The sequence below is a fragment of the Aegilops tauschii genome, chromosome 4, assembly GCF_002575655.3.
Source record: "Aegilops tauschii subsp. strangulata cultivar AL8/78 chromosome 4, Aet v6.0, whole genome shotgun sequence".
In the NCBI taxonomy this organism is placed as follows: domain Eukaryota; kingdom Viridiplantae; phylum Streptophyta; class Magnoliopsida; order Poales; family Poaceae; genus Aegilops; species Aegilops tauschii.
This window is the reverse complement of record NC_053038.3, coordinates 310,083,843-310,155,931: the sequence shown is the minus strand read 5'-3', so window position 1 is coordinate 310,155,931 and position 72,089 is coordinate 310,083,843. Positions and strand designations below refer to the sequence as shown.

The window sequence follows — 72,089 nt, the reverse complement described above, 5'->3', positions numbered from 1 at the left end:
GGAAATTGATGCTCGCTTAAAGCCATCAACGTCCGCATCAAACTCGTTTGATCCAAATGAGGTTCATGATGCGGATGACTCGATGGAACCTCTTGCTTCTCCGGCTCGTACTCAAGTTCCCAAGTACAATGTCGTGGAACCCTTTTACTCTCCTCAACCCTTGCAACATCCCCGCATTAATCCTGTTGGGCCTCCGCCCCCTTTGAAAGCTAATGCATTTGCTAAGTGGAAGCTAGATATGGAGTCTCACATGCGCAGTGCTTCAACTCAATTGTGGTGGATTGTGGTCAATGGATTCAACCCCAAGGACCCAATGAATCTCACTCCAAGGGAAGCAGTTGACGACCAACTCAATGTTACCGCACACAACATGCTTCGCACCGCTGTGACTGAAGACTATAGTGACTCCATTGCTCTTATCAAAACCGCAAAGGAAATTTGGGATTGCCTTGAGGAGGCTCTTGAAGGAGATGAAGCAATTCGAAGATCTCGGTTGGCTTTGCTCAAGCAAGAAGTCAATCTCTTTGTGAGGAATGAGGGTGAGTCCGCAGAAGAGGTTTACCGAAGGTTGAAGTCCCTTGTGCTCAACTTGAGAACCTTTGGGTGCACTTGGGCAAATGATGATTTCATCAAGGACAAGTTCATCGATGCTATGGTTCTCACGGAACATACCATGGTCATGATGGTTCATCAACGTCTGGACTATCACAAGTTGCCCGCGGCTCAAGTTGTTTCCACCTTCTCTACCCATGTTCTTTTGGAAACCAAGTCCAAGAAAACATTTGCAATAGCTCAAGAAACCAAGAACTCCAATCTTGCTTTGAAGGCCAAGAAAGTCATAAGCCAACCATCAAGGGAGGAAGAAGTGAGTGAAGAGATATGTGAGGAGGATAATGACACCTCGTGCCCGGCAAATGATTTTGCAGAAGACTTGGCTCTCTTAGTTAAGAAGTACTCCGGGACCATGGCAAACAAAGGAAAAAATCTTCAAGGAAGATCTTTTGGAAGAAGGAAATGCTACAGTTGTGATAGCCCAAGACACTTTGTTCATGATTGTCCGTAGGAGAGACGTGAAGACAAGTCCGAAAAGCTTGTGCTTAAGAAGAAGAAGTTCACCAAGTTTGCAAAGAGGAAGGATGACAAGGCTCTTGTTCATGAAGAATACATGTCTGGAGATGAAGATGACGGTGTTGATGATCAAGTGGGCATGGCCGCCTTTGCCATGCATGCCACTACCTCCTCCTCCACCACCGACCTCTTCGACTCTCCAAATGAGGACAAGCCGTTCACTCATCGGTGCCTCATGGCCAAAGAGGTAAAAACAAAGTCCAAATCCAAGAAACCTGACAACTACACTCCCAATGTCTCATGTGAGATAGTGGAGGATGAGTGTGAGGAGGGTGTGGATAATGATGAGGAATCCTTAATGGCTTTCATGAAAACTCTTCATGGTGAAGCTCGTGCTCGTTTTGGCGATCTCCTTAAGTCACTTGCCGAACGCGATGACTTTATTGAGAACGTTGAAAACCTCCTTATAGAGGAAAAAGAGAGAGTTGATCTCCTCGAGCACGAACTTAATGAAGAGAGTGTCATGAGAGCATCACTTGAGGAAGTCTTATCTGCTCATCAAATTGACTTTGTTAAAACCAACGATGCTTTGCAACTTGCTCTTGAGAACAAAGATGCTCTTAATGTTAGAGTTGAGAAGCTTCTAGTTGACCATACAAGACTTGTTGAGGAGCATGAGTTCCTTGTGATTAGTTCCAAGGTTGTCAAAGGTGACCTCATTGCCCTCACCGAGTCTTATGCCCAACTAAAAGCTACAACCATTAAGGCTCTCACTTCCGTACCTCATATAGATTTAAATGATGATGCTTGTACGGCTAACTTTGTTCATGATTGCACCTCCCTTCAAGAGGAGAATAAGAAGTTGAAAGCCCAAATTGAGAAAGGGCTTGTATCATGCATACAAGGGGAGAAAAACCTAAACGACCTCTTGAGCAACCAAAAGGAGTGTGTTGCCAAGGAGGCAGTTGGGTTTAATCCCGCATCTAAGAGTGGTAAGAAAAAGAAGAAGAACAAGAACAAGAAGATCGGTTCGACTCCTTCCCCTCCCCAAAAGGTAGTGTTTGTGCAAGAAGGGCACAAGGAGAAGGAGAAGGAAACGAAGGGTGTTGGGAATGGAAAGGTCATTAGGGACAAGGCCATTCCCAAGAATTTTGCCGGCAAGAACAATCCATCATATGTTCTCATGAGAGCAGATGATGGCTATACCTTTGCAAAATTTGTTGGAACTAACTATGATGATTATGCTTGGATTATTTGGGTTCCCAAGACCCTTGTTGCTAACTCACCAGGACCCATTGCAAAATGGGTACCTATAACCAAAGCTTGCTTATTGTAGGACTATGTCTTCGGTGGAACTCAATGGATGATCGACAGTGGATGCACCAATCATATGACCGGAGAAAGGGAGATGCTTGTGGAGTTCGTTGATTCACTCAAGGCCTCTTCGAACATCTCCTTTGGTGACAATAGCAAGGGCAAGGTATTGGGATTGGGCAAGGTGGTAATCTCTAATGATTCATCTCTTTCAAATGTCATGCTTGTCCAATCCCTTCACTACAATTTACTTTCAACTATTCAATTGGCTCGTGCCGGATATGATTCACATTTTGGTGAATTCCATGTGACCGTCTTTAAGAGAAGCAATCTCAAAGTGGTCTTCGTTGGGCATGTTGAAGACAACCTTTACGTGGTTGATTTCTTGAAAGAGAAAACTCATCTTGCAACATGCCTAATGGCCAAGGCCGACGTGGGGTGGCTATGGCACCATAGGCTAGCCCACGTGGGCATGAGAAATTTACAAGCTCTCTTAAAGGGGGAGCACATTCTTGGACTAACCAATGTGTCTTTTGCCAAAGATCATCCTTGTAGTGCTTGCATTGCCGCAAAGCTTCATGAAAAAGCTCATAAAGTGAAGACTATCATCACCACCTTGAGGCCCCTTGAGCTTATCCATTTGGATCTATTTGGGCCTCCAACATATGATAGTTTGGGAGGGAGGAGGTATTGCCTTGTCATTGTTGATGACTTCACAAGATATACTTGGGTGTCCTTTCTCAAGACTAAAGATGAAACTCAAGAAACCTTCATCAACTTTGCCAAAGAAGCTCAACATCAACATAACTGTGAGATCAAGGCAATCCGAAGTGACAATGGCACCGAGTTCAAAAACTATACAATGGATGAATTCTTGAGTGAAGAGGGGATAAAGCACCAATATGCCACACCATATACTCCCCAACAAAATGGTGTTGCGGAGAGGAAGAATAGGACTCTTATTGAGATGGCTAGGACCATGCTTGATGAGTACAAATCACCATACAAACTTTGGGCAGAAGCCATCAACACCGCGTGCCATGCTTCAAACCGGCTTTATCTTCGCAAGCTCAAGAACAAGACCCCTTATGAGCTCCTAATCGGGAGAAAGCCCAACGTCAAATACATTCGGGTATTCGGTTGTAAGTGTTTCATTTTAAACAAAAAATCCCGGTTAGCTAAATTTGAGTCTAGAACTTACGAGGGCATATTTGTTGGACATGCATCAAACTCTCATGCTTACCGAGTTCTCAATAAATCCACCGGGTGCATTGAGGAAACGGTAAATGTGGAGTTTGATGAAGATAACGGCTCCCGTATGGAGCAAATTGTTCCTAGTGTTGTAGGTGATGAGGCTCCTTCACAAGCTATAAGGACAATGGGGATAGGTCACATTCTTCCACAAGAAACACCCCATGTCCAAGTAGAAGAAGAAGGAGTAAGAGCCCCTCTTGAGGATTTTCCACAAGGGAAGTCATCACCGACACCACTTGTACAAGATGCTTCGGGAAATAATGAACCTATCCAAGAACAAGATCAAGTCCCTCATATTCCTGAGCAAGATCAAGAGCAAACTCTTCCAAATAATGAAGAACCAATCGTTGAGGCTCAAGATCAAGCTCAAGGTCATGATCAAGATCAAGATCAACCCCAACCACAAGTGTCTTCATCGTCATCACTTCCTACTGAGCAAGAACTTGTGATTGCAAAGAGAAGAGTGTCTTCAAGGCTAAAACAATCCCAAGGGCAAGCTTCTTCATCAAGTCCAAAACCAAGTGAAGAAGAGCTTGATCGCAAGGAGCAAAAAGTGGCCGCCAAGCTAAAACATCTTCAACACCTCACCGAGAACATCTACGGAAGCATAAAAAAGGGGGTAACTACTCGTAGACGTTTGGCAAACTTTTGTGAACATCACTCGTTTGTCTCTTGTGTTGAGCCCCTTAAGGTGGAAGATGCACTTGACGATCCGGATTGGATAGATGCCATGCATGAAGAACTCAATAACTTCACCCGCAACAAAGTGTGGACCCTTGTAGAAAGACCCAAGGAATTTCATAATGTCATTGGAACAAAGTGGATTTTCAAGAACAAACAAGATGAACATGGACAAGTAATAAGGAACAAGGCAAGGTTAGTGGCACAAGGTTTCACCCAAGTTGAAGGTTTGGACTTTGGTGAAACTTTTGCCCCCGTTGCCTGTATCGAATCCATTCGCATCTTGCTTGCTTATGCCTCTCATCATGATTTCAAATTATATCAAATGGATGTTAAGAGCGCATTTCTTAATGGTCCTCTTAAGGAGTTGGTGTATGTCAAGCAACCTCTCAGTTTTGAAGACCCCGATCATCCCTCTCACGTTTATGAACTCCATAAGGCACTCTATGGACTCAAACAAGCACCTCGTGCTTGGTATGATCACCTTATGGCGTTCCTAGGCGAGAAGGGGTTCCAGATTGGGGTAATAGATTCCACTCTCTTTACGAAGAGGGTAAAAGGAGAGTTGTTTGTCTGCCAAATATATGTTGATGATATTATCTTTGGGTCCACTAACCATGCTATTAACGTTGAGTTTGAGAATCTTATGACTAAGGAATTTGCGATGAGCATGATGGGAGAGTTGAAGTTCTTTCTCAGTTTTCAAGTGAAGCAATTGAGAGGCGGAACCTTCAACAATCAATCTCGTTATATCCAAGACATGCTCAAGATATTCAAAATGCAAGATGTCAAGCCAATGAAGACACCCATGCCCACAAATGGTCAACTTCATCTTGATCCAAATGGTAAAGAAGTGGATCAAAAGGTATATCGCTCTATGATCGGTTCCTTGCTTTACCTTTGTGCATCTAGGCCAGATATTATGTTGAGTGTGTGTATGTGTGCAAGATTTCAATCCGCTCCTAAGGAGAGCCACTATTCGGCAGTGAAAAGGATCCTTCGATATTTGGTTCATACCCCAAACTTGGGCCTTTGGTATCCCAAGGGATCATCATTTGAGTTAATGGGTTACTCGGATTCGGATTGGGCCGGAGACAAGGTTGATCGCAAGTCCACTTCCGGTTCATGTCAATTCCTAGGGAGGTCGTTGGTAAGTTGGTCTTCAAAGAAGCAAAATTGTATATCTCTCTCCACAGCCGAACCCGAGTACATTGCTGCCGGAAGTTGTTGTGCTCAATTATTATGGATGAGGCAAACTTTGATGGATTATGGTGTCAAATGTGACAAAGTGCCTCTTTGGTGTGACAATGAAAGTGCCATCAAGATCGCCGAGAATCCGGTTCAACATAGCAAGACCAAGCATATTGAGATTCGCCATCATTTCATTAGGGATCATGTGGCCAAGGGAAACATTGAGTTACTCCATGTCAACACCGAGAATCAACTAGCCGACATCTTCACCAAGCCCCTTGAAGAAGCAAGATTCCGTGAGTTAAGGCATGAGCTAAATATCGTGGATATTAGTAACTTGGGATGAAATTCTTGCTCATACACACATACTCATGTATTATCTTGCTTAGATGTAGGCACATGTCTAGGGGGAGCTAGCTCAACTCATGAGCTATCTTATCCTAGAAGTGCATAAAACAAACACAATCTTTCACATAAGCCACTTTAGGTGGTACTTGTGCTTCAAAGATGAGTATTGGTCTTGGGCCCAAGGTTCATATCTTCGCGGTGCCATACCAAGTAAACTCAAACATGGTGGCCTCGGCCACCGCCCTCTCTTGAGGGTTGTGTCCGTGTTTGTTTCGCGTGTGTGGTGTGTTGTTTTTCGTGTCTTTTCTCTCTTTTCGTGTCTCGCTTCTCTTTTGGTACAAGTGCTCCACATATGCCCTTCTCGTAGTGATAGGACTTTCCTCGCGGCGTATTCAGAAATATAGACCGAGTGTTTTGTGAAGTAGGGGTAAGAGTCTACACTCAGCCCTGTATTCAAAAATTCACTCATGTCAAAGTTCCTGAATACCCCGTGCCCACGGGCTCTGTACCGTGCGCACGGGGCCCACGTGCCCACGGGCTCTGTACCGTGCGCACGGGGTTTGCGGTTTCTGGCCCTAAAGAGGTGGGGCGTGGGGGGGCTCGGGTTCATTCCCACCCATTCGCCCCCTCCACTCCCTAGGAAACCTCCAGCGCCGCCGCCGTCGCCTCCGCTCGCCGGAGCTCCTCCGGGCTTCGTCGGGCTTCTTCCTCCGTGGATCTGCTTCAGATGGGTTCCTCCTCCGGTTGGTCCTGTCCTCTTGATTTCTCTCCATTAGTTCCTATCTAGTTTATAGCTTTAGGGTTTCCTCCATAGTTTCGTTTGGCCTAGACTTTTGTTTAGACAGAATTCGATGTGCATAGGTCCTTTGGTCTCTCTGCTCCACCCACTCCCGGATTTAGATCTGGAAGTGGCTGCCGCTGGGAGACCCCCGTGTCCACGGCGTGTTTGACCCCGTGCGCATGGGGCACCGTGTCCACGGTCCTGTACCGTGCGCACGGGACCTCCGTACCCACGGGGTCTAAACTCCCGTGCGCACGGGCTATCCAGGAACTTTTTGCCTGGATTCTGTCTAACTCCTTGCCATCCATCTTGCACTTGTACTCATTTTTGTTGCGTGCTTTGTGTTGTTGGGTGTTTGCGTGTGTTTCAGACTCCGCTGACAAGAGGTCTGAGCTTCGTCGCAAGCGTGCAAAAGGAGGATCAAAGGACTCCACTATTGCTCGTCGTCAGCCGTCTGAAGGCATGGGTCAGGGGTCTAGGTCAGGTCAGGGCCGTGTTCGCTGTGCTGCCTCAAAGCGGCCCGTTGTTGAGACCTCTGATAATTCTAAGGAAGATTATGACTCGCAAGATGATGCTTACTATGACAACCCCAATGTTGATGATGAGATAGAAGAAGAGGATGATCGTGTTGAGGAAGATGAAGAAGAGGAAGAGGTGTCTAGTCCCGAGCAAGCCATTCCGGGTGGGCGTGACCTCCGGAATATGCCTCTTGCCAAGTGGACCAAGCCAGAGATCTGGGCTGAGAGACAGAGCCATCCTTATGCAGCTGCCACTGGTATGGGAGTGGATCCTCGCTTCAAGAACGAGTTTCAGCAAAAGGTCTATCATGAGCTTCTTATGACCAAGTCAAAGAAGTTTGCTCCTCACAAGCAAGTCAACACTGAGAGTTTGCGCGACAATGATCATCTGTATCCCGGTGTGTACTCCGCTCTTGGCAGATTGGGTCTTATTCCGTTTGTCACCTTCAACCATCCCTATAATGAAGATCTAGTGATGCAGTTCTTTGCCACTCTGTTTTCCCCAATGACTCTGCTCGCACCCTCACTTGGATGTCTGGAACGCATCGGTGCTCGGCTCCTATGGCAAAATTCTCTAAGATCATTCCCTGCCCATTTATGGATGCAGAGGCTGTTTCTGATGAGTTTGGCATTGTTAGGGAAAGTGGGCAGCGCACTAAGGATGAGATTGCCTTTGCTTACAAACAAGAGAAGTCGTTTGTCACTGGGTCAATCAAAGATCTCTTGCCCCTCTATGACACCATGCGCCATATCCTGAGGTATACCCTCACTCCAAAGGCCGGGGATTCCCATAACATTCGGAGCGCCATGCTAGATGTCTTTGTGTATCTTCATCAGAAGAAGAAAGTGGATGTTCTGGATTTCATGTACTATGAGCTTCGTCGGTGTGTGCAAGAGAACAAGTCCTTGATCTATGCTCCATTCATACAGGCTTTGATTGAGACCGTATGTCCTACAAAGTACATTGCCTCTTTCAAGACCTCTATTCCTAAGCGCAACTCCAACTGGACCCCGGCTGCTCCTGCTTCTTATGTGCCTATCAAGAAGGGGCGCAACCCTAGGCCTGAGGATCGTGCCACTTATACTCCAGGCATGTCCTCTACTGCACGGATCCCTCGTGGTAAGGCCAAGTCTGTTGGTTCTGAGGCCATCTTTGCCAGGGGAGAGAAGAAGTCTCTGTTCAAGACCTTGAGCAACATGTTCAAGATGTGCCAGTCGATTCAGCGTCGTTAGATCAAGGAAATCAACAAGGAGAAGCTTGTTCGGCATGAGCAGAAGGCAACAAGGGCTGCTACTGGTGAGGAGGTCGGTCCAGGTTCAGAGGACAACGACAGTGAGTCCACTGCTCGATCTTTCCCGATGGCCGGGTGGCGTTTTGATGATGATGATGATGCCTCGAGTGCTCCTCCTCTTGTCTAGTGGGTCTGGGTGTCGCCATTAGTCTCCTTTTTGTTGTCTTGATGACAAAGGGGGAGAAGTGGTGAGTGGTGTGTTCGTGGGGTGTTTTGTGTGTGCGTTGAGATCTCAAGCCTCGTGTTTCTTGCTGTTGGTTGGTTTTAGTTGGCTTGATATACTCTTATTTACTTTCCGTTTGTGTGGTTGTGTGAGCCTCTCAGTTATGGTTGTGAGACTCTAGCTTTATCATTTGACCTATTGCAAATTATCTCCTTATGCTTATATTGGGTCTCACATTATTTGCTCACCACTCTTTGTCATGAGATCTAGGCACCGTTATAGGTTTATTTTGGTTAATCTCATGACTTATCTATAGTGATCTTGGTAGAGCCTCCTATGTGTGTACTAGATGCACTCTTGTTTTTGGGCTCACATATAGGGGGAGCTATCATGATCATTATCTGTCCCATGGCTTTTTATCTGTTTATCCTCTATGCCATGATCTAACCACGTTGTCATCAATGCACCAAAAAGGGGGAGATTGAAAGTGCAAGTGGCACTTATACTATATTTTGGTGTGATGACAATGTGGTTAGTTGAACTAATATCGGTTGCTTAAGTTTATCTCAGGATATTGGTTCTAAGTGCCCACGATGGAGATGTGCGACCCCCTCATTTCTAAAAGGGCAAAGGTGTGGTCTTTCGACGCTTCGAAGGTTTTAGTTTTGGTTTGCTTCGAGTCGTAGGAAAGACCGCACTATTAAGAGGGGTTTGTGTGGATGAAAGTCGTGTGGGAATGCCATTGCCGAGCCTTACTCTCTTATCCTTCCCACTCCGACCACCTAAAGAACCTAGTGTGTGTGTTGTGGTACTCAGAAAGCTTGCAACAGAAAGTTACTGGGTACCCCGTGCGCACGGGGTCCTTTGACCCCCGTGCGCACGGGGTACTGCGTAACTCTCTGAGTACCCCATGCGCACGGGGTCTTTTGACCCCCGTGCGCACGGGGTACTGCGTAACTCTGTGAGTACCCCGTGCGCACGGGGTCTTCTGACCCCCGTGCGCACGGGGTGGTGTGATAGTCTCTGAGTACCCCGTGCGCACGGGACTGACTTAGCCCGTGCGCACGGGGTCCAACGGGCAGAAATCCCCACCAGCTCAAGAACACTATATATAGGGCCTTCTTCCACCTCCAACCCTCAACCCTAATGTCTTGTTGAGCTCCACCATTGCTACACCCCATTTTGCTCAATACTCTCAATCCCTCCACCCAAACTTGTTGAAACTTTGGGGATTGGGAGAGCAAGACCCGATCTACAACTTGACCAAACCAAATCGCGTTCCCCACAACATTTCTTCCCCATTGACTTGTTACTCTTGGAGCTTGGGCTCCTAGGCGGTTAGAGGTTCCTCCGGAAGCTTCCTTGCTTGTGGTGTGCTCCGGAGAAGTTTGTAAAGGTGTGGTGGTCGCCTTCAAGACCAACCCCGAGTGGTTCGAGGCTCATCCGTTGGGGGTGACTCAAAGGAGAATACGGTGAGCCTTCGGTGTCGTTCCGCAAGCTTTGGCTCCGGCACCGCTCCAAACGGAGAGTAGCCCTTCCCCAAGGAAGGGTGAACTTCGGGTTAAAATCCGCGTCCTCGTCTCACTTGTGGTTAATCCTTTCCCGCACCTTACTTTGTGGTTGTTTGCTTGTTGGCTTGCTAATTAGTTTGTTGCCTAGCATATTTATCTTAGAGCTTGCTTGTCATATAGGTTGCATTCACCTAGTTGCATATCTAGTGAACTCTTTTATCCGCTAAGCCTTAAAAACGACAAGAAAGATTAAAATTTGTAGTCTCCTATTCACCCCCCCTCTAGTCGACCGTATCGATCCTTTCACATACCAAGCTTGGTGATGAACTTCTTGTTCCAAACACCCTCCATTGCCACATCTAAAGTGGCAATATACTCAGTCTTTGTTGTAAAAACCTCCATAGTTTTCTTCTTGGAACGATTCCAACTTACTTTGCCATCGTTTTGTGTATTCATAAAACTTTGTTTGAGATCAAAAATCGTCTGAATCAATGGTGAAGATTGCATCAATGTAACTATTTACCATGATCGTGCATTAGTGTAACACTTTCCAGTGAAGTTTTTCATCATGTCCTGTTATGAGAAATATGTCCTTAGAACTTTCTCAAGTACTTAAGGATATTCTTCGCTCTAGTCCACTTGATCAACACCTTGATCATATTGGTATCTTGCTCGTAACACTTAGAGCATATGATCTATCTGGTTGTGTACATACCATGGCTTATATGATAAATCCATACACAAATGTATATAGAATATCACTCATGTGTTCTTGCTCATCAGTCCTCTTAGAATACCGAGTCTTGCTCAAAACATTTCATGTGACCTCGAAAATAACACTTCTTGGAATATACTTAACCTTTTAGTATATTTTCAATATTTCCATGTGACCTCGGCAAGAACACTTCTTGGCGTTTTCATACTAAACCTACTAGTATTCTATTAATATGTATTTTGGCTTAGCATTATTAGGTGCCTCGGTCTATCAACATAGATCATTGTACCCCAATATGTATGTTTCTAGCCCAAGTTCTTCATCAAAAACTATCTTCAATGAAGTTCTAATTCGTGTCGAGAAATTCATTTTATTTTCAATCAACATTATGTCATCCATATAAAGTATTAGAAATGTTATTGAGCTCCCACTTACTTTCTGGCAAACACAAGCATCTTCGCCATTCTTGATGAAGTCAAACTTTTTGACTGTTTTATCGAAACAAAGATTCTAACTCCTTTATGATTGCTTTTTACTCCATGAAGTTTGCATAACGTATAACATCCTTAGGATCGTCAAACCCTCGGGTTGTATCATGTATACATCCTCGATTAAATTTTCGTTGAGGAAATCCATTTTGACAGCCATCTGCCACATCTAATAATCGAAATGCGCAACAATTTCTAGAATAACCTGAACTGAGTTAAGCATCGCTATGGCGAGACGATCTCGTCATAGTCAACTCCTTGAACTTGTCAATAATACTTTGCAACAAGTCGAGCTTTATGGTTCTAAACAATTTCATCCGCGTATCATTATAGATCCATTTATGTTCGTAATGTTGAGAGTCTACCAAGTTTCAAACTTGATTGTGTATATGGGGGAAATCAAGCAAAAATCAGATTACCAGTAGTTATGGAGAACCGAGCGAAAACCATCATAACCGCTGAGCGGCACATATAAGATACCCCCCACACCACTCCAAAGAGGGCTTCGTCAAGACAGCACACATGCGACATCGTCATCGTTCCTCCCCTAGAGGTGTCCTCGTCATCCCTAAACCCCGAGCAAACGACTTCGACTTCGTCGTAGGCGATTGTCGACCCAACCCACACTATAGTGGCCATGTGGAGATGTATAAAGATCTACGCCAGACTCAGGCACTGCGACTAGACAGTGTAGCTCCGACTCTGAGGGAGAACTACGAAGGAGAACTAGGCATGAGTGGCATCGGGGAAGATCATCGAACAAACCACCTATTACCCATCATCATACGCCACCAGGTCCCATCACTACAGCTTCAACTTTACAACAACAAACCAGCCGAGACGATCCCCACGGACACGACGGAGAAAAGCCAGCCTCAACCATAGCCACGTCTCTGATTCAAGTGCTCACTAAGAGCTTCCTATGCAAGGAGAGTCAACCAATGTAGTACTAGTATTTTTCTAAGTGCATTTTCTGGTTAAACCATGAAAATAGTGAATCCTTATGTCTTTATGCATGCACTCCTAGTCATGTAATCAAATGTCTTATCTGGACATCATATAAATTTGTTTTCTTATACTGAATTCATGAATCGAAGCTATCAAGTTCATAAATCTGAGTCATTACATCCACGAATCGGAATCCTCCGAATCACGAATCAGTTACCTGATTCACGAATAGAGATGTATACCCCCAGCGTACTCGATTCGTAGGTACGCCCTTGATCGAATCGCGAATCCTGAACCCAGCAAACCGCGAATCGGGTAACTATGATCCAATGGGGGGATTTGATTATTTGCCACCACTTTCTTTGCTCTTTGATAATTTGCCATCCCTTACTTTGTAATTGATCTAGTGACACTCTTTTGTTTGGACTTTGATCTTTTGCCACTTTTCAACACAAAAACAAACTTTGTAAATAATAGACAGCATAAGTGAACAAAATAGAGGACTATTATGCCCTTGTACCTGTTTGACCCAAACATAAGGATGAACTCGTGCTCCACTGATCCTCTCTACTGCTCCTCACCGGCCCTGCTGCTCCTCGCTGGCTCTTGCTGCTCCTCGCTGGCTCTTGCTGCTCCTCGTCGGCCTTGCTGCCCTGCTGCTGCCGGCCACCTCCTGCACCTTATACCCCGCCATCACTGGCCCAACTACTACGGTCTCTCCTTCCCCTGCTGCCGTGCTGCTCCTCTTCAAATTTTGGTCAAAAATTTCTCAAACTAGTTGAAATGAATTGAACCGTTGATCCGAATTTTGACAGCAATCAGGCTCAATTTGGACAGCATTTTGGCTGTTGTTTGGCTTTTCAACAATTTTGTGCACATAATATCCAAATTCAAACATATATTTCCAGATGCATATATTCATATACCATGACACAATATGAAGAGGACATAGCAAAATAAAGCATTTAACATGTCCATACATCATATCTCCATATCTCATCCACCATAAGGCAATAGTAGCTCCCCCACGCCTGCGCCAGCAACCGCAGCTCGCCGCCGCCCGCCGTTGCTAGCCCATGCTTGCTTGCACCGGCGGAGCTCGCCGTCGCCTCGCTTATGCCTGCGCTCTCGTAACTCGCCGCCGGTGCTCGTCCAAGTCTGCACGAGCGGGGACAGCTCGTCCTCGGCTCGCTGATGCCTGCGTGAGCCGCCGCAGCTCGCCGCCCAGGCCCTGCGCAAGCAACCGCAGCTCGGCCTCACCTGCGTGCTGGCGGAGCTCGCGGCATGCTAGAGAGGTGCGCCAGCGACTTCGTGTCCCTAACACCAGTGAACATGCAGTAGCGAGGGCGGTAATGAACAACATCAGCAGTGAAGTCATGGCGGCATCGACTCGAGGCCCTTTTGGTGGCTGTGAGGAGATGGACGCGTGCGCAGGTGCTGAAAATGGAGAATGCAAGTAACCTGTAAGTCATGTTTGATGTAATCATTTACTTGTTCTTGGTTTCAAATTTGGAAATTACGTTAAGAATAGGATGCCACGTTTAGTTTCACGGCCTAGGTCAACTGAGCAACAATACAAGAAAGGAATGCCACAAATTTCAGTCTACCCGTTCTGCTGCACTTGTTGTAGCTTGTTCAAGGACAGGAAAAGGAGCCATCATCATGATAGTTTAGATATTTCTATAGAACAAGATGAGACATATATAAGCTTCAGGCATCTAATTCTTGACTTCCAGAAAAGTAAACCAAACATCTAACGTGGTGACTGGTTAAATGCATGTTAACCACCATACTGAACTAGTACTGTAGCATCTAGAAATTAAGAGATTCAGAAAATTCGCTAGTACATTTTGCCTGAATCTAATGTGGTTCCAATGGCATGTAGGATAACATGACATCATGCTAACTGAACTATGCAGAATAGAATTTACATACTCTCAATTTTCCCTAGTATACTTCGACTAACTGTAAGTTGTCTCTGATGTGCAGGTTAACACAAGTAATGACAGATCAATGCGCAGGGAATCGGCGGCGCACTTGCAAGCAATCGACAAGCAAAATCAGCCCCACAATGCACAGGTAGAAGAGCCGGTGGATCTTGGGGAGGAGGGGGCTTGGAGAACCCGTGAGCAAAATCAGCCCCATAATGCCAAAAACCCGTCACCCATCTCCGGTTCAGCCATTATTACCTAGTTCATCTTAAATTTGTGGTCTACCATCAACAATCAATCGAACCACAATAAAATCTCTAGCAGCAAGCAACACTAAAATAGCAGTAAAAAAGCAACAGCAGCAAGCATCACCACGCAGCATGGCAGCGGTGCACAAGCAACAACAACTTGGGCAGCATCAACGGTTCAGAATTGGGAGCAGCAGCAAAAGCAACGCTAGCGGCGGGCGGCGGCCGAGACCGAGCCCGACTCGCCTAACCCTAGGGACGGGACAGAGGGGGCGGGAGAGAGGGCCTCACCTTCCTAGCCGGGATCCAGCCGCCGTTGAGGACCACCAGGTCCGCCGTCGTTGAGCCACCCCGCGTAAGTCGCCGTTGCCACCGTCTTGCGGGCGAGAGAAAGGGAACAAGGGCGAGCGAACCATAACGAGATCTCCAGTTCGTTCGTGGTCAATCCTGGGAGAGGGGTATTTTCGACTTTTCTTGTGGGACCCAGTCGACAGAGGGCAAAATAACAAAGTTTCATGTAACTGGTGTCATTAGATCAATTACAAGGTAAGGGATGGCAAATTATAAAAGAGCAAAGAAAGTGGTGGCAAATAATCAAATTCCCCGATCCAATGGCCGAGGCTGAACCCAAGTGCAGAAACAACATCCACTGGCTGACAGTGAACCATCGGATCTGACAGCCTCAATCTCAGCCGTTGGATGCCGTGCTCTGGGCCCTCGTCGTATTTCCGGTCACGGCTTCACCGGTAAACCAAACTAACCACACCGGGTTTTCCCCTCCCCTCTCCTCGCTCCCCTCTCCAATCGAGCCCAGCGAATTCATCACCCAAGTCACCAGTTCGCCCCCCCTCCGATCTCAATGCCGCCCCGGGGTCAAACCCAGCGGTCGCTGTGAGCCGCGGCGGAGAGATCCCGCGCGCCAATTGGCGTCGCCCACCCCCACCTCACCCAGACCCCGTGCAAGGCCGCGCGCGGCCTCCCCGTCCGACGCCCTGGAGCCGTCGCAGCAGGAGGCGCTGAAGCCTTCCCCGACCAACGGCCGCATTCGCTACCGCTCGCCCTCCGCGGCCGATCTGCTCCCCGTCGATGACCTCACCGTTGGCCCCTCCGCCGCCGATGCCGCTGCGGCTACTGCGGCAGCCGCCAGGATGCGCCGCTTCTCGGCCGCCGGCGCGCGCCAGCAGCAGGGGGAGGCCGTCTCCGACCGCCTGCACCGCTACCGCGGGGTGCTGATGGTGGTGCTCTCGCCGGTGCTCCTCGTCTCCTTCGTGCTCCTCCTCATGCCGCGCTCCCCGGCCTCCGTCACCGGCGGGGCCTCCGGCGTGCTCGTCGCCACTGGAGGCAGGAGGTGGGGACCCCAGGCCGTCGGCGGAGTTGGTGACGGATCGAACAGGTACGCGGTGATATTTGACGCCGGAAGCTCCGGGAGCCGCGTGCACGTGTACTGCTTCGACGAGAGCCTGGATCTTGTTCCTATAGGGAATGCGATCGAGCTGTTCAAGCAGGTGACTTTTTGTGATTTTTTTTTGGCTCTACTTTATCTTTAATAACGAAATGTGCTGGCGTTGTTGGTTGGATCTGCTCTTGTTGTGATCTTATGCGAGAGCTTTCGTTGGGATGGTTGTTTCTGGGTTGATGTTTGGAATGAGATTGTTCCATTCCTGCAAAACATGCACATGCGAGAGCAAACAGAATCAACTTACTGTATACAAATAGCCAGTGCATACTATTGAGTTGAGTGGTGAATTGTGACACTTGATGCAGATATTGCTGTATGGCAGCACTGAGTAGATCATTGGACCCATGAACGTACTATCTTGTACCCCCACAATTAGAAAAAATATTGTACAATTGAATTCGATATATACATTGGTGGTTTGTTGTAAAGTCATTTACAATAAATAGCGCCAGTGATGCTAGTTGCATGAATGCATTTGACATGCTTGGGTGGCACACTCATCAGTTCATGAAAAGTTGACAACCAATCCATCTCCTTTGTCGTGGCTATGAAGGAAATTTGAGCCCTTTGACTTATGATTGGCTCATGTTTGTGGGAGCATAGATGTACTACCGGCTGTTTGTATTTGATATCTACCCAATAAACTCAATAACCTGGTCCAGTTTGTTTATCTAAAGCAATCAATTATTTCGTAGTTGTCAACCTTATGGATGGTCATGTCTATTATTCTTCTGCAGTCGCCTGAACCATGGAATGCTGCATATATATCAAGCAGAACTAGCTGGTATTTCCTGAAATATTTGAAAAATGCATGTTCTACCTGCCTTTTACCCGAATGATATTCTAGAAACAATATATATGAATTTGTTAAACTGTAGAACCATTCAGTTGCAAATTGAAAAAAACTGCTATGAAGTACGGGCAATCTTGCCCTTTTATCAGTTATAGAACCCAGGTTGGTCGTCAGTCAATCAATCTAAGGCGTTTGTGCTGAGTTATTTATACTGGAGAAAAACTTACTTCGAACTTAAAACATTATTTATTGATTATCATTGTCAAAGCTACGGCCTGTTCTTGGCCAGAGAAGTATGCAGCGCTAGCTTACTACTTTGGTAAGGCTTGTCAGCACTGGATTTATGCATCAAGTTCATTAGGATTTTGATGGACCTTGCAGAGAAAGATGCTTGTTTCTTCCTAGGCACAAAATGATTTGACAATCTATGAAACTTCAAACGTAAAATGTAGTAATTGATTATCATTGTCCAAGATACATCCTGTTCTTGGCAAGACAAGTATGCAGCACTAGCTTACTACCTTGGTAAGGCTTATCTTCACTTCTCGAAAATGCACTAGCTTGCTACCTTGGTAAGGCTTATCTTCACTCGAAAATGTTTATGCGTCAAATTCAGTAGGAGTTTCATGGATATTGAGAGAGAAAGATGCTTTTTTTTCCTAGACATAAAATGATCTGACAATCCACGAATGCTCATGCCACTCTGTAATATACTTGAATATAAAAGAAGAATTTTCCACGGAAAAAAGAGAGGGGAAAATACAATTTATCTGATGCTCATCCCTTTTTCATTTCAGAAAAAACCAGGCTTGAGTTCTTATGCCAAGGATCCTCAGGAGGCTGCCGAGTCACTTGTTTCTCTTCTTGAGGAAGCTGAAAAAGTAGTTCCTGTAGAATTGCGTGAGCAAACACCTGTCAGGGTTGGGGTGAGTAATGGCTTTTTCGCTATCTACAGACTTTCATAAAGGGTTTTCTGGTGATTTTTTAATTGTTGAACCCTTATGCAGGCCACCGCAGGTCTCAGAGCATTAGGAGCTGAAAGGTCTGAAGAAATTTTGCAAGCGGCAAGTATTCTCCTTGTATTAATCCAGCAATAGCGTGTCTTGTATCTGTCATTCTATCAAGATTGGATTATATCATGTTTCATCATAGTATCATTTTATATTCTTAATTAATATGTCGCTTGGATTATTCTTGATTACCAGGTTAGGGATCTCCTTCGTGACAAGAGTTCCTTCAAATCCCAACCAGATTGGGTCTCTGTTCTAGACGGATCTCAGGAAGGTGCATTCGCGTGGGTACGATAGATGCAGTCCCAATTTGTGTATGCACTCCAAAAAAAAATGTTTAGTCTCGATGGAAGTAAAGAAAAACTTACCATTTGTTGCTCTTTTGTAACCTTTACCATTAAGAAACAACATGAATGTTTTCTTATATATCAACTTGGATGTTTCTTTGGCTTTTATAGGTTACCATCAACTATCTGTTGGAGAAATTGGGAAAGCCTTACTCACACACTGTTGGAGTGGTTGACTTAGGTGGTGGTTCTGTCCAAATGGCTTATGCTATCTCAGAAAAGGATGCAGCAAAGGCTCCTCAAGTTTCAGATGGCGAAGATTCATATGTGAAGAAGCTGGTACTTAAGGGAACAACATATTATCTTTATGTTCACAGGTATGCATCAAATAAATGGTTTTAGCCCAAACTTCAAATGTCCAAAGATCATTGAACGTTTTTGTTGTATTATTTTTGTGACCACGATACTACACCAGTTATATCTAGAACCTGTTATTAGTGGTGTAAATTTTGTGGAATCAATCTTTATGCTGCGTAGTTATGATTCCTCCAGTAAGAATGACCTACAAATACTTTGGATTTGGAGTTTGGACTCTTAGGTTATACATAATTGTCCTTTAGATGTTGGTACCAGACAGTGACACAGGTAAGGTGCATGTTTGGGCTGACCCAGTGGCCCATCTTATTATTTTACTCCATCCGTTGCATTAGTAGAAGTGAACTATAGTTGAGTGGAAACTACTCAATCTGTTGTGGTTCACCGCCTGCATGTCCCAGTCAATCTTGCAGAGTTGCGACCAACCCTGCCATCTGCCCCATCCTCAAAGATGTTAAGGCCTTGTAAGGGCATCTCCAACGGCAACCCGCAAATTTCCTCCTGCATCCGTCCGCGGACAGGGGGGACCAGTCTGCAGACATGGATGCGGGAGGACGTCATCCAACGCTAGCCGCATACATTTCAAACTCTTTTTTAACAAACCGGATGAAATTCGTGCAAACAAAGCCGTATTTCATGTAAACATGACGGATTTCATATAAACACGTCCGGATTTCATATAAACATGACGGATTTCATTACATTTACATCAAAGCGGTGCTAGTCCTGCTCTAGAGGTATAATTAATACCTGATCTAAATGGTCGCTGGTGCCCGTTCCTCGTGTCCGGCCATGAGCCCCGAGAACTGAAGCTTCACCGTCTCCAGTTCTGCCTCGGCGCCCTCCAGCTCCGCCTCCGGAGGCCCGGGAAGTGAAGCTGCCCGCCTCCACATTGCCGCCAAGCGACTAATCGTCCGAAGATGTTGAGCCCACCAAGCTTGGTGTCGATGGGAGGGGAGGAGCGGTGGCCTTCTTGGGACACGAGCGGCGGCGACCTACCGTGCACTATTCTTCCTCGCTGTCGGCGGCGTTCGCGGACGTGCCGGCTTCGTGGTCGTCGCGGCGGGGCGCAGACTTGGTGATGTCCTCCTCGTCATTGGTCTCGCCGAACACCACCTCGCTCGCGTCGTTGCTCTCCTTGTAGGCAGACGCCACCCTCTGGCAGTACCACCACTGGGCGAGGCGGATCTTGCGGGCGGAGCGGTAGGACTCCAGCAGCGCCTCCTGCTCCGCCAGGTCCGCGTCCGGCGCGACATCCCTGCCGGCGGCGAGCTGCTCCTCCGCCTGCATGTGCTCCTGCAGGAGGTGGTGGTTGTAGGCGGTGTCGGCCTGCGCCTCCCGGAACTGCTCCTCCCGCACCATGTCCATGTAATGGACACGGGCCTCGCCGATGGTCATGGTGCAATGCACCGGCAAGGTTGACGCGGAGGAGGGTGGCGCCGGTTCGTCGTCGGCAGCGTCCTCCATTGGGACGCCGTCGTCCTCCCGCTGCCTGCTGGCCAGCCAGCCGGTAGCAATAGTGGCCATCTCCTTCTTTTGGTCCGAAGTCAGCCCGTCACACAGAGCTTTGGCGGGGGAGGGATCCATGGTGGGAGTGGTGCGGAGAGGGGTCGGAGGCAGATGACTGCGGCTATGGCCGGGGCATCGGTTTATATACCAATGGTGGGCGGCAGAGGGACGGACGGGTGGCGCCAGAGGAGATGCCTCGGCAACCGTGTGCCATCAATGTGGGTGGTAGACGGACGGACGGGCGGCGGTCGTGTCGTTTGAACGCGCGGCAATCGCTTGCACCGGGAAGCGGAGCGGCCGGCGCGCCGCTTCAATGCCGGCGCTAGTCCGCTCTGGCCGGGCATGAATGCGGGCGCTGACGCTCTGGAGTGGCGCTGACCAAAGATGCGCGCGGGTGGGGGTGGGGGGTGGGGGTGGGGTTTTGGGTGGGCCAGGGCGGTCAGAAGAGGGCTTGGGAGCGGTCCGGACTCCCGCAAAGCCCCCCACGTTTGTCTCCAGTTTGCGGGAGAAATTGCGTCCGGACCGCCCCACGGACAGATACAGGCCCGCGTTGGATGGCTTCTGCTGTCCGGACAGCGCGGTCCGGACGCATGCCGGAGGTTTGCGGGTTGGCGTTGGAGATGCCCTAATGTTACTTTAAATTGTTTAGTTTGAACAGGATAATGAAATTTAGTATCCTGTAATGTTTTGTCATGGAGGTCGCACCATTTGTCCTTCAACCCATTCTGCTTGTCACCACTCTCATATAGAACATATCGTTTACTGCATTGTGATCATCGACTATTTGAACAGATATCACAGTATTTCTTTTCCATCTAAATAAGATGGGTATGTACCATTCACATAAGTGCCATTATTTTCTGCAGTTATTTGCATTACGGTTTGCTGGCGGCTAGAGCAGAGATCTTAAAAGCTGGTGAAAACAGTGATTACAGCAACTGCATGTTGGATGGATATCATGGTATGTCCGCTTGGTTTTGCTTTATCTTCCGAGCCCAACACCCATATGTTTAAAACTGATTCATCTTTTCCTTGTTATTACCTTTCTAGAACTTAAAATGAACTTCATGCGAATATACTGAAATTGTGGCAGCATCTTAACGACGGATGCCAATTTTAAAACTAAGGTGTTTTTCTTTTTCATGAACATTGTTCTATCCTATGCAAGGTTTTGTACCTTATTCCGTAATAAGCAACACTATATTTTCATCATGTGGAAATTTGCATGCAGTCAAGTTTTAATAAATATTTACATTATGCTGTATAATGGAGGCATTAATAAAAGCATGTTTGCTATACTATCCTATTATGCTCAGTAGGCAGAGTCTTTAGTGTGTATGCATGTTCCAGTTTTCCCATCCCCTTGAATTCAACGTGCTAATTGCTCATGTCGCATTTTACCCTTATGATTCTGTATGACAGTGATGGGTTTTAATTGCAATTTTTTTACGTTGAATTGTAGGGAAATACCAATATGGGGATGATACATTTGAGGCCTCAGGTTCATCATCTGGTGCTACTTATTCCAAGTGCAGGGCTGTTGCAGTCAGAGCTCTTAAAGTTGATGAACCGGCATGCACTCACATGAAATGCACATTTGGTGGCGTGTGGAATGGTGGTGGTGGAGATGGACAGAAAAATCTATTTGTAGCATCATTTTTCTATGATAGGGCTGCCCAGGTAAGTCCTTTTGAGTTTTGACAGAATTTTTTTCTCGGGCAAATGGGCTATTTGTCATGCCTCCATTGGATTGATGAAACCAAGCAGTCCCACACTCAGCAAATGTTTCTATTCTTAGATAAAGGATATTTCAGCACCAAACATCCATCAGAGCCTTCATGTTCCAGTTCGCTCCAGGCTATCCTCTGTAGTTCCTTTGACTCACTCTCCAGTCTCCAGTCTTTCAGTATAGCGGGTGATCTGAAGCCACAACAGGTCATTGCAAATTCAGCACCACCATAGCAGGTCTCGGCCATCTAAGTAGTCTAGTCTAACCAGACAATTCCCTGAAAAAGAACTGCACTACTTAGTTTCTATACAAACCATTATGCTGCAGCACAAACGATATTTAGCACACACTGATTATTCTCACTTAACCGCCACCGAGACATTCAAAATCTTGACCAATACTGTGATGCCAACAAATTGAGAGTTGAAACCCCAATAGTCTTGAACCACGACACGTTTGAAGAAACGGTGCACCGTCTCAGGTTCATTACAATAAGTTATATTTTATCGTGTACATTTTGCACCTTGCTTAGTTTATCTGTGGCAGCAGTTTTTTGTTTTGTTTTGCCAACAGCCGTTAAAAGATCAGAATAAATGGTGGAATGCACGATTGCCAAATGACAGGAGTTGGGGTATATTGACCATACGGCCCAAAGTTTGACAGCCTACAAAGAACTCAGACCCTACACCCTAGCATTCTCATCAAAGTTCCAAAACATGCAGTTAGGTTCCTCAGTAAAAGACTGAATCTTTAACAGTTCAAACCTGAGGTTCAAGGAGCAATAATCAAAACATCTTCCGAAAACCAAATTCAGATTGATCCACCAGAGACATGGGCTAGAGAGAACCATCCTGCTCATGAGAAATAATGAATGGATCCCAACATTGCATTGCTAAACTGCAGCTCCTAAACCAGTTACCATCCCGGAAGTGAACATTGCCACCATTGCCAACCTGCCATCTAAAACCCTTTGTTGCTAGTTGCTACTCCCTCCGTCCCAAAATAAGTGTCTCAACTTTGTACTATCTTGTACTAAGGTTGAGACACTTATTTTGGGACGGAGGGAGTACATGACAATCCATATGATCCTCTACCGTTACCAACCTGCCCTAAAGCCCTTGTTTGTTGAAATCAAACAGTTCTCCAAAAAATATTTACCACCCAGGTAGCCAACAGGCAATCATGCAGATATCTAAATCCTGTATGTCAGGAATCCCTAAACCATCAGTCTTTCCTCTGCCATAAATTGACGTCTAAACTTTTCTGATTGTTCTGATGCTGGTTTCTGTTGACTTGCTTGCTCTTGTCACGTACACATTTAATTATATCTCATTGTCTCATCAGGCTGGTTTTGTAAACCCTAAGGCAGCAGTTGCTAAGGTTAAACCATCAGACTTTGAAGAAGCTGCACGACGTGTTTGTAAATTGAATGTGAAGGAGGCACATGCCACCTACCCTGATGTTTCGGAGGAAGACATTCCATTCCTTTGCATGGATCTTGTTTACCAGCACACATTACTTGTGGATGGATTTGGTATGACTTAGTGCGAAGGACAAAATTCGCAATAACTTAGAAGCTTTCGACATATTTCTTATTTTTTTCCGCCCGTATTCTTTCAGGTGTGGACCCCTACCAAGATATTACGTTAGTAAAGAAGGTGCGTTATGGCAATTCGTTTGTGGAAGCAGCATGGCCCCTTGGTAGTGCCATTGAGGTTGCATCTTCATCATAGGCAGAAACAGCTTGGAAGTAACTTATCAAAAAGAACCACCCAGCATATAGTTTTGGCTTAGCTTATCAATCTGGAATAGCGAGTTCAGATTCTAGGTTTGATGTTAGGATTTTGCCTTTGATTCACCATTTGTTCTCCATCTTCCATTCTATTTATTTAGCCTTTAAATACATTGACGTATACATGAGGAATATAGCTTGGAGTTGTCCCGTGCGGCCATTTGAACGTCTATTTTTTTGTACTAACGAAAGCCAGATCAGAAACTTTGTAATCCTTTTAGACTCTGATGCAGATGCATAAATCTGCACTATTCAATCTAGTTTCTGTTTAGTGAGTAGTTTCATAATATCTTATGCTCTTTTGTACAACTCGGTTGACTTACTGTTGTTTGTTTGTGTGTAAGAATATGATCGTTCCCTCTTTTCTATAGATTTTCTTTTTCCATGCGAACCAAATCCTCTTTTGAATTATATAGTGTACCGAAACGCCAATTGGTTTTGAAACTTGTATTTCATCAGCGTTTGAACTTTGAAATGGGCACGAGATGCAAAATGAAGGGCTTAACAACGACTACCTGAAACCAGTCTGCGGTTTCCTGGTCACTGCCTGAACGCATAACAAAGTAGGGCCCAAGCACTCAAAACGTAGAGATAGGAAAAACTCAGAAATTGATATGTCGTCATGCATCCTGGATTCATACAGAAAACTGCAAAATTATCATTGGGGTGTCACAGCAGGAAATACATGAATTGTGGACAGAAAGATAAGGAAAATTCTTATGAAATAGCCCATTCCATAGAAACCCCGTAGGAAACTTTCCTGTAGATACCCTGTTTTTCCTTTGGTTAGAGCATGACAATGAAAGCACCTCTTGGATCCTTGAATTGAAGAGAGATTGAGAGGGATCAAGAATCCTAATTATCTAGCAGATCACGCAAATCGGCGTCCCGCAAAACCGTTTTAAGGTTCACCCGAAAACTGATTTGCGGTACGATGAGGGCTCCGGCGGAACTGATTTGCGGTACGAGTTTATGGGATCTGTTTCGTTGGAGCCCTCGCCATACCACATATCACTTTTGATTTTCATATTCACATCAACTACAAATTCGTATAGTCATGCAATACACCGATTTAAATACTTGTACGATAATAATTCACATCCAAATACATGCGCAATACAAGAGGCAGCAAGTTTGTCCAAAAGAATGTGCAATCAAACACAATTAAACATGATTAAATCAAGCAACAACATGGTTGCCAAGATCATCTCCTCCACCACCGGCCATAGCACCATCTGCGTCAACAACATTGGTCGAAGAATGATCATCACCATTGGCGGAAGCACCACCAAGTCCATCGGCCGAAGCATCACCACCTCCATTGGCCGACACCACCACCACCTCCATTGCCGCCGCCACCACCACCTCCATTGCCAAAAGCACCACCACCACCTCCATTGCCGAAACCACCACCACCACCATTGTCGAAACCACCACCACCATCACCACCTCAATTGCCGAAACCACCACCACCAACCATAAGATATTGAAGCTCTTGCCTCCTCTGAAACATGATCTCCATTCTTTTCAACTCCCAAAACTCCCTTGTCATTAGTTCCATGTCATTCGGATTCATAATCAAGAACTGGTCCTCCTCGGCGGTCTTCTCGCCACTCCTCTTTTGCTCCTCAAGAGCGATTTGTGCTCCTCGAAGATACATATCATCTCCCATTTTGCCTCCTTTTGTTGGTTTCTTCTCGGCCAAGGCCACTTGGTTTCCAAAGGCTTCTCCAACATGGTTTCCTTGACCTTCACCATTTCACTAATTTGCTCCCTCAAGTTAGATGCTTCGGCCGACCTGTTCACCCTATCCTTGTCCAACTTTCTTCCATCGGGCTTGTTCTTGTTTCTTCCCCCCTTTGGTGCATCATCACTATCATCATCGTCTTCCAAGTTAACTAGTGCACCTTTCTTTGGTGGAGCTTCTTGATCCCTTTGCTTGAACCTTTCATGCGCAATGCGATCCTACAATTGGAATAGAGGCAAGTGTGAGCTCAAATTGTCATCAAAGCAAACAAAGTCACAAATATGTTCAACGAACTCACATAGTCATCAATTATGACACCACTTGGAGGTGCATTCCTCACTTGGTCCAAACAACCACTCAACGGGCTAGGTGCATGAGAAAGATGTCGGGCTGAGACTTCCCTCCCGCATGAACAGTGTGTTTGAAGGTCACTCCATATCAGCGTCCCCTAGCCTTCAAATATGGAGGCTCACATGCTCCATTTGGAGTGGTCTCCAAATATTATGTGGTCTGAGGGGCATATGGTGACTGTGATAGACCACCCTATTTGACCGTGTTTGCCATATGGGTGGTTATTATGGCGATTGGGTTGATACGACACATCTGTTAGAGTTTCTCTAACAAGCACGAAAGTTATTGTTACAGAGATTGCGTGCAAATTAGACAGAGATGCTAGAGTGTAACAATTAAAAAATGATATAAATATTAGAGAGAAACGGTCCTTGGAGGAGGATGGACAGGACGATGAAGCCAGGGAGGAACTATGCAGGGACCGAGCTGGCGTTGAGGCAGAGAAAGGACAACACCGGCTTGTCCAACGTAGAGGAGGAGGGGATGAGGAAAACGTGGGCGTGTCCGTGGGAGGCGACATTTGCCATGGCCGCATACACGAGAGTACTGGAGAAGATGGGATTGGAGCGCGGGAAGATGAGATCATGACCTGTTAACACGTCGATGGTAGCTCGTGTGTACAACTGATATGGGATGATGTGAGTCAAGTAATTGACGGGTGTGGATATTGGAGCCAAGCCTGAAGAAGCGAACAAGCTGAGCTCAAAGAGCGCGCGACATGCGATGTAACGTTGGAACGGGTGGCGACATATGTCGTCGTGTACGCACAGGATGGGATCTGTAGCAGCGGCTAGTGGAGCGGTACCATTTCTTTTTCCATTCCCTTGGGTCATGCTTTTGTGGTCTGAGGGGAAATGTCATGTGCTCCCTAGCCTCCCAGTCTTCCTTGTGAGCTCGGCATTGGATTTGAGATCTGACGGTCATCTGAGGAGCTCTGGCAAATTTTCTAAAAAAAACTAAGAGTCTAGTAATTACGCATAGGTCGAGAAGCTCCACCCGTGGATCCAGCAACCGACGTGAGCTTGTATCACAGGAGCACCTGATATTTCCTCTACGGTTAAGTGCCCTTTGTTATTTCGGCGCGGCCTCCGGTGTTGCGCATTGTCCTGAAGTGGGCGCTCTGATACCATGCAAAACTGTTAATATTGTTGTTTAAGCAATGATAAACCTCACTGGAGAGCTATCTTTATATACTCATTCCATCTAAAAATAAGTGTCATTGTAGTACAACTTTGTAATAAATCAGCGACACTTATTTTGGGACGGAGGAAGTATTAAACATGCAACTTGAGTTACAACATCAGTTACAAATGAGTCGATCATCCATAATCAAGAGAGGACTCTAGTCCTTCTATATTCTAGCACTGAGCACTAAATACTCAATGTTGCTTCATGCTAATGGCAGCACTAACTCATATTCCTTTTGTTCTTAAATATAAGACCTTTTAAAGATTTAAATATGGGTTACATATGAAGCAAAATGAGTGAATCTACACTCTAAAATATGTCTATATAATCCGTATGTAGTTCATATTGAAATCTCTTATATTTAAAAACGGAGGGAGTAGTAGTTATCTTAAAAGAGACACTGTACAAACTATCGGTCATCGCCACGCTCCAGAGTGGGCGGAGCGGGCACCCGAGACATAAACGAGCACCCGCGTGACCAAGAACCTGAAGCACCTCATGGCGCTGAAGTGGGGGTGGTATGGCTTCGCTAACATGAATTTGGTCGAGTGGTCTTGTCCAGGACAGGGATGAAGAAATTGGATCTTTTGCCCCAGTTTACTTCTAACTTTGATAACCACTAACCATTGACACAATAATGGGGTAAATCATCACCCCATGTAAAGTGGGGCAAATGATCCAAATCCCCGTCAGGGATGTGGACACGAGCGGTTGCCTTAGGACACGTATGCTATGGATATGTAGTGGTTTTAAAACTGAACTTGCAACGGGCAAATTTACTTCAGTTTTGTGATGTGAAGCACGTTTTTTCTATTGTGGATTATAAATTTGATGTCTACAAAGTACAGATATAGATCAGAGGCAATGGTTGTGCATCCTCTCGCTGCTTCAAGACGACAATGGTGTCAGACAGCTACAGGTACACGAGGGAAAACTACTAGTACTAACTTAGGTCATTATGCATTTCGTTCAACATAGTCCTTGCATAGCAAACAACATGGCATGGTGATGATACTACACTAAAATAAATAAAAATAAACGGTTACGTCGTCGTCTCCACTGTTCTATTCTAAACACCCAGCCATTATGGCTTCCATGGTGCTGGAGGCGGCGGGGGCGAAGGGAACATTGGCGGCACAGCAGAGAACATGGTGTTCTTGTCCACTCCATGGCCTTCACCCGATAAAGCTACCAATGCTGCGACTAGACCAGCGTTGCCCGCTAGGGTTGGTTCTGTGTAGTTGCGGTTCCTCCGGACGTCTTTGAAGCCGTCATGGCGATCAGGGCCGGCCACCATGGCTCCAACAATGATGTGAGGGTTGGGCTTCTTGGTGTCCCTCCATGTCCAACCCCCTTTGCAGCCAGGGTGAACACCTTTCTTCTTCGGGATCGACGCACCACGGTGATGAACACGCTTGGGATAATGCTTTCCGTGCCCGACCACATAGCTCATCTTCAAAGGATTTTTGCCCAAGATGTACTCCATCTGACACATGTAGTGAGTTAGAACCAGGCGCGCAGATTAATATTATACCAGATCAAAAATATGTTCAGATATTCAATGATAGAAACCTACCTGAGTCCTTGCAAAACTGCGAAGAACCTCGATGGAGTAGAAATGGGGGCCACAATACCACCCAGGGGTATCTGCAGCCTCAAGATAGTCACTGAACAGAGAAGCAAGGAATGCAGCATTGACTACATACTGGAGCGGTTGTGGCTGCCCGTGATTCAACTGTATCAAACCACCTGTAATGCAAGATAATTCAGTAAACTGTCCTATGAATTCAATAGGCAATCATGTATTTGTTTTTAGCTAGTTGCGACTTCAAACCTTTTGTTCTGTTAAATGATCTAAAATCTGGAAGATAAGAGCACATGATGGTGCTGGTTTGGTTGTGGTATGTCCTTAACATCTCTTCATACGGATACCCAGGACTCAAGAAGAGCCTTAACCGGCTCAGAAGAACCTGGAACGTCAAACAATGCAAAATAAGTAAAGTTAAGTCATATTAATTATTATTATAACTTTTATTTTGCAAGCTAGGGCACATGGTAATACAAAAACTTAGCCCTAAATTCTTCTACAAAGCAACGCTAACATGCTGTATGACACCTAAACTGAAACCTGTCGTATAGTGTTTTTTATGAAATCCTACTGTATAGCTAACTAACAGTGGTTTGCTTGGATTGTCACATGGTTCTTTACAAGCATAAACATCAGATTCTGCGAATAACGAATTTCTCAACTAGGTAATCCAAAATGTAGGTTCCATGCTGAAGGCTGTTTTCATTATGGCTATCCTTTTCAAGGATAAGAATTCCAAAGTACAGAAGATGAAAACATGATAACACTGACATGGTTTCAACAGAATCCTTGGTATATCCACCAAGCAGGAAACCTTTTGTGCTACAATCGTAAGTGCCCTGTACTTAGGCAGCATTAATGCTTATCACATGGTAGGACAAGTTGACTACACGCTTTACTAGTACTGCAGGTAAACTGGGTGAGATATTATAAAGAAATTTGGTCCCAATAGTACTATAACCTGACGGTCAGTGTGTTAGACATGGAATCTACTCCCTCCGGTCCCATAATGTAAGACGGCTTTTGACTCTAGTGTAGTGTCAAAAAACATCTTACATTATGGGACGGAGGGACTCTGTAAACTAATATAAGAGCGTTTAGATCACTACTTTAGTGATCTATACACTCTTATATTAGTTTACGGAGGGAGTATCATGCAAACTAAAATGCCAATGGGTCAGCATGGGGAATGTCTTGCGAATTAAACGAAACCAAGATACGCTAATACATTACCTGTGCACCAGGGAGCTTATTATCCCAGCTGAACACCCCATAGTTGGGGGGACGAGAGTAAATGTGAGCATTCTTTGCAAGCTTGGCATCCGTTGCGAACTGCAGGTATGATGAATTGCCAGTTGCGAGGTACATCCACGAACCGCCCCAAATATATTCATCCCAATAAGCGGTTGAATTGTAGAACTTTGCAGCATCTGACCGGGGTACACTATATGTTTGACGACTACCTCCCTTCCTTGCAAAGTCCCAGACGGTGGTAGCACCGTGTAACAGCTTGTGGGAGTAAACCCTGTTATCCTTGAACACAATGGATGCTGCGGCCAATGCTGCGGCCATCTCAGCACCAAGATCAGGGCAAGTGTGGCACTCGGTGACTGGACGTGGGTAGTCGATGTCCTCTGGCCTCATCCAACAATAATGATCATTGGGCTGGCTCGGACCTTCTGACATTGCAGCACCACCCACCTGCGCCCTCAAACAAAATTCACATTAGGAATGAACGAGTGGCAGGAACTTTGTGTCCATGTATGTATATCCAGAGTTGCTTTTACCTGCGCAACCAAGCGATCAATGGAACGTGCCGTGGAGTTGAAGGTCTTCAATAGGTAGTCGGCCCCCCACTTAATAGTGTCACGGACATGGCCAAGTTCCCCAGCAGCCTCGTACTTAGCATTGTACTCGATGACGCTCCAGCTGAGGAGGGTCATGGAGAAGGCAGATGCGAAGTTGAATTTCACAGCGCTTCCGCCGTCATAGTAGCCACCAGAGAGGTCTCGCCGGGATGTTTGGTCCGAGCGTCCGTCCTTGAGGCACGAGTCGCCGCGCCATGGTACATTGTTGTGCTTCGGCAGCTTCCCGGCTGCAGAAATTTTGCAGAACAAACAGATGAATTTTTTTTCAGAGCAAACAGATCAATAAAATAAAATATATTTTTTAATTGGGAGGATCGTTCTTCAAAATCTTCAGAATGGATCTGGTGGGTGGGAGGGTTTAAGGGCAACTGTCCGCCCCCATTCAAGCAAGGATGAATTTACATCTACAAAACCACCAGAAACACCGCATAAAGAAAGGGAATCTCGCATTTGCGGTTCGGCGCAGCTCACGCCTTAAATCAGAACCGAAACTCCGGTCCGGAACAATTACCAAAAGAAAGAACATCCGCTGGGTCGAAAAGCATCAAAATCTAATCTTTGAAACCGAAAATGAAGGGCAGAAGACAGCAGAGGGGCACTGACATTTCTGGGCATTGAAGAACATGAGCGCCTTGCGCAGCGCGAGGGTGAACTGGTCCGGTGGCGCGGGCGGGGCCTGGTGCCTGGGGACGGCCTTGGCAATCCCCGCGGCGATCCCCGCGAGCGCGGCGGCGGCGAGGAGCAGGCCGAGCGACCAGAGGAAGAGCTTGCGGCTGACGAGGAGGCATCCGAGGTCGACGTACCTCTTCTTCTTGCGGCCCTGGTCGCCGGGCCCCGCGAGCAGCCAGCTCTGCTGCGTCTCGTCGAGCGTCCGCGAGAGCGCCGCCCGGTCGAGGTCGAGGTTCCGGCTCCGGTCGTCGTCCGTGGCCGAGTCGTGGCATATCTCGAGCGGGCCGCCCCACGGGTCCCTCCCGTACATGCTCATCTCGCCCCCCGCCGGCCCGCCCGATCCCACAGATCCCCTACCACCACCTCGAAACGCCTATGAGCGCCTCCCGCAATGCCGCGGGCGCGCCTCCTCCGCCGCCGCCGCCTTGGAATGGGAACGGAAGGGTGGGTTTTTGGCGTGCGTGGGCGACGAGGTGAAGTGGGAGGAGGGATTTAGTGTGGGGGAGTGTATTAGGGACCGGGTGCTCTGGCCGTTTGCTTAACAAAAGTACTGCTAAGCGGTGGTACTGGCACTGGTATCGCTGTGTTGTGTTGGGTCCGGCGACAGCGATGGGTGCTTACGAGATGGAGAACTGTTTTCGTTTTCTTGTTTGACCATGGTCGTTCGTTTGGGCTTTGGGCTTAGGAAGGAGAGGCGGTTTTAATTGTTTCGTCTTTGTTTATAGTCGCCCATATCTCTGTCAGAGTTCTCTCCTGTTTGTTTATCAAAATCACCTGTCCTCACTATTATTAATTCGCAAAAAACATACTGGCAACTATTGTTCTTCTCTGAGATAATTAAAGGGATAGATAATTTCAGGGCATTCGACAGGGTCGTTTAATATGGAACGGGTGCAGGAATTTTGGAGGCATCCACCTGCGCTGCAGCAATCACGTGAAACTTGAGTGTCGGAAATGCTGTTGAGATGATAATACTAGTACTGACAAAACATTTCCGTAATTGATTCAAGTAGTGCTAGTACAGCGTAGGGCGTTGATCAGGTTATGAATAAATGCACTTTTGCGCGTTGAGCTGTGGCGCAACCTCTTATCGCTTAAGGCAGCCACTTTTTCATTCTGATTCATCACCGTGCGTGTTCCTTCCTAGCAAAGGAACTCAGCCTTACCCTCATCAATCAAGAAGAAGAGGAAAAAGGAGCTCCACCTCCACCTTTCCTTTTGCAGCTCCAACATGACGATGTGGCGCCTCACTGTTCCCTTCCCTTTTAACCTTATTAACTTGTTGCCAGCCAGCATTATGATGCATCTTCCTCCTGTTGCGTGGCGAACCCCCGCGATAGTCAATTCGGGGTTGAGTAGTTCCACTCTGATGATTTTGAGTGCTAACTACGTACTTACTCATGAGGTAAAAACAAAAAGCCTAATACAAGTGGGATTGCTAACACCGTTTTTCAGACACCAGGTTCTGGACTCGCTGAGAGGACGGTCTGGGTCTGCCCGTAGTGGACTGGATACTGCTGGATGCTGCTCCATTCTGCCAGCGGAGGAGGGGAACGCCGCGGCATCACCACACCACACCATAGACTTCAACTCGGTCGGACTCGCTGGACTCACGGGGTTTTGGAGCTGTGCCGCGTCGGCAATTTATTGGCTGCCTGGAATTTGGATTCCTTCCCCGTGCTGCCCGTGCCCGCCAAGCTTCCCGCTACCGCTCCAGAATTTACGTATTCACCACATCTCTAACCCTGACCCGTAATGGACGGTAAGACAATAGGTTTAGGGAGAACCGGCACAACCTTCTAGGGGTGCCCTATCACATCTTTACTTTTAATAGACGAGTTGGTTAAATAGTTCCATCATTTTTATCTGTTTTTTTTTGTTTGATTTTTTTCGTCTCACATCCCATCATCATATCTCCTAACGTTGGTTTTTTATCCTCACAATAAAAACTTTCCCAACCTTTTAAAATTTTCCTAATTAGACACGTTACAAACGGGCAGGAGCCGATAGCACATTACCAATCAATAATATTCAGTTTTATGGTAATCAATTTCAAATCCTAAGTTTCTTAATGCATCAACTTTGCCTTTTCTAAGAATCAATTTTTTTCTCTACTCCTAACGGGGGAGTCTGTAGGTCGTCGTTCGTTTCGTTCGTTGCCATCGAACGAAGGAAGTCGCCAACCCTACCATTGTTTTTTCCACCGCGAGCTCCATCTGGTTAATACCATTTGTTTTTTCTAAAAAAAGACCGACCAAACCTAATCTCTCTCCCCTGCCTCCCGCATCGCCGCCGCCAGCCTCCTCCCGCACTCCTCCTTGTACACTGGCGTCGTCGGCCTCCTCCCGCGCGCCCCCCTGCACCGCGTCGTCGCCGGCCTCCTCCCGTGCACCTTCCCACCCCGCCCCTCCCCCGCTCGCCTCCCTGCACCATGGCACCGCAGGACCGGCATCGCGTTGTCAGGACGCGCGGCCTCAACGTTTTCGTTCACACCCATACGGCGTGCCCGCCTCTGCTGGGTACAACTGTCGTCGTCGTTGGCACAGTAGACCGACACCGTAGGCAACCGCGGTGGAGAGAGGATAGTGGCCGCCGCGGACCTGCACGTGCTGACGCAGGTGAAGACCGCCGCCACAGACAGGTAGGACGTCGTGCAAGTTGGCTATCAATATGGCGTGTGCGACAGGGTGAGGATATGCTCACCCGCCCAGAGCTGGGACACCTCTGCAATGCAAGCGCACCTGCAGCAGTTCCAGCTGCTGGGCCGCCTCGGTAGGGCTAGCTCACAACCGCTGATGTTCGTCCACGCCTTCAACCTCAGGCAGGCACTCCTGTTCAGTGAGGTCTTCAAGGAGGGCGAACCTTGCCAGACGTCTCTGCCAAATCCATCGGAAAGGGATTTCAAGGTGAGCAATGTATTGATGCCTATGTTATTTCCTCTCAATGCTTGAACCATCTGGTGTATCAACGCATGAAATTACCAACAAAGCAATGTCACTTCCTTGCAGTTTGCAGTATCTCCAACAATCATGTCAATGCTTGACATCATTTACAGTTCCTGTATTTACAGCTTAATGCAAGAATTGGCATTGGTTATAGATTTCCCTTGATTTAATTTTCTGAATGTTAAGAACATTGACAACTTGTGACCTGACCGTGTTTTATTTCCATTGATTTTCTGATCAGGTCAATAACGTTGACAGCTTCTAACATACCCATGGTTCATTTTCTGATGGCTAGCAAGTAGCAACATTGATCACCATCCATTGTGCTCTTAATTTAGAATACTGACAGCTTGTGAGTTGTGACATGCTGATGGTTCATTTTCTAATAGCTAACATGGGTCATCATCAGTTTTACTCATGCCATTCTGATCGCTAACATGGGACATCATCAGTTGTGTCCTTGATTCATTTTTTCTGATGGTTAAGAACATTAATAACTTGCGACACTTATGCTCTTAATTTTTGCCTCATGGTTTGTCGTTGTTGTGCAGGTGGAATTAGGAGGCACAACTTCAAGCTTGGTCTGATGACTTACAGTTCCAAGAACCACAAAGTCTTAATTAGATTCGATCGGCGTGGGAACTAACCCAGGAGGATGGGCACCAAGGAAGCTCAAGATCGTAAATGATCTTAAACCTGTGATTATCAAGGGAGCCATTACTCCATGTGAATCTTCTCCGCATTAGGCTTGCCGAGATTGTTGGAAAGAACATCCGCAGGATCAGTTTCATTTTGTACCAGTTTAGCGTTTTCTTCTCCTATTATCCAAAATTGAAGGTGGTCTATAATTTGTACCTTTTATGGTACAGTCTCCCACGATGTATCTTCTTTTGAAATTACATTGGTGCGGCACCTAATTATAGATTATTTGCAGCTAATATTTGTTCGCGCCTCTAATTTTGTTATTCACACCCTGTTTCAAGAGACAGAGTGCAGCTCCATAGATGACAGCAAGCTGGTCATGAGTTGAAGTGGAGCTGAAGATGTACCACAATAGGTCGTCACCGCCCTCCAATGCTGCAAGGTTATTCATACCGCATAACGTGTACTGAGTGGTATGAGAACTAATTACAGAACAAGTATAATTTTTCACGGGTCAAAATAAACTTGCATGATATTTTTTTCTAAACTTTCAGCCCTAGCGACGTCAGGGAGTTCGTCGAGACGCTCGGAAGGATGGAGGGAGTCCCTTCGGTGACCTGTGTCGTCGCCGATGGTGCCATGGGATTCGGCAGTGCACATGGCTAAGGAGATGGGGCTGCCAACCTACCCATTCTTCAGTCTTAACCCTTGTTGTCGGCACACGTGGATGCACCGCTGAAGGTGACGATCTCTGGGGCGCCTGCATCAGGCAACGAGACACAATATCATATGATTGTTGAGAAGGTTATTCTTCTATTTTGTTGTGTTATGCATGAATTCACCTTTATATTCCTTCCATTTTTATGTGGCACAAATATTTTACCTGGATCTGTTCAACATTTTATACTTTTAAGATAATATTAACTCATAATTACATTTTCATGTGGCACAAACATACTACCTAGATCTGTTCAACATTTTATAAAAATATAAACTCTAACTAAATGGTGGGCCTGTATCTGAAAGTAGCTGACAGATTAATCAATCTTTTTTTATATATTTGATGCAAAATTAGGCTCTGTTTTTGGTAGTACACATGTTTATTTTGATCAATAGCCTGCTATGTTCTAAATCTGATATTTTTAAATTTCTTGTTGTATGGTTTAGTTCATATATCAACTAGGGATCTTCTACAGTCTAAAGTATCTTCTGGCATATATATAGGCAAGAAAACAAAATAATACTGTATATGGACAATGGCATCTTGCAGTGGCGGAGCTAGACAAGATTGATGTGGCACCCCGATCCGCATGGAACAGGGGGCCTTCGCACGTCAGCCCAGGATAACACCTGGCGCACGACAGGTCCAAGATACAACATTCCGGGTACAAGAATATTCATCAAATACATGTATAGAAGAGTACATCATTGATGAATACAATTATCTGGCTAGCCCTAAGGCTATTTAAAAGGTGGCGGAAGTCTTGGTTTGGCGGCTCATCAACTCTGGCTGGGCTCCACAACTCACAGGATTGGCAAGATTACGGCCTAGCACGACGGATCAAGCGAACAATCCAGGCACGACCTACAAGCTGGCATGACACGCCAGGTCAGTACATTGAATGTACTTGAATGTACTTGCAAGACAACCAAATACATAGCATCCAAACAAGCAGAAGACAAAGCAAGAACCAAGCGCATGCAACAACCTATCTCATATCAATTACTAAAAATGGCATGATATAAGTCAACTAAGCATGAACAACTCCCTAGCATCTACTAACATGGTAATAACATGGCATATCAAAACATGCTTATAACATGATAATAGCAAAACATAGCATATCATCTCAATCATGGCATAATTTAACATATAAATCAAAGCATGGCATGGCATCATGAAACTATGCTGAATATAAACTACCGGTCATATCCAATGCAGACATAGCATGTTAACTTTATGCAACTATCTCTTGTTCGGCCAAGGTTCTTTAAATGCAAACGTATTACTCATGCAATGCAAACAAATTTGTGGACTGAGTCCCTCGGACTCTCTTACCAACGGATTGCCTCGCAACCAAACTGTGATCATGCGCGGATCACAAACGGAACCACACTCGGTTCAACGGGTTACCTTGTAACCAAACGGTGATCTTTCCGGTGATCACAACCATGACCAACACTTGGTCTCCAACACTCACCGAGACCTCGTCTCGTGATCATATCAAAACATCGCCGTGACTTCTCACGACTATCTCATAGTCCAAGTCACCACATTCTGGTTATCACTGAAGGAAATATGCCCTAGAGGCAATAATAAAGTTATTATTTATTTTCATTATATCATGATAAATATTTATTATTCATGCTAGAATTGTATTAACCGGAAACATGATACATGTGTGAATACATAGACAAACAGAATGTCACTAGTATGCCTCTACTTGACTAGCTCGTTGATCAAAGATGGTTATGTTTCCTAACCATTGACATGAGTTGTCATTTGATTAACGGGATCACATCATTCTCCTAATGATGTGATTGACTTGACCCATTCCGTTAGCTTAGCACATGATCGTTTAGATGTTGCTATTGCTTTCTTCATGACTTATACATGTTCCTATGACTATGAGATTATGCAACTCCCGTTTACCGGAGGAACACTTTGTGTGCTACCAAACGTCACAACGTAACTGGGTGATTATAAAGGTGCTCTACAGGTGTCTCCGAAGGTACTTGTTGGGTTGGCGTATTTCGAGATTAGGATTTGTCACTCCGATTGTCGGAGAGGTATCTCTGGGCCCACTCAGTAATGCACATCACTATAAGCCTTGCAAGCATTGTAACTAATGAGTTAGTTGCGGGATGATGTATTACGGAACGAGTAAAGAGACTTGCCGGTAACGAGATTGAACTAGGTATTGAGATACCGACGATCGAATCTCGGGCAAGTAACATACCGATGACAAAGGGAACAACGTATGTTGTTATGCGGTTTGACCGATAAAGATCGTCGTAGAATATGTGGGAGCCAATATGAGCATCCAGGTTTCGCTATTGGTTATTGACCGGAGACGTGTCTCGGTCATGTCTACATAGTTCTCGAACCCGTAGGGTCCGCACGCTTAAAGTTAGATGACGGTTATATTATGAGTTTATATGTTTTGATGTACCGAAGGAGTTCGGAGTCCCGGATGAGATCAGGGACATGACGAGGAGTCTCGAAATGGTCGAGATGTAAAGATCGATATATTGGACGACTATATTTGGACATCGGAAAGGTTCCGAGTGATTCGGGTATTATTCGGAGTACCGGAGAGTTACGGGAATTCGTATTGGGCCTTAATGGGCCATACGGGAAAGGAGAGAAAGGCCCCAAAGGGTGGCCGCACCCCTTCCTTCTCCCTTCCCTTCTCCTACTCCAACAAGGAAAGGAGTCCTGGTGGGAGTAGGACTCCCCCTTGGCGCGCCCTCCTCCTAGGCCGGCCGCCTTCCCCCTTGCTCCTTTATATACGGGGGCAGGGGGCACCCCAAAGACACAACTATTGATCTCTTGATCTCTTAGCCGTGTGCGGTGCCCCCCTCCACCATAATCCACCTCGATAATATCGTAGTGGTGCTAAGGCGAAGCCCTGCGTCGGTAGAACATCATCATCGTCACCACGCCGTCGTGCTGACGGAACTCTCCCTCAAAGCTCGGCTGGATCGTAGTTCGAGGGACGTCATCGAGCTGAACGCGTGCTGTACTCGGAGGTGCCGTGCGTTCGGTACTTGATCAGTCGGATCGTGAAGACGTACGACTACATCAACCGCGTTGTGCTAACGCTTCCGCTTTCGGTCTACGAGGGTACGTGGACAACACTCTCCCCTCTCGTTGCTATGCATCACCATGATCTTGCGTGTGCGTAGAATTTTTTTGAAATTACTACGTTCCCCAACAGTGGCATCCGAGCCTGGTTTTATGCGTAGATGTCATATGCATGAGTAGAACACAAGTGAGTTGTGGGCGATATAAGTCATACTGCTTACCAGCATGTCATACTTTGGTTCAGCGGTATTGTTGGATGAAGCGGCCCAGACCGACATTACGCGTACGCTTACGCGAGACTGGTTCTACCGACGTGCTTTGCACATACGTGGCTGGCGGGTGTCAGTTTCTTCAACTTTAGTTGAACCGAGTGTGGCTATGCCCGGTCCTTGCGAAGGTTAAAACAACACCAACTTGACAAACTATCATTGTGATTTTGATGCGTAGGTAAGAACGGTTCTTGCTAAGCCCGTAGCAGCCACGTAAAACTTGCAACAACAAAGTAGAGGACGTCTAACTTGTTTTTGCAGGGCATGTTGTGATGTGATATGGTCAAAGCATGATGCTAAATTTATTGTATGAGATGATCATGTTTTGTAACCGAGTTATCGGCAACTGGCAGGAGCCATATGGTTGTCGCTTTATTGTATGCAATGCAATCGCCCTGTAATGCTTTACTTTATCACTAAGCGGTAGCGATAGTCGTAGAAGCATAAGATTGACGAGACGACAACGATGCTACGATGGAGATCAAGGTGTCGCGCCGGTGACGATGGTGATCATGACGGTGCTTCGGAGATGGAGATCACAAGCACAAGATGATGATGGCCATATCATATCACTTATATTGATTGCATGTGATGTTTATCTTTTATGCATCTTATCTTGCTTTGATTGACGGTAGCATTATGAGATGATCCCTCACTAAATTATCAAAGTATAAGTGTTCTCCCTGAGTATGCACCGTTGCGAAAGTTCTTCGTGCTGAGACACCACGTGATGATCGGGTGTGATAGGCTCTACGTTCAAATACAACGGGTGCAAAACAGTTGCACACGCGGAATACTCAGGTTAAGCTTGACGAGCCTGGCATATAACATATATGGCCTCGGAACACGGAGACCGAAAGGTCGAGTGTGAATCATATAGTAGATATGATCAACATAGTGATGTTCACCGTTGAAACTACTCCATCTCACGTGATGATCGGACATGGTTTAGTTGATATGGATCACGTGATCACTTAGAGGATTAGAGGGATATCTATCTAAGTGGGAGTTCTTAAGTAATATGATTAATTGAACTTGAATTTATCATGAACTTAGTACCTGATAGTATCTTGCTTGTCTATGTTGATTGTAGATAGATGGCCCGTGCTGTTGTTCCGTTGAATTTTAATGCGTTCCTTGAGAAAGCAAAGTTGAAAGATGATGGTAGCAATTACACGGACTGGGTCCGTAACTTGAGGATTATCCTCATTGCTACACAGAAGAATTACATCCTCGGAGCATGGCTAGGTGTACAACCTGCGCCAGCAACTGCAGACATTGTGAATGCCTGGCAGTCACGTGTTGATGACTACTCGATAGTTCAATGTGCCATGCTTTATGGCTTAGAACCAGGACTTCAACGACGTTTTGAACGTCATGGAGCATATGAGATGTTCCAGGAGTTGAAGTTAATATTTGAAAAGAATGCCCGGATTGAGAGATATGAAGTCTCCAATAAGTTCTACAGCTGCAAGATGGAGGAGAATAGTTCTGTCAGTGAGCATATACTCAAAATGTCTGGGTATAATAATCACATGATTCAACTGCGAGTTTATCTTCCGGATGATAGCATCATTGACAGAATTCTCCAATCACTGCCACCAAGCTACAAGAGCTTCGTGATGAACTATAACATGCAAGGGATGGATAAGACAATTCCCGAGCTCTTCGCAATGCTAAAGGCTGCTGAGGTAGAAATCAAAAAGGAGCATCAAGTGTTGATGGTCAATAAGATCACCAGTTTCAAGAAAAAGGGCAAAGGGAAGAAGAAGGGGAACTTCAAGAAGAACAGCAAGCAAGTTGCTGCTCAGGAGAAGAAACCCAAGTCTGGACCTAAGCCTGAGACTGAGTGCTTCTACTGCAAGCAGACTGGTCACTGGAAGCGGAACTGCCCCAAGTATTTGGCGGATAAGAAGGATGGCAAGGTGAACAAAGGTATATGTGATATACATGTTATTGATGTGTACCTTACTAATGCTCGCAGTAGCACCTGGGTATTTGATACTGGTTCTGTTGCTAATATTTGCAACTCGAAACAGGGGCTACGGATTAAGCGAAGATTGGCTAAGGACAAGGTGACGATGCGCGTGGGAAATGGTTCCAAAGTCGATGTGATCGCGGTCGGCACGCTACGTCTACATCTACTTTCGGGATTAGTTTTAGACCTAAATAATTGTTATTTGGTGCCAACGTTAAGCATGAACATTATATTTGGATCTTGTTTGATGCGAGACGGTTATTCATTTAAATCAGAGAATAATGGTTGTTCTATTTATATGAGTAATATCTTTTATGGTCATGCACCCTTGAAGAGTGGTCTATTTTTGTTGAATCTCGATAGTAGTGATACACATATTCATAATATTGAAGCCAAAAGATGCAGAGTTGATAATGATAGTGCAACTTATTTGTGGCACTGCCGTTTAGGTCATATCGGTGTAAAGCGCATGAAGAAACTCCATACTGATGGACTTTTGGAACCACTTGATTATGAATCACTTGGTACTTGCGAACCGTGCCTCATGGGCAAGATGACTAAAACGCCGTTCTCCGGAACTATGGAGAGAGCAACATATTTGTTGGAAATCATACATACAGATGTATGTGGTCCGATGAATATTGAGGCTCGTGGCGGATATCGTTATTTTCTCACCTTCACAGATGATTTGAGCAGATATGGGTATATCTACTTAATGAAACATAAGTCTGAAACATTTGAAAAGTTCAAAGAATTTCAAAGTGAAGTTGAAAATCATCGTAACAAGAAAATAAAGTTTCCACGATCTGATCATGGAGGAGAATATTTGAGTTATGAGTTTGGTCTTCATTTGAAACAATGCGGAATAGTTTCGCAACTCACGCCACCCGGAACAACATAGCGTAATGGTGTGTCCGAATGTCATAATCGTACTCTACTAGATATGGTGCAATCTATGATGTCTCTTACTGATTTACCGCTATCGTTTTGGGGTTATGCTTTAGAGACGGCCGCATTCACGTTAAATAGGGCACCATCAAAATCCATTGAGACGACACCTTATGAACTGTGGTTTGGCAAAAAACCAAAGTTGTCGTTTCTTAAAGTTTGGGGCTGCGATGCTTATGTGAAAAAGCTTCAACCTGATAAGCTCGAACCCAAATCGAAGAAATGTGTCTTCATAGGATACCCAAAGGAGACTGTTGGGTACACCTTCTATCACATATCCGAAGGAAAAACTTTTGTTGCTAAATTCAGAATTTTTTTGGAGGAGTTTCTCTCGAAAGAAGTGAGTGGGAGGAAAGTAGAACTTGATGAGGTAACTGTACCTGCTCCCTTATTGGAAAGTAGTTCATCACAGAAACCGGTTTCTGGGACACCTACACCAATTAGTGAGGAAGTTAATGATGATGATCATGAAATTTCAGATCAAGTTATTACTGAACCTCGTAGGTCAACCAGAATAAGATCCGCGAAATGGTAATCCTGTTCTGGAAGTTATGTTACTGGACCATGACGAACCTATGAACTATGAAGAAGCGATGGTGAGCCCAGATTCCGCGAAATGGCTTGAGGCCATGAAATCTGAGATGGGATCCATGTATGAGAACAAAGTGTGGACTTTGGTTGACTTGCCCGATGATCGGCAAGCAATTGAGAATAAATGGATCTTCAAGAAGAAGACTGACGCTGACAGTAATGTTACTGTCTATAAAGCTCGACTTGTTGCAAAAGGTTTTCGACAAGTTCAAGGGATTGACTACGATGAGACCTTCTCACCCGTAGCGATGCTTAAGTCTGTCCGAATCATGTTAGCAATTGCCGCATTTTATGATTATGAAATTTGGCAAATGGATGTCAAAACTGCATTCCTGAATGAATTTCTGGAAGAAGAGTTGTATATGATGCAACCGGAAGGTTTTGTCGATCCAAAGGGAGCTAACAAAGTGTGCAAGCTCCAGCGATCCATTTATGGATTGCTGCAAGCCTCTCGGAGTTGGAATAAACGCTTTGATAGTGTGATCAAAGCATTTGGTTTTGTACAAAATTTTGGAGAAGCCTGTATTTACAAGAAAGTGAGTGGGTGCTCTGTAGCATTTCTGATATTATATGTGGATGACATATTGCTGATTGGAAATGATATAGAATTTCTGGATAGCATAAAGGGATACTTGAATAAGAGTTTTTCAATGAAAGACCTCGGTGAAGATGCGTATATATTGGGCATCAAGATCTATAGAGATAGATCAAGACGCTTAATTGGACTTTCACAAAGCACATACCTTGACAAAGTTTTGAAGAAGTTCAAAATGGATCAAGCAAAGAAAGGGTTCTTGCCTGTGTTACAAGGTGTGAAGTTGAGTAAGACTCAATGCCCGACCACTGCAGAAGATAGAGAGAAGATAAAAGATGTTCCCTATGCTTCAGCCATAGGCTCTATCATGTATGCAATGCTGTGTACCAGACCTGATGTGTGCCTTGCTATAAGTCTAGGAGGGAGGTACCAAAGTAATCCAGGAGTGGATCACTGGACAACGGTCAAGAACATCCTGAAATACCTGAAAAGGACTAAGGATATGTTTCTCGTTTATGGAGGTGACAAAGAGCTCATCGTAAATGGTTACGTTGATGCAAGCTTTGACACTGATCCGGACGATTCTAAATCGTAAACCGGATACGTGTTTACATTGAACGGTGGAGCTGTCAGTTGGTGAAGTTCTAAACAAAGCGTCGTGGCGGGATCTACATGTGAGGCGGAATACATAGCTGCTTCGGAAGCAGCAAATGAAGGAGTCTGGATGAAGGAGTTCATATCCGATCTAGGTGTCATACCTAGTGCATCGGGTCCAATGAAAATCTTTTGTGACAATACTGGTGCAATTGCCTTGGCGAAGGAATCCAGATTTCACAAGAGAACCAAGCACATCAAGAGACGCTTCAATTCCATCTGGGATTTAGTCCAGGTGGGAGACATAGAAATTTGCAAGATACATACGGATCTGAATGTTGCAGACCCGTTGACTAAGCCTCTTCCACGAGCAAAACATGATCAGCACCAAGGCTCCATTGGTGTTAGAATCATTACTGTGTAATCTAGATTATTGACTCTAGTGCAAGTGGGAGACTGAAGGAAATATGCCCTAGAGGCAATAATAAAGTTATTATTTATTTCCTTATATCATGATAAATGTTTATTATTCATGCTAGAATTGTATTAACCGGAAACATGATACATGTGTGAATACATAGACAAACAGAATGTCACTAGTATGCCTCTACTTGACTAGCTCGTTGATCAAAGATGGTTATGTTTCCTAGCCATTGACATGAGTTGTCATTTGATTAACGGGATCACATCATTAGGAGAATGATGTGATTGACTTGACCTATTCCATTAGCTTAGCACACGATCGTTTAGATGTTGCTATTGCTTTCTTCATGACTTATACATGTTCCTATGACTATGAGATTATGCAACTCCCGTTTACCGGAGGAACACTTTGTGTGCTACCAAACGTCACAACGTAACTGGGAGATTATAAAGGTGCTCTACAGGTGTCTCTGAAGGTACTTGTTGGGTTGGCATATTTCGAGATTAGGATTTGTCACTCCGATTGTCGGAGAGGTATCTCTGGGCCTACTCAGTAATGCACATCACTATAAGCCTTGCAAGCATTGTAACTAATGAGTTAGTTGCGGGATGATGTATTACGGAATGAGTAAAGAGACTTGCCGGTAACGAGATTGAACTAGGTATTGAGATACCGATGATCGAATCTCGGGCAAGTAACATACCGATGACAAAGGGAACAACGTATGTTGTTATGCGATTTGACCGATAAAGATCTTCGTAGAATATGTGGGAGCCAATATGAGCATCCAGGTTCCGCTATTGGTTATTGACCGGAGACATGTCTCGGTCATGTCTACATAGTTCTCGAACCCGTAGGGTCCGCACGCTTAAAGTTAGATGACGGTTATATTATGAGTTTATATATTTTGATGTACCGAAGGAATTCGGAGTCCCGGATGAGATCAGGGACATGACGAGAAGTCTTGAAATGGTCGAGACGTAAAGATCGATATATTGGACGACTATATTTGGACATCGGAAAGGTTCCGAGTGATTCGGGTATTATTCGGAGTACCGGAGAGTTACGGGAATTCGTATTGGGCCTTAATGGGCCATACGGAAAAGGAGAGAAAGGCCCCAAAGGGTGGCCGCACCCCTCCCCATGGACTAGTCCGAATTGGACTAGGGAAGGGGGGCGCCCCCTTCCTTCCTTCTCCTTCTCCCTTTCCCTTCTCCTACTCCAACAAGGAAAGGAGGAGTCCTACTCCCGGTGGGAGTAGGACTCCCCCCTTGGCGCGCCCTCCTCCTAGGCCGGCCGCCTTCCCCCTTGCTCCTTTATATACGGGGGCAGGGGGCACCCCAAAGACACAACTATTGATCTCTTGATCTCTTAGCCGTGTGCGGTGCCCCCCTCCACCATAATCCACCTCGATAATATCGTAGCGGTGCTTAGGTGCTGAACGTGTGCTGAACTCGAAGGTGCCGTGCGTTCGGTACTTGATCGGTCGGATCGTGAAGACGTACGACTACATCAACCGCGTTGTGCTAACGCTTCCGCTTTCGGTCTACGAGGGTACGTGGACAACACTCTCCCCTCTCGTTGCTATGCATCACCATGATCTTGCATGTGCGTAGATTTTTTTTGAAATTACTACGTTCCCCAACAATCACATATTTATTTACCAACTTAATTATTTCAGGTTTATCCTCCATTTCGACTAAGACCCAAGTGTGACCTGCTACCTCTTGAGCACTGCATTGGTTTTTCCCTTGAAGAGGAAAGGGTGATGCAGCAAAGTAGCGTAAGTATTTCCCTCAGTTTGTGAGAACCAAGGTATCAATCCAGTAGGTGGCTACGCGCGAGTCCCTCGCACCTACACAAACAAATAAATCCTCGCAACCAACGCGATAAGGGGTTGTCAATCCCTACACGGTCACTTACGAGAGTGAGATCTGATAGATATGATATGATAATATTTTTGGTATTTTTATGATAAAGATGCAAAGTAAAATAAAAGTAACGGAAATAACTAAGTATTGGAAGATTAATATGATGGAAAATAGACCCGGGGGCCATAGGTTCACTAGTGGCTTCTCTCAAGAGCATAAGTATTTTACGGTGGGTGAACAAATTACTGTTGAGCAATTGACAGAACTGAGCATAGTTATGAGAATATCTAGGTATGATCATGTATATAGGCATCACGTCCGAGACAAGTAGACCGACTCCTGCCTGCATCTACTGGTATTACTCCACACATCGACCGCTATCCAGCATGCATATAGAGTATTAAGTTCATAAGAACAGAGTAACACTTTAAGCAAGATGACATGATGTAGAGGGATAAATGCATGCAATATGATAAAAAAAACCATCTTGTTATCCTCGATGGCAACAATACAATACGTGCCTTGCTGCCCCTACTGTCACTGGGAATGGACACCGCAAGATTGAACCCAAAGCTAAGCACTTCTCCCATTGCAAGAAAGATCAATCTAGTAGGCCAAACCAAACTGATAATTTGAAGAGACTTGCAAAGATAACGAATCATACATAAAAGAATTCAGAAGATTCAAATATTGTTCATAGATAAACTTGATCATAAACCCACAACTCATCGGTCTCAACAAACACACCACAAAAGAAGATTACATCGAATAGATCTCCATGAGAGAGGGGTAGAACATTGTATTGAGATCCAAAAAGAGAGAAGAAGCCATCTAGCTAATAACTATGGACCCGAAGGTCTGAGGTAAACTACTCACACATCATCGGAGAGGCTATGGTGTTGATGTAGAAGCCCTCCGTGATCGATGCCCTCTCCGGCGGAGCTCCGGAACAGGCCCCAAGATGGGATCTCACGGGTACAGAAGGTTGCGGCAGTGGAATTAGGTTTTTGGCTCCGTATCTGATCATTTGGGGGTACGTAGGTATATATAGGAGGAAGGAGTACGTCGGTGCAGCAACAGGGGGCCCACGAGGGTGGAGGGCACGCCTGGGGGGTAGGCGCGCCCCCCTACCTCGTGGCTTCCTGGAAGCTTCCTTGACTTAGGGTCCAAGTCTCCTGGATCATGTTCGTTCCAAAAATCACGTTCCCGAAGGTTTCATTCCGTTTGGACTCCGTTTGATATTTTTTTTCTGCGAAACTCTGAAATAGGCAAAAAACAGCAATTCTGGGCTGGGCCTCCGGTTAATAGGTTAGTCCCAAAAATAATATAAAAGTGTATAATAAAGCCCAATAATGTCCAAAACAGAAGATAAATATAGCATGGCGCAATAAAAAATTATAGATACGTTGGAGACGTATCAAGCATCCCCAAGCTTAATTCCTGCTCGTCCTCGAGTAGGTAAATGATAAAAACAGAATTTTTGATGTGGAATGCTACTTGGCATAATTTCAATGTAATTCTTCTTATTGTGGCATGAATGTTCAGATTTGATATGATTCAAGATAAAAGTTTAATGTTGACATAAAAACAATAATACTTCAAGCATACTAACTAAGCAATTATGTCTTATCAAAATAACATAGCCAAAACAAGTTATCCCTACAAAATCATATAGTCTGGCTATGCTCCATCTTCCCCACACAAAATATTCATATCATGTACGACCCCGGTTTTAGCCAAGCAATTGGTTCATACTTTTAACGCGCTTCAGCCTTTTCAACTCTTACGCAATACATGAGCGCAAGCCATGGATATAGCACTATGGTGGAATGAGGTATAATGGTAGGGGTTATGTGGGAAGACAAAAAAAAGAGAAAGTCTCACATCAACGAGGCTAATCAACGGGCTATGGAGATGCCCATCAATTGATGTTAATGCGAGGAGTAGGGATTGCCATGCAACGGATGCACTAGAGCTATAAGTGTATGAAAGCTCAAAAAGAAACTAAGTGGGTGTGCATCCAACTTTCTTGCTCACGAAGACCTCGGGCATTTGAGGAAGCCCATCATAGGAATATACAAGCCAAGTTCTATAATGAAATTTCCCACTAGTATATGAAAGTGACAAAATGAGAGACTCTCTATTATGAAGATCACGGTGCTACTTTGAAGCACAAGTGTGGTAAAAGGATAGTAACATTGTCCCTTCTCTCTTTTCCTCTCATCATTTTTTATTTGGGCCTTTTCTCTTTTTTATGGCCTCTTTTTTTTAGTCCGGAGTCTCATCCCGACTTGTGGGGGAATCATAGTCTCCATCATCCTTTCCTCACTTGGGACAATGCTCTAATAATGATGATCATCACACTTTTATTTACTTACAACTCATGAATTACAACTCAATACTTAGAACAAAACATGACTCTATATGAATGCCTCCGGCAGTGTACCGGGATATGCAATGAATCAAGAGCGACATGTATGAAAGAATTATGAACGGTGGCTTTGCCACAAATACGATGATACGATGTCAACTACATGATCATGCAAAGCAATATGACAATGATGGAGTATGTCATGATAAACGGAACGGTGGAAAGTTGCATGGCAATATATCTCGGAATGGCTATGGAAATGCCATGATAGGTAGGTATGGTGGCTGTTTTGAGGAAGATATAAGGAGGTTTATGTGTGATAGAGCGTATCATATCACGGGGTTTGGATGCACCGGTGAAGTTTGCACCAACTCTTAAGGTGAGAAAGGGCAATGCGCGGTACCGAAGAGGCTAGAAAATTGCGGAAAGGTAAGTGTGCGTACAATCCATGGACTCACATTAGTCATAAAGAACTCATATACTTATTGCAAAAACTTATTAGCCCTCGAAGCAAAGTACTACTATGCATGCTCCTAGGGGAAGGGTTGGTAGGAGTTAACCATCGCGTGATCCCGACCGCCACACAAAGGAAGACAATCAACAAATACTTCATGCTCCGACTTCGTTACATAACGGTTCAGTATACGTGCATGCTACGGGAATCACAAACTCCAACACATGTATTTTTCAATTCCACAATTACTCAACTAGCACAACTATGATATTACTACCTTTATATCTCAAAACAACCATCAAGCATCAAACTTCTCTTAGTATTCAACACACTCATAAAAAAGTTTTTACTAATCTTGAATACCTAGCATATTAGGATTGTTTAAGCAAATTACCATGCTATTTAAGACTCTCAAAATAATCTAAGTGAAGCATGAGAGATCCATAGTTTCTATAAAACAAATCCACCACCGTGCTCTAAAATATATAAGTGAAGTACTAGAGCAAAACTATATAACTCAAAAGATATAAGTGAAGCATATAGAGTATTCTAATAATTTCCGAATCATGTGTGTCTCTATCAAAAGGTGTGTACAGCAAGGATGATTGTGGCAAACTAAAAAGCAAAGACTCAAATCATACAAGACGCTCCAAGCAAAACACATATCATGTGGTGAATAAAAATATAGCTCCAAGTGAAGTTACCGATGGAAGTAGACGAAAGAGGGGATGCCTTCCGGGGCATCCCCAAGCTTTGGCTTTTTGGTGTCCTTAGATTATCTTGGGGGTGCCATGGATATCCCCAAGATTAGGCTCTTGCCACTCCTTGTTCCATATCCATCAAATCTTTTACCCAAAACTTGAAAACTTCACAACACAAAACTTAGCAGAAAATCTCGTGAGCTCCATTAGTGAAAGAAAACAAAAGACCACTTCAAGGTACTGTAATGAAATTATTTTTTATTTATATTGGTGTTAAACCTACTGTATTCCAACTTCTATATGGTTTATAAACTATTTTACTAGCCATAGATTCGTCAAAATAAGCAAACAACACACGAAAAACAGAATCTGTCAAAAACAGAACAGTCTGTAGTAATCTGTAACTAACGCAAACTTCTGGAACTCCAAAAAATCATACAAAATAGGAAGTCGTAGGAAATTTGTTTATTGATCAGCAGCAATTGGAATCAGTATTTTATCACGTTCTGTTGATTTTTAACAATTATTTTCATGAACAGAAAGTTTCTGAAATTTTCTGCAAGATCAAATAACTATCATCCAAGAAGATTAGGTTAAACTTGGCACAAACACTAATTAAAACATAAAAACACATCTAACCAGAGGCTAGATCAAATATTTATTCCTAAACAGAAGCAAAAAGCAAAAAAACTAAAAAATAAAATTGGTTTGCCTCCCAACAAGCGCTATCGTTTAACGCCCCTAGCTAGGCATAAAAGCAAGGATAGATCTAGGTATTGCCATCTTTGGTGGGCAATCCATGAGTGGCTCTCCTAATTGATTCATATGGCAGTTTTATTTTCTTCCTAGGGAAGTGTTCCATGCCTTTCTTTAATGGAAATTGGAATCTAATATTCCCTTCCTTCATATCAATAATTGCACCAATCGTTCTAAGGAAAGGTCTGCCAAGAATAATAGGACATGAAGGATTGCAATCTATGTCAAGAACGATGAAATCTATGGGCACATAGTTCCTATTTGCAACAATAAGAACATCATTAATTCTTCCCATAGGTTTCTTAATAGTGGAATCCGCAAGGTGCAAGTTTAAAGAGCAATCATCAAAATCACGGAAACCTAACAAATCGCACAAAGTTTTTGGAATCGTGGAAACACTAGCACCCAAATCACACAAAGCATAGCATTCATGATCTTTAATTTTAATTTTAATAGTAGGTTCCCACTCATCATAAAGTTTTCTAGGCTTAGAAACTTCCAACTCAAGTTTTTCTTCATAAGATTGCATCAAAGCATCAACGATATGTTTGGTAAAAGCTTTATTTTGACTATAAGCATGAGGAGAATTTAGCACAGATTGCAACAAGGAATACAATCTATCGAATACGACCAGAGAACCGTCCCAAAGGGGTTAAGCTAAGATTCGAATGCGATCATATAGCCCCCAGTGGCTTTGGCGATGCCAATCAAGAGGGTACCGACAGCTATGTTCTCTTTGGTTCGAATACGACCCATGTTTGAACAGGAAGCCCCCAAATGACCTTAAGAGTTGTTTAACGACGCTGATTCAAATACGATCCACGTCGGTTCCCAAAGGGGGTTGAGCTATGATTCAAATATGAACAACAAAAACTCCCCAATGAGCTCGACACTTTGCCAATCAAGTGGGTATCGACAGTTATCTTCTCTTTGGGTCGAATACGACCTATGTTTGAACAGGAAGCCCCCAGGTGATTATATTGGTTACGGCTAGATTTGAATACGATCATAAGCCGGATCCACCTCCAAGTGACCATGTGATGTTGTAATGGAAATAACACGTTTACCTTTGGAGGAGAAAAGGACAGAGGTCCTGCTTTATTATTGAACATAATATATACATGGCTATAGAAATATGTACATTATGAGAGCCGGTGGCTCAGGTGTAATAAGGCCGAAGCTGAGCTATGTTCCACGGCCGACGGGTCTCTTCTTCCGACTTGCGTGAATCTTTATGCTCCCGGACGTCAATAAGGTAGTATGACCCGTTGTGCAAGTTCTTGCTGACCACAAAGGGCCCTTCCCAAGGCGGGGATAGCTTGTGTGCATCTGTTTGATCTTGGATGAGCCGGAGCACCAGATCACCTTCCTGGAAGACTCGGGACTTAACCCGGCGACTGTGATAACGGTGCAGGTCTTGTTGGTAAATCGCTGAGCGAGCTGCTACCACGTCACGCTGTTCGTCCAACAAGTCAAGAGCATCCTGGCGCGCCTGTTCATTATCCGCCTCAACATAAGCCGCCACTCGAGGCGAGTCATGACGGATGTCACTGGGGAGGACTGCTTCCGCTCCATAAACCATGAAGAAAGGCGTGTAACCCGTAGACCTGTTAGGAGTAGTATTGATGCTCCATAGCACGGAGGGTAACTCCTCCACCCAACAACCCGGCGTCCGTTGCAAAGGGACCAAAAGCCGGGGCTTAATGCCCTTCAAGATCTCCTGATTAGCTCTCTCAGCTTGACCATTGGATTGAGGATGAGCCACTGATGAAACATCAAGCCGTATATGCTCTCGTTGACAAAACTCCTCCATGGCGCCCTTAGACAGATTGGTACCATTGTCAGTTATAATGCTGTGTGGAAAGCCGAAGCAAAATATCACCCTTTTCATGAACTGAACTGCCGTGGCCGCGTCACACTTGCTAACTGGCTCTGCCTCAACCCACTTTGTGAACTTGTCAACTGCCACCAAAAGGTGGGTCTTCTTATCCTTGGACCTTTTAAAAGGCCCAACCATATCAAGCCCCCAGACCGCAAATGGCCAAGTGATTGGTATCATCCTCAACTCTTGAGCCGGCACATGAGCCCGTCGCGAGAACCTCTGACAACCGTCACATTTACTGACCAAGTCCTCCGCATCAGCGTGAGCCATCAGCCAATAAAAACCATGACGGAAAGCCTTGGCCACAAGAGATTTTGAGTCGGCATGATGGCCACAATCCCCCTCGTGAATCTCACGCAAAATATCTTGGCCTTCCTCAGGGGAAACACAACGCTGGAAAGTTCCAGTAACACTGCGACGATGCAGCTCGCCATTGATGATGACCATTGACTTAGACCGCCGGGTTATTTGTCTGGCCAAAGTTTCATCCTCAGGCAAATCTCCCCGGGTCATGTAAGCCAAGTATGGTACTGTCCAGTCTGGGGTGATGTGGAGAGCCGCCACCAACTGTGCTTCCGGGTCAGGGACAGCCAAGTCTTCCTCTGTAGGTAACTTAACAGAAGGGTTATGCAAGATGTCCAAGAAAGTATTAGGCGGCACCGGCTTTCGCTGAGAGCCCATCCGGCTTAATGCATCAGTCGCCTCGTTCTTCCTGCGATCGATGTGCTCTACTTGGTAACCCTGGAAGTGTCCAGCAACGGCATCAACTTCACGGCGATAAGCCGCCATGAGAGGGTCCTTGGAATCCCACTTGCCTGATACTTGTTGAGCCACTAGATCTTAGTCGCCCAAACATCTTACTCTGCTCAAGCTCATCTCCTTAGCCACCCGAAGACCATGGAGCAAAGCCTCGTACTCAGCCGCATTGTTAGTGCATGGAAACATCAACCGTAGCACATAACGGAACTTGTCACCTTTAGGGGAAGTCAACACGACTCCAGCCCCCGAGCCCTCCAATTGCCTAGACCCATCGAAGTGAATAGTCCAATATGTATTATCCGGCTTTTCTTCAGGCACTTGTAGCTCTGTCCAATCGTTGATGAAATCCACCAAAGCTTGAGATTTAACAGCAGTGCGCGGTACGTATTTCAGACCATGAGGCCCGAGCTCTATAGCCCACTTAGCCACTCTTCCTGTGGCTTCTCTGTTTTGGATGATATCTCCAAGGGGAGCAGAACTAACCACAGTGATAGGGTGACCCTGGAAATAATGCTTAAGCTTCCGGCTTGCCATGAACACACCATAAACAAGCTTCTGCCAATGTGGATACCGCTGTTTGGACTCAATGAGCACTTCACTGACGTAATAAACCGGCCGCTGAACCGGATACTCCTTACCCTCTTCCTTGCGCTCCACCACCACAGCCACACTGACGGCTCGTGTGTTAGCAGCTACATACAGTAATAAGGGCTCCTTGTCAACCGGAGCAGCAAGGACTGGGGGCTCCGCCAGCTGCCTCTTCAAATCCTCAAAAGCAGTATTAGCAGCATCATTCCAGACAAAGTCATCAGTTTTCTTCATCAACTGGTACAGTGGCATGGCCTTTTCACCCAAGCGGCTTATAAACCGGCTCAAAGCAGCAATGCGGCCTGCTAGACGCTGGACGTCGTTTAGACACGCCGGCTTAGCTAGAGAGGTGATTGCCTTGATTTTTTCCGGGTTAGCTTCCATGCCTCTGTTAGAAACCAGGAAACCCAAGAGCTTGCCTGCAGGAACACCAAAAACACATTTGGCCGGGTTAAGCATCATCTTGTAAACCCGGAGATTATCAAAGGTTTCTCTAAGGTCATCGACTAGAGTCTCTTTTTCCCTGGATTTAACTACGATATCATCCACATAGGCATGAACATTGCGCCCAATCTGGTTATGAAGACAATTCTGCACACAACGCTGGTAAGTCGCCTGTGCACTCTTGAGTCCGAAAGGCATAGACACATAACAGAAGGCTCCAAAGGGAGTGATGAACGCCGTCTTCTCCTGGTCCTTAACTGCCATTTTAATCTGATGGTATCCAGAATAAGCATCCAAGAAACTTAAGCGTTCACAACCCGCCGTAGCATCAATGATTTGATCAATACGGGGGAGAGCAAAAGGATCAGCCGGACACGCCTTGTTTAAGTCCGTGTAGTCCACACACATCCGCCAGGTGCCATTCTTCTTGAGCACGAGCACCGGGTTAGCTAACCATTCTGGATGAAAGACTTCGACAATAAACCCGGCCGCCAAGAGCCGGGCCACCTCCTCACCAATGGCTTTTCGCCTCTCTTCATTAAACCGCCGAAGGAATTGCCTGACCGGCTTAAATTCGGATCAATATTGAGAGTGTGCTCAGCGAGTTCTCTAGGTACACCTGGCATGTCAGAAGGTTTCCATGCAAAAATGTCCCTGTTCTCATGGATGAACTCGATGAGCGCGCTTTCCTATTTTGGATCCAGATTGGCACTGATGCTAAACTACCGAGATGAGTCACCTGGAACGAAATCAACAAGTTTAGTCTCATCATATGACTTAAATTTCATCGCCGACTCATGCTCCGTGGTCGGTTTTTTCAGAGATGTCATATCTGTTGGGTCAACATTGTCTTTATAAAACTTCAACTCCTCTGTTGCACAAACAGACTCTGCATAAGCCGCGTCGCCTTCCTCACACTCCAAGGCTATCTTTCGGCTGCCATGAACCGTAATGGTCCCATTGTGACCCGGCATCTTGAGCTGTAAGTATATGTAACACGGTCGTGCCATGAACTTGGCGTAAGCCGGCCGCCCAAATATGGCATGGTACGGACTTCTTATCTTGACCACCTCAAAGGTCAATTTTTCCACCCTGTAGTTGTATTCATCTCCAAAGGCCACTTCCAGTTCGATCTTACCAACTGGATAAGCCGACTTACCAGGCACCACACCATGGAAAACAGTATTGGACTGGCTGAGGTTCTTATCAATCAACCCCATGCGACGGAAGGTTTCATAATAGAGGATGTTGATGCTGCTGCCTCCATCCATGAGCACCTTAGTGAACTTATATCCTCCCACCTGAGGAGCCACCACCAGGGCCAAGTGACCCGGATTATCAACCCGGGAAGGGTGATCCTCCCGACTCCACACAATAGGCTGCTCAGACCATCTTAAATAGCGTGGAACCGCCGGCTCAACAGCATTCACAACCCTCTTATGAAGCTTCTGATCTCGCTTACACAGACTGGTGGTAAACACATGGTACTGTCCACCATTGAGCTGCTTTGGATTGGTCTGGTATCCCCCCTGTTGCTGTTGATGACCCTGGCCGGACTGCTGATTAAAGCCCCCTTGAACATTTTGAGGATTGGAATTTGAGCCGCCGCCCGGGCCATGAAAGCCGCCGGCGCCTGAGCCGCCGCCTGAGCCATTGTTGCCATTAAAGGCATTGGAATTCTTAAAGGCCTTCATGATTGCACAATCTTTCCATAGATGGGTAGCTGGCTTCTCCCTAGAGCCATGCCTTGGACAAGGCTCATTCAACAGCTGCTCAAGCGTTGGGCCTGAACCGCCGGCTCGGGGAGGTGGCCTCCCCTTACGTCGCTGGTTGTTACCCTGTGAGCTGGCATTGGCCACAAACTCCATGCTGCCATCAGCCTTGCGCTTGTTACCTCCTTGGTTCGCCGGGTTATGCTGAGGACCCTTGCCGTTGCCGTTCTTCTTTCCCTTCCCTGTCATTTCATCATCTGACGCGGGGTCCTTGGTACTATCAGAGTCGGCGTACTTGACGAGAGCCGCCATCAGCGTACCCATATCATTGCAGTCGCACTTGAGCCGCCCGAGTTTCATCTTCAGGGGCAGGAAACGACAATTCTGCTCCAACATTAAGACTGCAGAGCCGGCATCCATCTTATCAGATGAATGTATTATCTCTTTGACCCGGCGAACCCAATGTGTCGTAGACTCACCCTCCTGCTGTTTACAATTAGTCAAATCCACAATTGACATAGACTGCCTACATGTATCTTTGAAGTTTTGGATGAACCGGGCTTTCAGCTCAGCCCAAGACTCGATAGAATTCGGTGGCAGCCCTTTCAACCAAGTGCGGGCAGTCCCATCCAACATCATGGTGAAGTACTTGGCCATCGCCGCTTCGCTGACCTCCAGCAATTCCATAGCCATCTCATAACTCTCGATCCAGGCTCCGAGTTGTAAATCAGCCGTGTAATTAGGCACCTTCCTAGGCCCTTTAAAGTCCTTGGGTAGACGTTCATTGCGGAGAGCCGGCACTAAACAAGGGACACCTCCAGTCCTCGTAGGGATACCCACGTCGGCGGAAGCCGTCGGATAAGCCGGGGGTGTCTGGTAAGCCGTCAACTGAGGCACCTGCTCCGCCTCTTGCCGTGCTCTGTCTTGGTCTGCTGCGTGAAAGGCCCCGTTATGAGCCGGGCCGTGGCCAGGTGGCAAGTCATGGCGTCGGACATTACTTGAGCCGGTCGCTGATATCATGTGTCTGCTATAACTCGGGCTCCGGCCTGGACGAGGGGTTGAATGGATCCTATCCCGGCTATAAGAGTACGCCTCTTGCTGCGCCAGAGCTGTCTGAAGGAGTTCTCTGACCTGGCGGGTTTCAACCGCCGTTGGAGAGTCGCCATCAATTGGGAGAGCCGCCAGCCGTGCCGCCGCGGCGACCATGTTTTCCAGCGGGTTGGCATAATGACCCGGTGGTATTGGCACGTACTGAGGCGGGGCAGGGTTCACCCGGGGAGGTCCCATCACTTGGGGCTGAATTGGTGTTCCAGCCCCGGGCACTATGATCTCCGGCGGGTTACTAGACCCTGCACCCGGCGTGTTGAAGAGGTTTCGAGGATCGTAAACCGGAGGGAGTCGAGATTGGGCCTTTTGATGCCTCCTTCTCATGACCTCATTGGATGCGTTTTGATCCATCGTGAGCCGGAAGGACTGTGCCTGAATCAGCTGAGTCTGGGCGTCGAGAGCCGCCCTCTCCGCAGCCATCCTGATCCCCTCCGCCGCCAGATCCTCCTTGGCCTTTGCTAGATCCATCTTTAACTGTGCCACCTCCGCGTCATGTTGAACTTGATCCGCCGGAGCCACCGTAGCGGTCAACAGGACCGTCATCTTGTCTGTGAGATCCATCAGCACCTGAGCCGGTGAGGGCACCGGGCTTCCTGACCCGGAGGCGGGGTTCTGAACAGGTTGCGCGTCGGCCATGAAGATTTCAACCCGACTTGGCGGTTCAAAAGGGTCCGGAATACTGTCGCCGTAGGAACAACCCCTGAGCCTGCCATCTTGAAGTTGATACAACGAGTTTGACTCATCCGTAGACGACTCGCCGTCAGAGCCGGCGGCCGTCTCATCACCAGATCCAGATCCTTCAGAGAGTCCTCCATGAACACATCCCACAAAAGCATGCTTCAAGGCAGGTAGAGCCCGGGCGGGTCGTGCATGCTGAGCCGTCTCGATGAGATCGGCGCAGAGATCCGGCTCAGGGCCCGGCTTACCAATCTTGCCAATGAAGACATGAATTCCGCCAAAGGGGACCCGGTACCCGTACTCAATTGAGCCAGCGTTGGGGCCCCAGTTTGCATCGTCGATGTAGAGCTTGCCGCGACGACTCTTGGTCATCCGGCCCACAACGTATCCCTTGAGCCCTTCGAAGCTGCCCTTCAAGAACTCAAATCCACCGTGCGCTAGCCCCACGGCGGGCGCCAACTGTCGTGGAATTGTCACGGCAGATGTCCTCGAGCTAGGACTTAGTCGTGGAGCCATCGCAGCTAGGAAGCTTAAAGGGGTTAAACGGGACAAGGAACACGGGGGTTATACTGGTTCGGCCCCTTACGGCGAAGGTAAAAGCCTACGTCCAGTTGAGGTGGTATTGATTATGGTTTCGATGACCAGGGAGCTTAATCGCTATGCCTGGCTCTCGATGAGATCTTACTTGTCCCTAAACCGCCGCCGGGTCGCCCCTTTATATAGAGAGGTTGACGCCCAGCGGCTCTCAGAGTCCCGGCCGGCTCATAAGAGTGTCCGGCTCGGACTCTCAACTATTCTTGCCTTACACTACAAGTTCCACCATAATGGCAGTTATCACTACGGGCCTTAAGCCATCTCCGGGTCTTAAGCCCATTATTGACCCGCCGTCTTCAAGCTCGGTACCGGGCTTCGCGTGATGACCATTATGAGTAACCCGGCCCCTCCTGGGCGGGTGACTCTAATGGTTATATCCTCAACAGCAGGGGTGTCCCAACTTAGCCCATCATAAGTTCTCACGATCAACGAAGGATAAACCTTCTCCCGGAAAGACCCGATCAGTCTCGGAATTCCGGTTTACAAGACATTTCGACAATGGTAAAACAAGACCAGCAAAGCCGCCCGAATGTGCCGACAAATCCCGATAGGAGCTGCACATATCTCGGTCTCAGGGCACACCGGATGGGCAAGACGTCGGGTTGGCATAGACCCTGGTTGCCCAGGGGGCGCCGGACATCGCTCGGTTTGGACCAGCACTCGAAGGAGCACTGGCCCGGGGGGGGGGGGGTAAATAAAGATGACCCTTGAGTCTGCAGAACCCAAGGGAAAAAGGCTTAGGTAGGCAAATGGTAAAACCAAGGTTGGGCCTTGCTGGAGGAGTTTTATTCAAGGCGAACTGTCAAGGGGGTCCCATAAATCACCCGACCGCGTAAGGAACGTAAACTCAAGGAACATAATACCGGTATGACGGAAACTAGGGCGGTAAGAGTGGAACAAAACACCAGGCATAAGGCCGAGCCTTCCACCCTTTACCAAATATATAGATGCATTAATTAAATAAGAGATATTATGATATCCCAACATATCCATGTTCCAACAAGGAACAAACTTCAACTTCACCTGCAACTAGCAACGCTATAAGAGGGGCTGAGCAAAAGCGGTAACATAGCCAAACAACGGTTTGCTAGGAAAGGTGGGTTAGAGGCTTGACATGGAAAAGATGGGAGGCATGATATAGCAAGTGGTAGGTAGCGCGGCATAGCAATAGAGCGAACAACTAGCAAAGCAAAGATAGAAGTGATTTCGAGGGTATGGTCATCTTGCCTGCAAGGTTCTCAGAGTTGTCGAAAGCTTGATCCTCGTAAGCGTACTCAACAGGTTCCTCGTACATGAACTCGTCTCCCGGCTATACCCAAAACAAGGACACAAGCAACGGAACCACAATCAATCACGGGGAATGCACAAGCAACATGATGCAATACATGAATGATATGCAAGATATGATATGCGATGCATATGCGTGCTCCGGACGAAAAATGATGAACAAGGCAATAACTTGGCAAACCAAGCATGCCACTGGAAAGATGAGATGATTTCGGTTGAAATCGATATAAGGATCACCGGAAACGGATGCACGGTTTGCAAATGGCAAGCAAAACAAGAATGACACGAATCTGCGATTAACAGCATGATAGCACTTAGAATGCAACAAGTAACAATGCTACAACACTCCAACATAGCAACAAAACCTATGGCAGTATCTACAGGAGATGCTTGACAAAAGATGAACACTGAGATACGGCTAGTTCACAACATAACAGGTTCAAACAAGCATGGCAAAAGTGCAAAAGATATCAGGTTCACAGACTTGGTGAAATTACTGGACATGCCTGAAACAGCATCAGGTAGCAATGTTCAGAGCATGAAATCAATATGCTACAGGAACTTAACATAGCAAAACAAGGCATGGCATGAATTTACTAAAAGCATGTGACAAAAGTCCCTTACTGACACTAAGCCAAAAAGGACCAGAAGATATGATGGCAACCATGTAAACATAGCAAGTTTTGTTAACAGGTTTCAGACTTAGCAGAGAACAGAGCATGGCAGAAACAATAATATGAAGGCATCTTTGTGAGCTTGATGCACTCACCACAAAGCAATGCATGACAAAAAAATCATATCTACAGAAAGATGGCATGTTTATGAAGCTATCCATGGCAAGAGCAAATACCTAGCATGTATGAAACAACTACAACAAGCTTGGCAAAATTGAATATCATGTTAACAATCTGCCAGAAATATTTTATAGCAAAAGTAGAGCGAGATTGAGTCATGCTATGGCACCCCATAATTGCAAAAAAGGGCATGAATGGATAAATCACAACTATATCTACAAAACATCCTTACTGAACATCCTCAAAATAAGCATGGATCTCTCTGTAGCCACATGGATACATAGCAACAAAATAACAGCAGTCACAGACTTAGAGAAATCACTAAGTCCCTGAAATCAGAAACATCACGAAGCCTAGTTTGCATGCTTGTGCTAGTCACCACATCGATCAAAAAAATACATGGCATACACCTTTGTAAATATGGCATGACATACATCAAAACACATGTAGAGCTCCTACTCATAAGATGCACAGATTAAATGCAACAAAAATAACAAATCCTTAAGTTCTGATAAGTAACAGCAGATAACAGCAACTAGCACTCTTGCACCAGAGATTTGGGCATCAAGATGGACTCAAATGAACATGGTTCAATGGAACAAAATGAAGAGCATCTCGAGGTGAACATTTCGATATATTACACGCACGAAACGGAGCTATATGCAAAGAGTTATAATGCGATGAACAGAGGCATGCAATGTAAAAATATTAGCACTTGGAGAAAAAATCGAGAGGGAGAAAAGTCAACCCTAGGGCAGCCCCGATCGGATCTGGCTCGAGCTCGGCTCGCCGGAGCTGCTGCTGTCGCCGGAGGGAGAGGGCGTCGTGGTCGGGGAGGAGGCGCCAGACGGGGAGGGAGGCGACCGCGCGCGGGGCGAGGTGCGAGGCGCGAGGTGTGGCGGCGGCGAGGCGGCGGCGTGGCGGCGGCGGCGGAGGCGCGGGGGTGCTGGAGGAGGACGACGGCGGCGTGCGGGCGGGGCGCCGTGGGCTCGGGGGCCGGATGCGGGCTCCCCGGGCCGCGGCGTACGGGCGGTGGCGGGCTGCCACATGTCGGGCGGCGGCTGGCTGCGGGCGGCGGTGGCTGCGTCCGGCGCGGGACGGACACGTCCGGCGCGCGGAGGCGATTTGATCTAGGTTTTGGTCTGCGAAGATTTTCGGAGGGGGAGGTGTTTTTATATGTAGAGGGAGCTAGGAGACTCCAAATGGAGCACGGTTTTCGCCCACACGATCGTGATCGAATGACCAAGAGCATGGAGGTGAGTTTGCTGGGTTTTGGGCTGGTTAGAGAGGGGTTTTTCTGCAACACACAAAAGGACTTTGCGGTTACCCGGTTAACCGTTGGAGTACCAAACGACCTCCAAATGGAACGAAACTTGACCGGTGGTCTATCGGTGGTATACCAAGGCCACTTGACAAGACTCGGTCCATTCCGAGAACGTTCAACACCCACTCACGAAAAGAAAACAAGAGGGGTGCGCCGGAGGAGATGGGAGTGCCGGATTGCAAAACGGACAACGGGGAAAATGCTCGGATGCATGAGACGAACACGTATGCAAATGCAATGCACATGATGACATGATATGAGATGCATGACGAAAACAAAATGCAAAACGAAAGACAAAAACCCGACCATGGTGGGAATATCATAACACATAGCCGAAAATGGCAAGAGTTGGAGTTACAAAAATGGAAAGTTGCATCCGGGGTGTTACACTCGGTGGTAACAGGCCTGTCGTAAGTGACGTTGAGATCCAGGAGGATCTTGATGTGCAGTTCGGCTTGTGTGATGTCAAGGTGGTTCCCCATTACCCAGAAGACATCTTCGCCCTCTTTGACTACCAGCACCATCGCAAAAAGGTCATGGCAGCCGAAAGATTCCGGCACAACGACCTCGACATCCACTCCACCAACTGGCATCTGAAAGCACAAGTGCTCCCTGGGTGATTTTGGTAATTGGTGTCAACATATCTCTTGTTGGACTAATAGTTTTATCTAGTATATTTTAGATAAGTTCAACAGTGGAATGGCAAGGACAAGAGGATGTGGACCTATTCAAAATGATAAGGACAAGGATTGCCAAAAGCTCAAGACTCTTCATTTTTGTTTAAGTGATCCATGATCACATTGAGTCCATAGGAAAGCCAGTGCTATTAAAAGGGGGTGAGGTGTTGCTTAACGGTCTACTTGCTCAAAGTGCTTAGTGATATTGCTCCAAAACCCTCAGCCACTTTCTCCATCCAAATATATCAAAACCCTAAACTCTAGCTCGACCCCACCGATACTTTCTATCCGGAGCCACCGAGTTCATCTTGACATAGCCACTGCCAGAAGACCTAACAGTTCGGTCACACCGATACGAATCTCGGTCTCACCGAGATGGCCTTACCAGCGCTCTATGACTTGTTGCATTTACTTTGGTCCCACCAAGTTTATGCAATCGGTCCCACCGAGTTGGCTTGACATATTCTGCTTCACTTCGGTCCCACCGAGTTGATGCAATCAGTACCACCAAGATGAAGTTTTCCCTAAGTCCTAGCACATCGGTCCCACCAAGTTGTTCCAGTCAGTCCCACCGAGATTCCTAACGTTCATATTTTTGAACAGATCGGTGCCACCGAGTTTCCGAATCGGTGCCACCGAGATGAGTCAAAAGTGTGTAACGGTTGAATTTTGTGTGGAGGATATATATACCCCTCCACCCCTTCTTCCTCATAGGGGAAAGCCATCACAATGTACCTACACTTCCACAATTCATTTTCCGAGAGAGAACCACCTACTCATGTGTTGATATCAAGAGATTCCATTCCAATCATTTGAACCTTGATTTCTAGCCTTCCCCGAGTTGCTTCCCACTCAATTCCTTCTTCCACCATAGCCAAATCTGTGTGAGAGAGTTGAGTGCTGGAGAGACTATCATTTGAAGCACAGGAGCAAGGAGTTCATCATCAAAACACCATCTATTACCTTTTGGAGAGTGGTATCTCCTAGATTGGTTAGGTGTCGCTTGGGAGCCTCCGACATGATGTGGAGTTGAACCAAGTTTGTAAGGGCAAGGAGATCATCTACTTCGTGAAGATCTACCCGAGTGAGGCAAGTCCTTCGTGGGTGATGGCCATGGTGGGATAGACAAGGTTGCTTCTTCGTCGACCCTTCGTGGGTGGAGCCTGATACGTCTCCATCGTATCTATTTTCCTAACGCTTTTGCTCTTGTTTTGGACTCTAATTTGCATGATTTGAATAAAACTAACCCAGACTGACGATGTTTTCAGCAGAAGTACCATGGTGTTGTTTTTGTGCAGAAATAAAAGTTCTCGGAATTGGATGAAACTTTTTGGAGAATGATTTCAAAATATATAAAAAATACTGGAACCAAGAACCACCGGAGGGGGTGCCCTGGCTGGCCACAAGACACCAGGGCGCGCCACCCCCCTAGGCGCGCCCTGGTGGGTTGTGGGGCCCTCGGGGCTCCGCTGACCCTAATTCCAACACTATAAATTCCTATTTTTTGAGAAAAAAAATTTAGAGTAGGAAGTTTCATCGCATTTCATGATACGGAGCCGCTGCCGCCTCCTGTTCTTCATCGGGAGGCTAGATCTGGAGCCCGTTTGGGGCTCCGGAGAGGGGAATCTTTGGTCTTTGTCATCACCAAACCTCCTTCATCACGAATTCCATGATGCTCCCCACCGGGAGTGAGTAATTCCTTCGTAGGCTCGCTGGTCGGTGAGGAGTTGGATGAGATTTTGTTGGGGAACGTTGCATGCAAAACAAAACAAAAATCTACGCACACGCAAGATCTATCCATGGAGATGCATAGCTACGAGAGTATGTCTACGTACCATCATAGACCGTAAAGCAAAAGCATTTATCAATGCGGTTGATGTAGTCGTACACCTTCACGATCCAGCCGATCTAGTACCGAACGCTCGGCACCTCCGCGTTCAGCACACGTTCAGCTCGATGATGTCCTCGCCTTCTCGATCCAGCAAGAGAGACGAAGTAGTAGATGAGTTCCGGCAGCACGAGGACGTGGAGATGGAGGTGGTGAAAGTATTTCCGCAGGGCTTCGCCGAGCACTACGAAAATTATGACCGAGGATGAACTAGAGGGAGAGGGGCGCCGCACATGGCTTGGGGATCGTGGTGTGTGTTGCCCCTCTCCCTCCTCACATATATAAAGGTGGGGGAGGAGGGGAGGCAGCCTAGGCGCCTCCAAGGGGGCCGGCAGCCACCCTGGGCTCCTGCTCTGGCCGCGCCCCTTCCTTCTTAGGCATGTGGGGGGAAGGCAGGAGGGGGTGGTGCCCCCCTTTCCTTTCTCTCATGTGTAGGGGAAGGCAGGAGGGACTAGACCTCCCTGTTTCCTTCCTTAGGGCCGGCGGCCTAGAAGTGGGGCACGTCAGCCCCTTGTGGGTTGTCGTGCTCCCCTCATTTGGCCCATATGCCCCATTAACCTCCCGGGGCCTCCCGGAACCCCTTCCGGTGATCCGATGAATACCCGATACATCCTGAAACCTTTCCGATGATCAAATAGCATAGTCCTATATATCAACCTTTACCCCCGGACCATTCCGGAGCTCCTCATCATGTCTGTGATCTCATCTGGGACTCCGAACAACAATCGGTCACCAACTCATATAACTCATATAATACTATATCGTCAACGAACATTAAGCGTGCGGACCCTACGGGTTCGAGAATGATGTATACATGACCGAGACGCCTCTCTGGTCAATAACAAATAGTGTGACCTGGATGCCCATATTGGTTCCTACATATTCTACGAAGATCTTTATCGGTCGAACCTTTATGACAACATATGTAATTCCCTTTGTTTGTCGGTATGTTACTTGACAGAGATTTGATCGTTGGTATCTCTATACCTAGTTCAATCTCATTGCCGGCAAGTCTCTTTACTCGTTCCGTAATACATCATCTTGTAACTAACTCCTTAGTCACTTTCCTTGCAAGCTTCTTGTGATGCTGTATTACCGAGAGGGCCCAGAGATACCTCTCCGATAGACGGAGTGACAAATCCCAATCTCGATCCATGACAACTCAACAGGCACCTTCGGAGATACCTGTAGAGCATCTTTATGATCACCCAGTTAAATTGTGACGTTTGATAACACACAAGGTATTCCTACGGTATCCGGGAGTTGCATGATCTCATGGTCGAAGGAATATGTATTTGACATTAAGAAAGCAGTAGCAATAAACTGAATGATCATATGCTAAGATAACAGATGGGTCTTGTCCATCACATCATTCTCCTAATGATGTGATCCCGTTATCAAGTGACAACTCATGTCCATGGTTAGGAAACCTTAACCATCTTTGATCAACAAGCTAGTCTAGTAGAAGCTCACTAGGGACACAGTATTTGTTTATGTATCCACACATGTATTTAAGTTTCCGGTCAATACAATTCTAGCATGAATAATAAACCTTTATCATGAATAAGGAAATATAATAATAACAACTTTATTATTGCCTTTAGGGTATATTTCCATCAGTCTCCCACTTGCACTAGACTCAATAATCTAGATTACATAGTAATGAATCTAACACCCATGGAGTCTTGGTGCTGATCATGTTTTGCTCATGAAAGAGGTTTAGTCAACAGGTCTGCCACATTCAGATTCGTATGTATTTTGCAAATTTTTATGTCTCCATCCTCGACCTTTTCACGAATGAAGTTGTAGAGTCTCTTGATGTGTTTGGTTCTCTTGTGAAACCTGAATTCCTTCCCTAAGGCAATTGCTCCAGTGTTTTCACAAAAGGACCCGATGCACTAGGTATTACACCCAAATCGGATATGAACTCCTTCATCCAGACTCCTTCATGCGCTACTTCCGAAGCAGCTATGTACTCCGCTTCACACGTAGATCCCGCCATGATGCTCTACCTGGAACTGCACCAACTGACAACTCCACCATTCAATATAAATATGTATCCGGTTTGTGACTTAGAGTCATCCGGATCTGTGTCGAAGCTAGCATCGACGTAACCTTTTACGATGAGCTCTTCGTCACCTCCATAAACGAGAAACATATCCTTGGTTCTTTTCAGGTACTTCAGGATGTTCTTGACAGCTGTCCAGTGATCCACTCCTGGATTACTTTGGTACCTCCCTGCCAAACTTATGGCAAGGCACACATCAGGTCTGGTACACAACATCGCATACATAATAGAACCTATGGCTGAGGCATAGGGAATGAATTTTATTTTCTCTATATCTCCTGCCGTGGTCGGACTTTGAGTCTGACTCAATTTCACACCTTGCAACACACGCAAGAACCCTTTCTTTGACCGGTCCATTTTGAACTTCTTCAGAACTTTGTCAAGGTATGTGCTTTGTGAAAGTCCTATTAAGCGTCTTGATCTATCCCTATAGATCTTGATGCCCAATATATAAGCAGATTCACCGAGGTCTTTCATTGAAAAATTATTATTCAAGTATCCTTTTATGCTATCCAGAAATTTTATATCATTTTCAATCAATAATATGTCATCCACATATAATATCATAAATTCTACAGAGCTCCCACTCACTTGTAAATACAGGCTTCTCCGTAAGTTTGTATAAAACCATATGCTTTGATCACCTCATCAAAGCATATATTCCAACTCCGAGATGCTTGCACGAGTCCATAGATGGATCGTTGGAGCTTGCACACTTTGTTAGCACCTTTAGGATCGACAAAACCTTCTGGTTGCATCATATACAACTCTTCTTTAAGAAATCCATTAAGGAACGCAGTTTTGATGTCCATTTGCCAGATTTCATAATCATAAAATGCGGCAATTGCTAACATGATTCGGACAGACTTAAGCATCGATATAATCATAAAATGCGGCAATTGCTAACATGATTCAGACAGACTTAAGCATCGATACGGGTGAGAAAGTCTCATCGTAGTCAACCCCGTGAACTTGTCGAAAACCTTTCGTGACAAGTTGAGCTTTGTAGATAGTGATATTACCATAAACGTTCGTCTTCCTTTTGAAGATCCATTTATTCTCAATGGCCTGCCGATCATCCGGCCTATCTCAGATTTATCCACCAAAGTTCGTACTTTGTTCTCATACATGGATCCTATCTCAGATTTCATGGCCTCAAGCCATTTGTCAGAATCTGGGCTCATCATAGCTTCTTCATAGTTCGTAGGTTCGTCGTTGTCTAACAACATGACTTCCAGGACAGGATTACTATACCACTCTCGTGCGGAACGTGTTCTGGTCGACCTACGAAGTTCAGTAGTAACTTGATCCGAAGTTTCATGATCATCATCATTAGCTTCCTCTCTAGTTGGTGTAGGCATCACGGAAACGGGTTTCTCTAATGTGCTACTTTCCAATTTGAGAGAAGGTACAATTACCTCATCAAGTTCTACTTATCTCCCACTCACTACTTTCGAGAGAAACTCCTTCTCGAGAAATGACCCATTCTTAACAACAAAAATCTTGCCTTCGGATCTGTGGTAGAAGGTGTACCCAATAGTTTCCTTAGGGTATCCTATGAAGACGCACTTCTCCGATTTGGGTTCGAGCTTATCAGGCTCAAGCCTTTTGACATAAGTGTCGCATCCCCAAACTTTAAGAAACGACAGCTTAGGTTTCTTGCCAAACCATAGTTCATACGTGTAGTCTCAACGGATTAGACAGTGCCCTATTTAACATGAATGCGGCTGTCTCTAATGCATAACCCCAAAATGATAAAGGCAAATCGGTAAGAGACATCATAGAACACACCATATCTAATAAAGTACGGTTACGACGTTCAGACACACCATTACGTTGTGGTGTTCCAGGTGGCGTGACTTGTGAAACAATTCCACATTATTTTAAATGAAGGCCAAACTCGTAACTCAAATATTCGCCTCAGCGATCAGATCGTAGAAACTTTATTTTCTTGTTACGATGATTCTCCACTTCACTCTGAAATTCTTTGAGCTTTTCAAATGTTTCAGACTTGTGTTTCATCAAGTAGATATGTCCATACCTACTCAAATCATCTGTGAAAGGTTAGAAAATAATGGTACCCGCCGCGTGCCTCAACACTCATTGGACCGCATACATCGGTATGTATTATTTCCAATAAGTCATTAGCTCGCTCCATTGTTCCGGAGAACGGAGTTTTAGTCATGTTACCCGATGAGGCATGGATCGCAAGTATCAAATGATTCATAATCAAGTGATTCCAAAAGTCCATCCGCATGGAGTTTCTTCATGCGCTTTACACCAATATGACCTAAACGGCAGTGCCACAAATATGTTGCACTATCATTATCAACTTTGCATCTTTTGGCATCAATATTATGAATATGTGTATCACCACGATTGAGATTCAACAAAAATAGACAACTCTTCAAGGGTGCATGACCATAAAAGATATTACTCATATAAATAGAACAACCATTATTCTCTGATTTAAATGAATAACCGTCTCGCAATAAACAAGATCCAGATATAATGTTCATGCTGAACGCTAGCACCAAATAACAATTATTCAGGTCTAAAACTAATCCCGAAGGTAGATGTAGAGGTAGTGTGCCGACGGCGATCACATCGACCTTGGAACCATTCCCGATGCGCATTGTCACCTCATCCTTAGCCAATCTTCGTTTAGTCCGTAGCCCCTATTTCGAGTTATAAATATGAGCAACCGAACCAGTATCAATAACATGTATATCAAATATACCTTTGTTCACTTTGCCATCCTTCTTGCCCGCCAAGTATTTGGGGTAGTTCCACTTCCAGTGACCATTTCTTTTGTAGTAGAAGCACTCAGTTTCAGGCTTGGGTCCAGCTTTGGGATTCTTCACGGGAGCGGCAACTTGCTTGCCATTCTTCTTGAAGTTCCCTTTCTTTCCCTTGCCTTTTTTCTTAAAACTAGTGGTCTTATTAACCATCAATGCTTGATGCTCTTTCTTGATTTCTACCACCGCCGATTTCAGCATTGAGAAGAGCTCATGAATTGTTTTTGTCATCCCTTGCATATTATAGTTTATCACAAAGCCTTTGTAGCTTGATGGCAGTGACTGAAGAACTCTGTCAATAACACTCTCAACTGGAAGATCAATTCCTAGCTGAGTCAAGTGGTTATGATACCCAGATATTTTGAGTATGTGTTCACTGACAGAACTGTTCTCGTCCATCTTGCAGCTATAGAACTTGTTGGAGATTTCATATATCTCAACCCGGGCATTAGCTTAAAATATCAACTTCAACTTTTGGAACATCTCATATGCTCCGTGGTGTTCAAAACGTCTTTGAAGTCCCGGTTTTAAGCCGTAAAGCATGGCACACTGAACTAGCGAGTAGTCATTAGATCGAGCCTGCCAGATGTTCATAACATTTGCAGTAGCTCCTGCAGCAGGTCTGTCACCTAGTGGTGCATCAAGGACATAATTCTACTATGCAGCAATGAGGATAAACCTCAAGTTACGGACCCAATCCGTGTAGTTGCTACCATCATCTTTCAACTTAGCTTTCTCTAGGAACGCATTAAAATTCAAGGGAACGGTAGCACGGGCCATTGATCTACAACATAGATATGCAAAACTATCAAGACTAAGTTCATGATAACTTAAGTTCAATTAATCAAATTACTAATGAACTCCCACTTAAATCAACATCCCTCAAGTTGTCTAAGTGATACATGATCCAAATCAGCTAACCCATGTCCGATCATCACGTGAGATGGGGTAGTCTTCAACAGTGAACATCTCTATTGTAACACCCAGATAATTAAGCTACAGTAATCCCCTATTAATGGTGCCAGGTCATCACTTTTACTGTTGCTACAAATCACTTTGATTCAAACCGGTTCAAATTCAAATTTAAATAAAGTCAAAACTCAAAAATAAAGTTTTCAAGTGTCAAAACTAAAATGTGCAAACTGTGGCTATTAATTCATAGGTGTTATTGGTGGAGAAACCAAAATTTTATAAAATGTTTAAGTGCTAAAAAATGATTAAAACAGTGGCTTAAACAATTATATAAATGGCTTTTCTAATTTCTAAAATATCAAATTAATTTATTTGGGTACCAAACTTTTTGTGGGAGAGGTATAAATAGCAATACTAATTAAGAAACTACTTTTGTATTTTATTTAAACTAAAACAATGTGGAGATTAAAGAAAATAGAAATAAACAAAATGAAAAACGAAACGAGGAAAATAAAAGAAACCCCACCACTGCCCCTGGGCCTTGGAGGCCCAGCAAGCCCACCTTACCCCCCATCGGTCGCCCCCTCCCTTCTTGTTCCTTTGCTCCGTGTCGCTACAGAGGTGAGGTAGACCCCGACCACCTCACTGGCATCGCCGTGGGGATAAGACCAACCCCAACACCCCCTCTCTCCCCCATGGAACCCTAATCCCCTCTCTCTCCCTCATGCGCCCCTCGTCCTTCCGCTCCAGATCCGTGCTACTTCTTGAGCTTGCGTTGGTTTTTCCCTTGAAGAGGAAAGGTGATGCAGCAAAGTCGAGATAAGTATTTTCCTCTGTTTGAGAACCAAGGTATCAACCCTGTAGGAGGTACACGCAGGTCTCCAATCTATGCACCTGCACAAACAATCAAACACTTGCACCCAACACGATAAAGGGGTTGTAAATCCCTTCACGGTCACTTGCAAGGATGAGATCTGATAGAGATAGATATAAAAGATTACTAAACCGTAAAACAAAGTAAAAAACAAATAAATTGCATCAAGGTATCTTTGGGTTTTTGGTTTATAGATCTGAAAATATATGATGGAAAATAGATCTGGGGGCCATATGTTTCACTAGAGGCTTCTCTCTTGAAAGCAAACATATGGTTGGTGAACAAATTACTGTCGAGCAATTGATAGAAAAGCGCAAAGTTATGACGATATCCAAGGCAATGATTATGAATATAGGCATCACGTCTGTGTCAAGTAGACCGACTCCTGCCTGCATATACTACTATTACTCGACACATCGACCGCTATTCAGCATGCATCTAGAGTATTAAGTTCAAAAGAACAGAGTAACGCCTTAAGTAAGATGACATGATGTAGAGGGATAAACTCAAGCAATATGATGAAAACCCCATCATTTTATCCTTGATGGCAACAATACAATACGTGCCTTGCTACCCATACTTTGTCACTGGGTGAGGACTGATATGTCTCCGTTGTATCTACTTTTCCTAACGCTTTTCCTCTAGTTTTGGACTCTAATTTGCATGATTTGAATGAAACTAACCCGGACTGACGATGTTTTCAGCAGAACTACCATGGTGTTATTTTTGTGTAGAAATAAATATAACATCCCAAATTTTCAGATTTGGAATGTTAATAGGATCCTTATCTTTCATCATGATTTCTATGCATTTTTTAATTTTCTGAATATTCAAAGAGTTTTCCAACTCAAGGCAAAATATTTGGAGTGGAGATAACATGACTTCTTCCCTGTTAAATATAGTTGGAAAGGTTTATAATATTATTTCGATTATATTGGGATTTTTTAATGCTCTTTATGTGCTTGTATTGCATAAAACAGTTTTCTCAAAATTTCAATAGAGTTATAAAAATGTTCACTGTATTCTATATTAGCAGTAGTATTTTACTGTGTGTATTAGCATTTTTTTGGGAAGTAATCTGGAATTTAACTTGTAGCCAAAACTTTTGCTGTGTAAAAATTATTTTGCCAATTACTATTCTCTGGACTGCACAGCACAACTGCAGCCCAAGTCCTTTTCCTCGCCCGCGCGCGCAGCCCAGCAAGCAGGCCGGCCCGTTTCGGCTTAGCGAGCACCCCAACACCGAAGCACACTTTTTTTTCTCTTTTCTTCTCTCTCCCGCTGACAGGGAAGGCCGGCATGTCATCCCCTTCCTCCACCCGTGTTCGTCATGGAGACCGCTCCCGAACCAGATTCGATCGATTGGATCGATCTATCCCCGCACCCCTAGACCATGGAATCCACCTATATGTGGTTCCCGAGTCCTCGTCTACCGATTTTCGCAAAAATCACTGTCACCCGTACCCTAGGGCGTCGTCCCGGTCTCACCGGAGTCCGCCGCCGCAGGAGCTCTCGTCGGTCGATTCCATCGCCACAGAAGGTTCCCAGCGCCTCCCTTACCATCTGTTGTCTTCGCCTTCACCTCCTATGTCTTCCTGAACATCTACATCACACAGGGAAGCACCCAGCCGAGTGCTTCGGGCTCGCCCCGACGAACACCCCCACTGCCCGAGCTCCAGCCACCCTCCGCCGCCATCCCCTCTCGCCACCGACGCGGCTGAGGATGTCTTCGAGACCGCAGCAGAGCACCTCGTCCCCTACGCTACCCGCCGGAGTCTGGAGACCACCGGAGCAGGCGCCACCATCGCCGCCCGAGCCGGCTCACACCTTTCTTCTTCAAGTCCGGCGGCTTACCCCTGTTCTTCTCCTGTGAGCAATCCCCATCCGTCCAATCTCCATCCGACGGTCTGGATTAGATATGTTCTTTTTTTTTTTAATTTGAACCGGTATGCACTATTTAGTGGCCGTCCGTCGGTTAGCCACTGCAGCAAACGACCACA

General features: G+C 45.7%; 3 protein-coding genes and 1 pseudogene across 3 annotated transcripts; 3 read left to right on the top strand and 1 right to left on the bottom strand.

Annotated features, from left to right (window-relative positions):
* The first annotated feature begins 15,213 nt into the window (after positions 1 to 15,213).
* On the top strand, positions 15,214 to 23,683 carry LOC109752413 (probable apyrase 1). The gene is made up of 9 exons (XM_020311312.4): positions 15,214 to 15,956; positions 17,501 to 17,629; positions 17,711 to 17,767; positions 17,909 to 18,001; positions 18,172 to 18,377; positions 20,751 to 20,845; positions 21,347 to 21,564; positions 22,958 to 23,147; positions 23,234 to 23,683. Exons 1-9 carry the CDS (start codon positions 15,600 to 15,602, stop codon positions 23,344 to 23,346), a joined length of 1,458 nt encoding a protein of 485 aa, XP_020166901.1. The 5' UTR covers positions 15,214 to 15,599; the 3' UTR covers positions 23,347 to 23,683.
* A 3,928-nt stretch (positions 23,684 to 27,611) lies between these two features.
* On the bottom strand, positions 27,612 to 31,335 carry LOC109752414 (endoglucanase 9). The gene is made up of 6 exons (XM_020311313.3): positions 30,751 to 31,335; positions 30,067 to 30,374; positions 29,513 to 29,980; positions 28,526 to 28,661; positions 28,268 to 28,440; positions 27,612 to 28,177 (listed from the first exon to the last, which is right to left on the bottom strand). Exons 1-6 carry the CDS (start codon positions 31,130 to 31,132, stop codon positions 27,776 to 27,778), a joined length of 1,869 nt encoding a protein of 622 aa, XP_020166902.1. The 5' UTR covers positions 31,133 to 31,335; the 3' UTR covers positions 27,612 to 27,775.
* A 1,236-nt stretch (positions 31,336 to 32,571) lies between these two features.
* LOC109752412 (large ribosomal subunit protein uL3c-like) lies at positions 32,572 to 34,699 on the top strand (annotated as a pseudogene).
* Positions 34,700 to 37,337: 2,638 nt separating this feature from the next.
* Positions 37,338 to 40,691, top strand: LOC141021516 (uncharacterized). The gene is made up of 3 exons (XM_073497359.1): positions 37,338 to 38,250; positions 39,574 to 40,415; positions 40,520 to 40,691. The coding sequence occupies exons 2-3, from the start codon at positions 39,578 to 39,580 to the stop codon at positions 40,531 to 40,533; spliced, it is 852 nt and encodes a 283-aa protein (XP_073353460.1). The 5' UTR covers positions 37,338 to 38,250; positions 39,574 to 39,577; the 3' UTR covers positions 40,534 to 40,691.
* The last annotated feature ends 31,398 nt before the right edge of the window (positions 40,692 to 72,089 follow it).

What these genes read in the sequence shown, in the direction of transcription:
- LOC109752413 (XM_020311312.4), top strand. Translation starts at nt 15,600, where the DNA reads ATGCGCCGCTTCTCGGCCGCCGGCGCGCGCCAGCAGCAGGGGGAGGCC. An exon ending in AGGAAGGTGCATTCGCGTGG is followed by an intron (nt 18,002 to 18,171) that starts GTACGATAGATG and finishes TGGCTTTTATAG; the next exon opens with GTTACCATCAACTATCTGTT. An exon ending in TATTATCTTTATGTTCACAG is followed by an intron (nt 18,378 to 20,750) that starts GTATGCATCAAA and finishes TATTTTCTGCAG; the next exon opens with TTATTTGCATTACGGTTTGC.
- LOC109752414 (XM_020311313.3), bottom strand. Translation starts at nt 31,132, where the DNA reads ATGAGCATGTACGGGAGGGACCCGTGGGGCGGCCCGCTCGAGATATGC. An exon ending in ATAAGCTCCCTGGTGCACAG is followed by an intron (nt 28,662 to 29,512) that starts GTAATGTATTAG and finishes TTGACGTTCCAG; the next exon opens with GTTCTTCTGAGCCGGTTAAG. An exon ending in GCAGTTTTGCAAGGACTCAG is followed by an intron (nt 28,178 to 28,267) that starts GTAGGTTTCTAT and finishes TACATGTGTCAG; the next exon opens with ATGGAGTACATCTTGGGCAA.
- LOC141021516 (XM_073497359.1), top strand. Translation starts at nt 39,578, where the DNA reads ATGGCCCGTGCTGTTGTTCCGTTGAATTTTAATGCGTTCCTTGAGAAA.